Below are 71,885 nucleotides of genomic sequence, written 5' to 3' on the forward strand. Positions count from 1 at the left end.
ATTTTAGGTAAGTTCTCCAAATTCACTTAGTAAGCTTATCATGATAAAAAAAAAAAAAGAGGCATCATCCCTTAAAGGGCTTAGAGTCAGTTGGATGAGTACAAAAGCTGTGTCCTTCAAGTTCGAGAAAGAGACATGGGCCCTTTAAGACAACAGACAATAACCATTTTTCTTACAGCTTTGTTTGTAACAGTTAAGGGCTGTAAGTCCAAATGAACTTAAGAACTTAAATATCTCTGTACAACCAGCCAGTGACGAGCTTTAGAGCCTTTAAACAGATGTGGCTGGAGATGTGTCTTGGTGGCAGAACACTTACCTGCTGTGCATAAGCCCTGAGCATCACACACACTGACACAAGTGTAACCATGTCATGGTTACCCACAGAGGGCGAGACACACTCTTCACTGCATTTACCCACTTGTGCTGCTTGAGTTTCACCATGCACATAGATTTCTAAAATCACACATGAACTGCAAACGTGTACCTTCCTACACAACCATGATCATTTGCTCTTAACCTGTTAGGTGACTTCAAAAGTTGCTTTGAACTTTGAGCAACACTTGTGAAACCTCGTTGTCTAACAGATTAACAAATCCAAGGTCCTTTGCTATTGACTACATTCCACTCATGGGAGTTATTCAGAAACCCCCATCCTGAGACACAGGAAGTTAGTGGCTGCATCAGAGAGAGGGAACTTACGTGTGGGTTTCTCTATTGTTATCAAGACTGCAACTCTAACATACTGAAAAACAATATAAATTTTTACATGTGTGATTATTTGCCTGCATGTAAAATGTATGTATCATGTATATGCAAGCATGTATGAGTGCTTACAGAGATCAAAAAAGAGTGTCAGGTCCTTGGGACTGGAGCTATGGAAGGAAGGTTATAAGCCACCCATCAGATGCTGGGAAATGAACTCAGGTCCTCTATAAGAGCAGCAAGTGTTTCTAAGTGCTGAGCCTTTTCTCCAGACATCCCCAAATCAAACGTTTTATGGTATATAGAACTGTCTCACTAAATCTCTTTTAAGAATGGTTTTAGGAAACAAAATCCACAATGTAAGCTTAATTATATTAAATGTATAAGAGGTAAGTTATACTACTGTAGTCATTAAGACTCTATTATCTAAAAGTTCTGTTAAAAAATTCAAGTCCAGTTAAAACTAAAGGAAAAATACTCAGGTCACCCACTAGGAGTTTAAAATATACAAGCAGAAAAATTTACCATTACTAACCCAGAGCAGAAGCACAGCTATTTTTAACATAGATGTGGAACTGGAAGTTCCCCTTGTTGGTGATTTCTGGAGGTAGTCAGGTGTACCCACCAGAGTTTGAGTGACCTCTCTGTCTGTGAGTTCACTACTATCACAGGAGAGCACTCTTTAGAAACCATGCTTGGACCCTAGGAGGATTGATCCATTAGCTTCCTCCACTTTGCTGTGTCAGTCGGAAGGGGTGAAGCCCAGAAATTTGCATCTTCAAACAATCTCTTTGGGGTTGCTGATGTCACCAGGGCAGAGAATTAAAATCCCATAGATATCACTGAGCTTTCTAGCAGCCCCCAGTGGAGTCGGAATCCATTACGTCCCTTCCCCTTTATGAACTGCATCATCTTTCATACTCTTAATCACCTAGATAAAACCTAATTAAAAAATAAGTTGCAAGTGATAGTTTTTTGAAGAAGTATCCAAGTCTTGAACATGAAGAACATCTTTGAAAATCCTTAACATGTAAAGTAATCTTTGGTCTCTGGTCAAGAGAATAAGTCTCAGGTGTGATGCTTAAATTGAATTTAATTAAATACAAATGATGCAAATTCCAAGAGATAGCCACCACCACTTAGGACTTCATTTCTCTGGCATATGTACTGGACCAATTTAGGCATACACAACAAAGGCAATGTGTAAAGGACCTCCATGTGAGCAGCTAGAACTCAGTCCAGTTCTCCAACTTAGTGACTGCCATGTCCCTTGTACTGAGAGGACACGGGGGCTGCTCCTCCACTTTCAGTTCACTTGGGCAACTCTAGTGCTGACTCCGTGGAAGCTGAGCATTGTAGCCACCAACTCTGGAAGATCAAAGTCATGTTTCCAGCCCCAGTCCTTCCTTGCATTGCTGTCATCTAGAATCATGGGCCAGCTCTCCGCTGGGGAAAGACACAGGAGAGAACACTGGATTATCCTGGATCTGGATTTGTGGATGGTTGGACGAATTTTATGTGAAGGCAGAGAGGGAAGGCTTGTCTTTGACTAGAGCAGAACTAATACACACAGGGCCACTTCTTCTGAAGACACTGGGACCCTGACCTGGCTAGCATGTCTCTGGCAGGCTTTGCCCTTCTCCCTACATTCCTAAAGCTAGCCATCAAGATCTACTCCTTTGTTTGGCCAATTCCTCCTCTTGAGACTGATTACCAAGGTCCAGTTAACAAAGCTCAGAAGTCCAGCAATCAAAGGCCACCTTTGGCTCACCTAATTGAAATTAAACACCTCATCCTAATACGGACTTTCCCATTTTACCTTTGTAAACCACCGTTTTTCAGTGAGCCATGTCTGTCTCCTCTCTATCCAGAGGCGGTCCTTTGTCCTCCGGAGCAAACGCCCTTTGCCCCTCTCTCTTGCTCATTTTCTCTCCTCCCTCTTGTTCCCTTCACCTTCCCCCTCATCCTCTATCTCCTGTCTCTGTCCCTTAACCCTGCCCTCTGTTCTTCTAGGGCAAATAAGTCTCCTTTGTGCTGAGAACTTGGTCTGAGGGGTCCTGAGCTGATTCTTTCCCTTTCACTGGGCGCCTGCACTGGGGTTTCATGTTATTAAAAACCTCACAGAGCTTTGAAAGGGGACGTTCTTCGGTCCAGAAGGGTGTTCCAGACTATGGGTAATCGTGAAATGGGGCCGGACTGTTTCCTAAGCTGGAACCTTTCTTCCAAGGACTATTTTTCTACACGGAAGCATTTGTGGATGGACCACCACAGCTCCTCAGCCTTAAACCGCCCCCACAGGGTGGCGTGTGTACTCACCGACCCTATTTTGAGCTAGCGTGGACTGGCGTGCGGACCCACCTATAGCCTGTCGGAGAGGATCAACGCAGTAGGTGATCTGGAAGTCAGGCGCGTGCTTGCGGAGCGCCAGGGCCAGCTCTTCGGGGGTGAAGCTCATGGCGTTGATGTTGTAGGTCCTCATGGACAGGCACTCCGCAGGGGCTTCCATGACTTCCAGTGTGGCCCTGAGGCAGTCACTGATGTACATCATCGGGAGCCTGGTGCTGGCCTTGAGGTTGCATTCAAATGTGCCGTTCTTGGCTGCAGCGTGGAAAATCTGGACTGCGTAGTCTAAAAGAGAATCCTAGCCCGTGGGTTTTCTCAAGCAGGAGGGAGAAGGGTCAGAACTGAGATGCCAGTTCTCCAGTGCTCTTAATACAGAACCTCTTCAGAATATTAGGAATGTTAAGTTCCCAAGAAAGATCTGAATAGATGGGCTACATCAAGATTTACTGTTATACACAGATAAATGAGAAAAATTTTAGTTACTGCATTTTGGGGGCCAGGGAGAGAAAAACACTCCCTACTTTGCCATCTCTCTTGAAATACCAGTTTCTGGACTAAGCAAGGTCTCCCTGAAAGAAGAGAAATTAAAGATGGAGGAGACTGGAAATAGCACTTACCAGTTGTTCCTCCTCCAGGCTGGGAATCGGCAGAAATGATTCCAGGATATCTCAGGCACCGGAAATCTAACCCATACCGGTAATAATAGTACTAAGGGGGGGGAAAAAAAGAAAGAAAACAATAACTCTGCAGATCAGATAAAACAAAAATAGCTTTTTCCTAAAATATCATCACATGCAGTTAAAATGTTCCTCAAAAGAATAAGCATTTGGGGCCTGGAGGATGGCTCAGTGGTTAAAGGCATTTACCGCACAGCCTGGTGACTTGAATTGGAGCCTCAGAACCAACATAAAGGTGGAAAGAGACTCCATAGTTGACCTCTGACCTTCACACACATGCTGTGGCACATCCATGTATGAATATACACACATAACATGCATAGACACAATTTTTAAAAGGAAAGTAATGGAATTTTCGGAATGTCTATGTTTCTCACTTTTGTTTAATAACTTTTTATCTTCCAAGAATCAACATCTTGTGCTAAATTAACACTGTAAATGATGGAGCAGCCTGCAGGTGGCACTCCTGCTCCCTGCCATGAGCACTACAGGCTTGCTTCCCCCTGGGAGTTTGATGTCCAGTGCCTGAAGGACCAGGCGTTGACTCCAGTGTATTATAAAGTCAGAGTAAAAGCATCGTTGAAGTTTTCCACAGTACAAAGTTTGTTGTCTGGAGAGATGACCCAGTTTGTAGAGTGCTTCTGGCACAAGCATGAAGAACAGAGTTAGATTCTCTAGAACCCACTTAAGGAAGCAGGGCGCAGCATGTGGCTGTAAACCAGCACTAAGAGAGTGAGACAGGATCCCAAAGGATCAATGCCTGTAAGCCTAGCTTACTTGTTCCAGGTTCCAGGAAGAGACCCTGTCTCAAAGTTTAAGGTGGAGGGGAATTGAGAAAGTCACCCAACTTCTGGCATCCACACAAATGAGTACATACACTTGTTTGTTCCCCACATATATTCTCTCCCTCTCTCCCACTCCCTCTTTGTCTCTCTCTCATGCAGAAAGTTTTAACACTCCCACTAATAACCCCAGTGTTGAGAGCCTTACAAATGAGATAGGTAGCAAGCACAGGCAGAAGCAGTTTCAAGGCCAGAGTGTCCAGAAGTACTGTGTGTTACTACCACAGCTGTGGACAAGGGGCAACCTATAGCCAAGTTGTTCTTCATGGCCTACAAGCGGCCTACCATTTAACAAACACACTGGTAAAATAAGCATCTCTGGGGTGCAAATGTTTCCCTAAGAATGAAGCAGGAAGTGTCTGAAGCAGAAAGAATGGGGCCAGACACATAGAATTATCTGATCCTGAACACTGAGCAATCTTGCCAAGAAATGCTTACCTCTCCCATGAGCTCCGTGTGGACCTTGGATACCCCATAGATGGTCCTAGGTCTTTGAACACAGAGATCAGGTGTAGGGTTTCGAGGAGAGGTAGGTCCAAAGGCTCCAATCGTGCTGGGCACAAACAATCTCACATTGTATTCGGCTGCAACATCTAGAATGTTATGCAGTCCTGAAATAAATAAACACTATGAAAATCTGAAAATAAAACTCCTTACCAAGAGCTGGAAAAACTGGCCCCACTGGGCCAGAGCCAACTGCTCACCAGTTATATTCACATCTCTGGCCAACGGCACATTTGCTTCTCCCACGGCACTCAGCAGGGCACTGTAGTGAAACAGCCAGCTGATACGGTGGTTCACCACAATCTCACGAAGGTTCTTGTAATCCAAGATGTTGGCATAAATAAATGGGCCTGTAATCACAGAGTGACAAAAGCTGCATGCAGCTAAGAGCTAAATGCACTCCCTGTCTCCTGCCGCTGACTTTGAGAAAATCTCATTTTCTCTCACCCGCCCTCTCCCCAACCTTCCTGGAGCAGAACCTGGTTAGGTAGCCTAGGCTGGATTGGAACCTTGTGGTCCTTCTGCGCTAGCCTTCTGAGCACTGGGTTAACAACCATGCTCTATCTCCCATGTGTGCTTTCTTGGAATTCTTTGTTGCTGTTGTTGTTGTTGGTGGTGGTGGTGGTGGTGGTGGTGGTGGTAGTGGTGGTGGTGGTGGTGGTGGTGGTGGTGGTGGTGGTGGTGGTGGTGTGTGAATCCAGGTGCCCTCAGGGGCCAGAAAAAAGATGCTGAAGCTATTGGTGGTGAGTGCTTGTAAGTGCATGTGCCCATGGAGCCTTAAAGAGAGTCTTGAATCCTCTAGAGCTGGAGTTACAGGTGGTTTGGGCCCATCTGATGTGGGTGCTGGGAACCCAACTTGAGTCCTCTGAAAGAACTCTTAACCACTGAGTCATCTCCCCTCTCCATATTCTTCAACCTCTTTTCCTCATCAAATAACTTAATTTTTGTCTGTAGGCTCTTTAAGTCAGTCAGTCAAAAACTCAGGAGATAGGAATCCAAAGTTTTAGTTCAAAGACATTATTTTAAGTAATATTAAAATATATTACTCCAAACTTCAGGTTCCACAGAACACTTCTACTCTTTGACATTTGAACAGAGTGTATTGGAAATACACTTTTAAGCCAGGACCATGCTGCAGTCCCTCCTTGGGTTGCACGTGGACTCCGTGAGCTTCCCCTCTGACAGTATTTTTGAATAGTAAAACATCAAGGACCATCTATATCTTACCACTGTGGAAGACATGAGCAGGAGGCTTCCTTATGTCTGATAGGATCACATTGTCCTTCCCAAATCGTTTCCTGTAGGGAAAGAAAGCCCGCCACCCCCAACATGTCAGCAATGTCAAGGATACAAGTCTAAAGGGAACTCATTGTTTCAAATAGACACTGCAACTTCTGGGCCTTCCTCAGTACCACTGTCACATGCCCCTCAGCCTTGCCTCCCCGGGTTCACACCTTTTCTTCTCATAGCCTGTTCTCTGCTTCTGTCCCCTCCCCTACTGTACTGTCACCAATGCTATCTCCATATCTTTGGCACCTCCTCTTCTGCTTTATTCTCTCATCCTGCTGTCTTCTGTCCCAGAGTCCCTTTCAGCTACTATAAGCCCCCTGCCCTCTGTTCCCAAACAACTAAAGGGTAAGTGATTCACTTGGGGTGATGATTCTCCATGTACCCAAGTCAGGACCAAGGCAAATAGCTGGTATTGTGCCAAGGAGGCAAAATAAAATGTTTTACAAAGCTAGTTAGGTGTGATGTCTTAGAAGCAGAAAGAGGCCAGAGACGAAAGAAAAAATAGCCAATGTTTACAGAGACAATTGTACACCCTTAAGAACTTGATTTTGAAACTTTTACCTCAAGAGGTTAGCAAGTCCTACTCCCAGTTGGCCAAGACCCCCTAGGTGAAAAAGAAAACAGGGTGAGACCAAACTGCAAATCTATCCAGAGCATAACAGTGGAAAAGGTTCCTCCTGTTTAAGTGAGTTGAAGAGAGGGGGGAGGGTTGGTGATCTGATTGAGTTGCTGCAGACGACTCTTAGCAGCACTGCAGTACACTCAGAACACAGGATAGCCACTGCCCATCATGGACTGGTATCAGCGAAGGTGAGAGCTTTGGAGGAAGAGGGAAGCAAGGACACAAGAAAGTAACATTGATGCTGCGCACAGCTCCAAAGAGGAGAGTTCAAGAAACCATTTGACAAAAGGACAAGGGACAAGCTGGTGTAGTAGTACACACCTTTTAATCCCAGCACTTGGGAGGCAGAGGAAGGTGGATCTCTTGAGATCAAGGTTAGCCTGAAGCAGCCAGAGCTACACAGATCCTGCCTCAAAAATAAAATAAAATCAGTGAGGAGCCACCAAAATAGAAAGGATAGTAGCTTCCTAATTTGGAGGCTGAAGCCAGGGACTAGGAACACGTTTGGAGTAGAACAACTGTAAAATTCAGGCAAGACAGGTACATGGCAGGAATGTAGCACACTGAGACTCCCTATCAGTTAACACAGGGCTGGAACCCAGAGGCCCTAGAGATGCCTCCCCAGTGGAGACAGAGAATGAAAGAAACTGACAAAGAGCAAGTTATGTCAGGAAAGGGAGAAATAGAATGTGTCAATCAAATGAGAGGTTGTCTTGGGCTGCTTGGAAGCACCCCATCAGTGACAAATGGAGCTTATAGTGAAGAGGTGGGGTGGGCCAGGTATTTAAGGCAACCAGAAGCCCGGGCAGTGCTTATATCCCATTTTATTTCCAGCACACGAGAAAGTGCAGTAACAGTATGTGATCATTGTGATGGGTGGTTCTGAGCTTAGGCTGGGGACTCTGGCCAAGGAAAGGTGTGCCTACAAGAAAGATGTGTTCTAAAACTGGTACCCTTGATGTCCTTTCAGCGTTGCTGCCCTGACCATTACCTATAATACAGAAGGAAACCAGGTTCCAGGGCAGCTATCTGGCCCCTAGGTCCACTCAGAAAACACATTTTTTTTAGGGAAAGCAAACATAGGCAACAGTTATGAGTAAGGGGAGCTAAAGAGGGAAGAACCACACCGTCTTGTTTGCTCCTCCATTTTAGCTGAACTGTTAATTCCCAAAGCTGGGAGACTAGGTGTTAGATAGGCTCCCTGGTATGCAGACAGACAGGGAGAGAGGCTATGACTAGGTAACAAAGTTGGTGAATTTTCAAGATGGCTGGCTTCTTCCTCACCTTCCTGAACCCAGACAAAAGTCAAGCAGCTTAAAATAAAGCCTTATGGGCTTTTCTTCCACCAGTAGGGCCCTTGAAGGTGGACTGACTCAACAAGTTCAAGGCCAGATCAGGACATGGTTACACAACAATTGTGGGCCAGTCTGTCTCTCTTTAAACTGGCCAACCCCAAATTAAGGAAGAAAACTCTTCAGAGCCTTTAGAATCCCCAGCCCTTGGGCTAAGAGACTAGATTTTTGGCTTCAAGTCCCCCTCCTGTTCTCTGCCTACTTTGCAGGGAGTCCTTTCTCTGAGCGCCCAACCTATATGCATCTATCTCCTCACCCCTGAACTTTCCTCAGAGCCCCTGCTATGCTACTGTCTCCCTGTCTACAGTGTTAATAATCCTTCTGATAAATCTCTTACCCCCAAATAACAATCCCTTCTAATCTAAACCCAGGACTTTTCAAAACAGGGCTGTGTCTGATAGAAAAAAGGGTTGCCACCCCAACAAAAAGTACTTTATGATGACATGCCTCACTCAGAGACCCTTTCTGCAGTGCGACCATTAAATCCATTAAACACCACTAAATCTGGTGTTTATCATAGCCTGCTCTGATATAGCATAGCACACTCCCTGTCACCAAGAAACAGCTCAGAGAAAGCAAGACTCATCCCACAAATGAGGAGGAGGAGAGAAAGAAACCAACCTGTGATCAAAACCCTAGGAGGCTCTGCTTCCGAGAATGAGGTGGAGTGGAAGTTGACATTTGCTGGGACTCGATGCTGGGAGCTGCCTAGAAACTGCCAGGGCAAGACAAGCTTCCGGCAGCTAGAGGCTTTGCTCTGTGCTGTCCTGCTGACCACCTGTTTTAGCATCCCAAGGAACAGCATCTGATCTTCTGATACCCTGGGAGCAAGGAAGGATGGAGTTCATTACTAACTTTACATCCATTTGGTCCCTGGAAACAAGCTGCCTAGGCTGAAATCACACTTACCACCAGTTCAAGAGTAACACCTTCTTTTCTGATTCAGGAATGCATCAGTCTTAACTGCTGACTTTACTATAGGAAGCCAGTCATGTGCCTGCTTTGAGTCAGGCTCAGTGACAAAAGAAAGGATAAATGTTCCCACAAAGCCTAACCTGGGAGTATTACTGAAACCAAGTCAGATGCAAATCCACGGTGGGGGTCAATAATGCACAAACAACTTCAAAACCCAAGAACAAAAGAAACCAGTCACCAGATCTGTGGAGGACTTGCAATCTAGACTACAGTTGCTAACAACCTGTGCACAACATAAGCCATCTGGAGGGGACAAGCGGGTCCCAGACTAAGTAGCCAAGCATTGACGATCTGTGCTAACTCTTCAGATGTTACATTTGGAATGAAGCAGACTAGGAAAGCAGATGGCTAAGAGAAAAAGGCCTGGCAATATTTAGTAAGCTGTGAACAGCCTTTGTTTGACTCCTACTTCCTTCGAAACTCATTTTGAAAAGCTATTTTCCAAGTGCTTTCAAGACCACAAATGTGCAAATACTTCCCTCCTCCTCCTCTTCCTCCTCCCTTCACTACCAGCTGACAGTGGAACCATTTCTTGTCTCAGGAAGTTAGGTTCATATGCGCAGGACTTGTGTCCACACTGTGAACAGAAAGTTTCCAGGAGAAAAAAGGAGGAGGTGGGGGCAGGACAGGCACACACCTATGTACTGACTACAAAGATGGATGACCACTTAGAACAGGTAATTGTGGAGAATTGAAATGCTTATATTCACCTTGGGTTATCATTGGTCTCTGAAACTGCCACCTGTTGCCCACCACTGTGTCTAGCCTATTGTGACGTATCAGGTAAATCCTTTCAGAGTATATTAACGTAGCAGACTCCCATCAATCCTAAAGTTAACACTGTCATCGGGTCATATCCAAAATATAGCAAAGATGTTTCTCTGCTTTGCTCTAACCCACTTACCTGATGTTCCCATCAATGGGTTTAAAAAGTTCCTTGATTTTGTTCCATAATGGTGAAACTGTTTCCCTCCAAACAAGAGTGTCTTTGACCCAAGAACACAGGTTGAAGTACCCCTAAATAATATTTCATGGCTGTGGGCAATAAACAGTTACCATTTTGAGGAAATGTTTTAAAACCTTATGAGTCATGGGAGGGGCACATTTTTTTTAAGTATGAAAAGTTCAGGTGGCTAAAACTCCAGTAGCCCCTGGTGGGGCACGGGGATGCCAGTCATGGGCACATCACTGGCTTTCCGGCTCCAGGTTAGCAACAGATAAGAAGCAACCAGTGTTGGCCCCAATACACGGAATACAGGGGACATCTGAGACTCTCCTTAACCACTCTCAGAGGGATGCTGTTGGAAAACTCCTCCCCGCAGCCAAGACCAGGTGAGAACTCAGATCTTTTCAGTCACTTATCAGCAAGTTCAAAAGGAGACCAAGGAAGCCTTCGAACCACAGGATTCCCCAGGACATTGAAAGTCAAGGACAAATTCCAATTCCAAAAAGCACAAGAATGACAACTCCCCTCCCCCACACTGCTGACCTACCTCATTATCCCCTCTTCAAGGAAGACACAAGGAGGTGCCTGATGGCTTCTTAGCCAACGGCCAAATGCTTTACTCTGGCAACATGGACAACATATACCTGTGCTGGCAATCCACTAACAGCCGTTATTGGTCCTTCCTGCTTGCCACAGGCTAGCAGAACTACCCTGATCTGCTGTTTTAAGCCTGCTGCCCTGCTCTCCAGCTGGAGAATCCATGATGGGATAGCTTTAACGTGGAGACACAGAATCAGAGCAACAGAAACTTCTACCCACAGTGCAGTTTTTCCAAGTAAAGACAATTGTCTTTCTACTGCCCAGTTCATCTCAACACAGCCACATGCTGCATAAAGCCATCTTGCTCTGTAGGAGGCCATGCAGTAATAATTCCATAATAAGGTGAAGGGATGTAATAATCAACTAAGTGAGTGTTGGAATTTCCTACCGATGTGTTTCTAGTGTCTCCCCTGTTGTGTGAGCATGACCAGACTCACAGCAGCAGCCCTCAAACTTTCCAATTTCAAGATTCATTTGCACTTTTTTTTTTAAAGACAGGACTCACTGTATAGCCTCAGCTGTCTTGGAACTCACAGAGATCTGCAAGCTTCCCAAGTGTGTACTCCGCACTCAGCCTCCTCTATGCTCTGAACAACTGTGGACTGAAAGCCAGGTGTGGTGGCACACAAGCCTTTAATCTCAGCACTCCAGAGGTAGAAGCAAGCAGATCTCTTTGTCAGGGACAGCCTGGTCTACAAGCTTCAGGACAGCCATGGTTACACAGAGAAATCCTCTTTTCCCAGTCCGTGAGGCTGGGATGAGCGTGTTGATTCAGGGGAATCGGGGCCACTGGTGCTTTCATATCAGTCAAGTCCATGCAGCACACTGCCATGGGGTCATTGTATTCCTGGTGGCCGTGGGCTGCCAACCGAGGTTTGGAGAGATGACTCACCATTTAAGACCATTCAGAGTGGAAGCTCTGTGATTCTGTCTGGTGTCCTTTCCCCTCAGCAAGACATTACTCTGCTGCTTCTGGACAGTACGATTTGATAATCTGTCCTGTCTGATGCTTAGCCTGGGGACCCATCCAGCTTGATGCTTCTTCAACAGCAGTTTATTCTAGTTTCTAGTCTGAAAATCTAATCATTTGGGACTTTTAATGAGTTTGCACTATCTAGTTAAGACATTCAAGTCACACTTGTCAGAGGACTCACAGTGGCTTGTCTTGACGTTGCGACCCTGATACCACTGCATTATTTAGAATGGTGGGCTGACAGGAGATCCTCAGGGCAGCAGGAAGCTAAGGGGCACTTTCAGTTATGCCCTTGTCTCTGGATAAACTCCCCTTCATGAGCCAGGAACTGGCTCAGAGTTGATGTTCACGGCAGCCTTCCTTACATTCATGGGCATGGAATCATTCATTCCTTTAGCATGTATGAACGGGGGCTGAAGAGATGGCTCAGCGGTCAAGGGCACTGACTGCTCTTTTGCTGGTTCTGAGTTCAATTCCTAGAAACCACATGGTGGCTCACAACCATCTGTAGTGGGATCTGACTCCCTCTTCTGGTCTTCAGGTTGTGTGTAGATAGAGCACTCATATCCATAAAATAAATACATCTTAAAAATATATGAATGGATATTGTTATATTGCAGTATTAGATTTCCAGTCACAAATAAGTGCATTTGCTTTTTGATGCCTTTCCATGTGGATGCAGGAAGACTCGAATCCAAAGCCACAGACATAAAAATAGGCTTGAAAATGTACAGCAGTCAAAGCACATTCATCTCTAGAAACACAAGATACTCAAACACACCGCTCATCATAGATCTCCTGAGAAGCCCTTAGTGCTCTGGGGGAGAAAACGCAAATAGCAGCATTCTTCCTCCAGTGGTCTGACCGTGTGGACTCTTCTTGTGGTCTTTGGGATCTCCAGGGCTCCCCAGATCACACTCTGAGAACAGCTTTTGCAGGGCCAGAAGGTAAATTTGCAAAGAGCAAACATGAGTCCTTGGTCCCTCTTTGTTAAAGTCAAACAGTAAGTAGTCAGTGGACTCTCTCCCAAGCATCTTGCAGACTTTAACTGCAAAGAATGAAACTGAGAGGACAATGCACTCTTCCCCTCAAGTAACAGGATGATTTCTTTTTTCCCATCCAGAACATGCAGGACCCTCAGGAACACCGAGAGGGGCGCTGCACTAGTAACTTGGGTAGATTTGCGTGTACTTGCACCTGGGTGCAAAGATCTCTCATAAGCTGCTGTGAGCCCAGGCTTCCTTGAGAAATGCTCAGGTGAGAGTTCAGTCAGGGTTAGTTACACTGGCTTCAGGTGTCACTGGCAGCGTATATGTCCCCGGAGGGCAGTTCCAGCTGCCCCGGCCAGCTCGAGAAGCACAGAAAGCAGAAGCCACGAGGACTTTATCTGTACTCTGACGATGTTCTCAGACTAAAACGACTCAGCTTTACCTCTGGGAAGTGGGATTTCATCACAACTGTCCTGGAATACACAGTTGTGCTTCAGTAGTGTTCCTTAGAAATAGCCTTTTCTACCAGGAGGAAAGGCTTCAGGGCTCCAACCACCATAAAACCACCCTAAACTTCTAACCCCAATCATTCTTAGTCACAGAAACTAAATGGAGACCTTTGAAGCCTCAAGCCCATCACAGTAAGTATAAAATAAAAAAGTATCCACCCTGCATGACTGGAGAAAGAAGGCGTGGTCTACACACACAGCAGAATTTCAGCCTTTAAAACAAAACAAAACCAACAAAAGTAAGAAATACTGTCACATGCTATATAGTATGGATGGGACTGGATGACATGGGGCTAAATGAAATAAGGGCACACACACACTTGCTTCCACCCCTAGTCAACATCCCCAGAAGCAAAGTAGGACATTGCCTTTGGGAGAGAGGAGCATCCCAGAGACCTACTGCACATAGGACACAATACCGACTTTTAAATATTTATTTGTGTATTTTATGAATATTGGTGTTTTGTCTGCATGCACACCCCACACTACTGACCTTTTTTTTTTTTTAAAAAGTGCTCAATATGATAATTCTGTTGTTAGCTGTTCATAGCTATGGTCAAACAGAAAAGAGTTTAACCAGCTCCTAGACTCAGAGTAAGGTTTGCATAAATGTGTGCGCATGCATTCTCTCTCTCTCTCTCTCTCTCTCTCTCTCTCTCTCTCTCTCTCTCTCACACACACACACACACACACACACACACACACACACACACACACACACACACTATGGAGGAACCAGGACACCAGGCAAACCCCAATCCCTCTGTACCTCTTCCCCAAGGGCACAGACTTCTGCTTCTCAAACCTGCCCTAAGACCTTATCTTTCTCTGCTGTCTCTACAGAAAATTTTCTGCTGTGTTTAATCCCATTCTGCTCTGTGCCCAGAAACCTGTCTAGGAAAAGCCAGCACTGCCTGAGTGCAGCATCCTAATGCCAATGTCTTTTCATGTACTGCCAGCCACACCCACCTTCATTTGGACTGGGTTTACACACCTCAATCGTAGGCTTTCCGCAACAGTCAAGGCAGCCACCAACCACCACCACTCCCTCCCCTGCCCTCCAAATCGGGGATTAATAAAGTTCCGGGTTCAAGGACACCACTTAGCTCCAGAGTTCTGAGCAGCAATTCCTTCACCCTCCACGGAGTCCTCCTGGGGACACCAGAGCCAGGTGGCACACCACCATGCTCTCACTGAGCCTGGGTAGTCTCTTGTCTCCTTATTCTCAGAAATCAAACAAAAGTGTCACCATATTGAGATACTTTAATATAAGCAGACAACCTAAAAAGGCATCTGGCAAAGGTCGATGTCCATGTTAATGTCATTCCCGTCACTTAAAAATTAATATAGGAAAAGCCTGGAATTTACACACTGGTCACTGAAAGGAAGAAAACTGCAGGAGGGAGCTACATAGTGTCTGGGAAGGAAATTCTACCCCCGTGTTCGGCTTTCACCTGCTGAGGTTGGGAAAGAACCGGAGGAACCCAGGACAGCCAGCCTCAGCTTGCTCCCTGATGAAAAGGGTGTTGGGGCCCTCCCAAGCCATCCTTTGGGAAGATCACATCCCAGATTACTAGACAAACCAGTTTTCTGGGAGCCGTGTGCCCACTTCTATTCCTGAGATGTAGAGCACTGCTAAGAGCAGGAGGGTGCGGACGGCGTCTCGCCACCCCCACCCTGGGCTACGTAGAAGCCCTTTTCTCCCCTGGCGGCCCAAAAAGCAGTGGCGCCCTGAAGTCTCTCCCGACCCCAATCCAAACAACAAACTTCGCTGGTCGTCCAGCGCGCCCTGAAAGAGGTCCAATTCCCGGGCACAGACGCGGCAGGAGACACGGACCATCTCCTACACTGACCTGCAGACGCGGAAGACTGGATGCTGAGAATGCCACAGCCGGAGCCGGAGGAGCAGCACGTGCAGAGTCAAGAGTTTGATTCTGCCTTTTATTCTTTCTCCGCTCCGGACCCGCCTCGCCTCGGGAGCCGCCCCACCCCCCATCCCCCACCCCACCTCACCTCCGCCCCAGGACGTTAGTGGTAAGCCCACACCTACATCTGGGACAAAGCTGACCTTGTAGCTGCACCAGGACGCGGCCACTCCCCTTTCATAATTGACAGGGGTTAGATTTGGGACTTGCATGCCACAGCTGGAAAGATCTGCTGCGGACCTGTGTCTGGTGGCAGAGCCGCCAAGAGTCTAGCACTTAGTCCTTTCTGGTTTCTGGGAACACTGATGTTAAATTAAGTGGCTTTCAAGGCAAGGACTAAGCAGGATGGGGCAGCATCTCAGAAGGGAGGGTTAGAAATTCTGAGTGGCAGCCTCAAGCCAGACCCCAGCGTGCCCACCCGACCCAAAGGCTCCCATCTGGAGCTGAAAGAGGCCCTGAGTTTATCTCCTTTGGCAGTCCAATGTTGTAGCTGCCCTGCTCGAGCAAAAATATTTTAAGTTTAATTACAGGAGGTGGGGTAGATGAGAGCCACAGTGTGCCTGTGGAGGTTGGTAAACAATTTGCCAGGGTCTCAGAGATTGAACCCAGATTGTCAAACATTTTATCCACCGAACTATCTCTCAAGCCTCTACCTGGAAGTTGGACTTGGGGGCATGAAGTGAGTTTCCCCAGGAAGGAGTGGAGGGAGACAGGAGGCAGCAGCACCAATGTTAAACATTTCCCAAGGCCCACTGACTTATTAACTGATAGTGGAAAGCCAGACTACTACAGGTTGGGAGCCACACTTATCTCGGGCTATCATAGTCTCTGGATAGCCATTTATTGCCCATCCCCTCCGTGTGACCTAACATCCTTGTGACTGTTAGGTAAATCCTTTGGGAATGTACAAACAAGACCCCTGGCTTCCAACAGCCCTGTGCTGGTTAATTTTTTGTCAACAAGACACAGCTAGACTTACCGGGGAAGTAGGAACCTCAACTGGGAAGTTGCCTCCATCAGATTGGCCTGTAGGTAAGTCCGTGGGCATTTGCTTTGACTAAGGCTGATGTGGCAGGGCCCAGCCCACTGTGCACATGCCACCCAGAGGCAGGTAGGCCTGAGTTGTGTAAGAAAGAAGGCCAAGAGAGCTAAGGGGAGCAAGCCAATAAGCAGCACATTCTACCATGGTCTCTGCCTCAGTTCCTCTCCTGGCTTCCCTCCATGATAGATTATAACAGAGATTCTCAACCTATAGACTCTTTTTTGGGGGGTCACATATCAGATATCCTAGATATCAGATATTTACATTACAATTCATAACAGTAGCAAATTACAGTTATGGAATAGTAACAAAATAATTTTATGGTTGGGGGTCATCATAACAAGAGGAACTGTATTAAGGGAATGTAGCATTAGGAAGGTTGAGAACTACTGAACTATGAGCCGTAAAATGTAACTAATCCTTCCCCCATCCCCAAGTTGCTTTTGGTCATGGAGTTCAATAGAGGCAACAAGAACAAATCCAAATAAGAATGCTCCAGACGATGTCCGAGGGCTATAGCAGGTACTTCCTGTCTTGGCTGCTATGGCCAATCTCATGTTTCCATCCATGTATTATAAAATGTCTTGGGTTGGAGAGATGACTCAGTAGTTAAGAGCACTGACTGCTCTTCCATGGGATCTGTATTGATTCCCAGCACTGACATGGTAGCCAACAGGAGGCAAAGACAGGCAGATCTCTGAGTACAAGGCCAGCCGAGAACACAGCAAGTTCTAGGTGAAGAAAAGTTTAAGTCCAGGCTTGGTGGACCACACCTTTAATCCCAGTGCTTAGGAGACAGACATGCAGATCTCAGAGTTCAAAGTCATTTCCTGTGGAGCAACTTCCAGGACAGCCAAGCTTATGCAGTGAAGGAATTGAAAGACAGAGAGCTGGTGATAATGTAATAGAACAAGGGGGTCATGTTCCACTCCAGCAAGCAGCAGAACTCGGCAGCTTTGGCCATGTGTCTCTGGCTTTAGAGTCCAGAACAGAAGGGACAAATGATGCTGGTGAGCTGGAGATAGGAAATTAGTGGTGATTAAGAAGAGACCAGCATCACTGAGGTGAAATCTTCTGGGAAGTGTTTTCTGAGAGCACAAAGAAGCTACGTTCCAGAGATAACCAGCGTATTGGAGATGCCAGTACCATGGGATGATCACCAAGAACAGCAGCAGCAGTGGAGTGGATCGGCCTGAGCTTAGAGTGCTACAGAGAGCAGAGCTGGAGAAGTGACACCAGCCCTTTGGAGGAGCCCAGAAGATCATGTGAGGATCCCAGACATTGAAACACGAAGCTGTAATATTGAAGTTGCCTGGAGACCCAAGATGTTTGAGATGCCAGAGCTGTGGGCTACCTGCTGAGGAAAGCTGCTGACAGGGAGTGGAACCAGCCCAGGAGAAAGACATTTGTTGCAGTCAACACAGATGAAAAGGGAGTGGAGATCTGAAGACTGCTTTGAAACCAGACATGGAGGTGTTTGGAGTTTCCCCAGCTGGTTTCCTGTCTTGCCTTAGAGATTACAATTAAGTGATTGGATGACTCTCAGAAGAGACTTTAAACTTTGGAATTTTAACATTGTTGAGACTGCTATAGACTGGGGACTTTGGAAGTTGGACTAAATGTAATTCTTATATCATGGCTAGGTAGGCCCCCATACATTCATATGTTTGAACAAGCCTATGGGTGCCAAGGAATGTGATGGTTTGTATATGCTTAGCCCAGGAAGTGGCACTGTTAGGTAGTGTAGCCTTGTCAGAGTAGGTGTGTCACTGTGGGTGTGGGCTTTATGACCCTCATCCTAGCTGCCTGGAAGCCACTATTCTGCTAGCAGCCTTCAGAGGAAGATGTAGAACTCTTAGCTCCTCCTGCACCATGCCTGCTGGGATGCTACCATGCTCCCACCTTGATGATACTGGACTGAACCTCTGAACCTGTAAGCCAGCCCAAGACTTGCCTTGGTCATAGTGTCTATTCTTAGCAGTAAAACCCTAAGGTAGTGGAGGTAGGATCTGTCTCACTTTCAGTGTCAGCACAAACCCAAACAATTAAAATGTGGATAAGCAGTATCCTCTAGTCCACACTGATCCAAAGAAGTATGGACTGGGGGTTGGCTCAGCCCGCACAGTGCTTACCTGGCATGCACAAAACTCTGTGATTGCCCTTAATTCCAGCATTAGGGAGGTGGAGAGAGGAGGATCAGGAGTTTAAGGTCATTTCAAGTTACATTGTAAGTTCACAGTCACCATAAGCTGAGACTCTGCGTCTAGGTCACTGTGTTATTGTTGTGAATAGACTCCGTGACTGAGGCAACACTTATGAAATAATTGAATTGGGGACTTGCTTAACGCTACAGAGTTAGTCCATTTTCATCATGGTGGGGAGCATGGCAGCACACAGGCAGGCCTGGTGCTGGAAAAGTTTAAGAGGTTTATATCCTGTTCCACAAACAAAGAGAGTGGTGGTGGGGGGAGAGGCATGGCCTCTTAAAAACCTCAAAGCCCACCCCAGAGTCACACCTTCTAATATTTCTGATCCCTTCAAATAGTGTCACACCCTGATGTCTACAAATTAAAGTATGTAAGCCTATAGGGCCTTTCTTTCTTTTCTTTTCTTTCTTTCTTCCTTTCTTTCTTCCTTCCTTCCTTTCTTTCTTTCTTCCTTTCTCCCCTTCCCTTTCCTACCCCTCTCCCTCCCTCCCTCCCTTCCTTCCTCCCACCTCCCCTCCTTCCTTCCTTCCTTCCTTCCTTCCTTCTTTTCTTTTCTTTTTTGTTTCTATTCACTTTACATTATGGTCACAGCCCTCCCTCCTTTCTTCTCAGTCCCATCCTTATAAATCCCTCCCTCCATTGCCCTTGGGTACCACCTCACTCTGGGGCATCTAGTTCTAGCAGGTCTAGGAACTTTCTCTCCCACTGAGGCTTAACCAGGCAGTCCAAGCTGCAGGAAGGGGGATCCAATGACAGTGATAGAGACTGGACAGTCATTCGAGGGTCATTCTTATTCAAACCACCACACCCTGTCTTAAAACAAATGAACAAAGAAAAACAACCATCTTTAATTCCAGCCCTAAGGAGGCAGAAGTTGGCATAGTGAGTTCTAGGTCAGTCAGTAATACACAGTGCAGCCTTGTTTCAAAACCATGAACAAATTCTCTCCAGTCTCCAGCTGGCTTACTGAAGAGTGTTTCTCTTTCCTGAGAGTTTATCCTTATACCTAACAGTGTGCTAAGAGATCTAGTTTTGATTTCTTTTTTTTTTTTCTTCTTTTTCTTTTTTTCGGAGCTGGGGACCAAACCCAGGGCCTTGCGCTTCCTAGGCAAGCGCTCTACCACTGAGCTAAATCCCCAACCCTCTAGTTTTGATTTCTTTCAGGTCCACAGATGCAGTTAAGGTACAATGAGCAATACGTGCACAATTCCTTTTGTAAACAAAAAGGGATGGGGATGTAGCAGGGTTGGGGAGGGCTTCCAAGGAATGGGATATGAACACCGCGTTATAGGAGATAAAGGAGAAACGAGAATGGGAAGGATTTTTTGACCTGAAATTCACTGGCTCTGCCTGGCAGACATTGAGCTGAGAAACAGATCTTCTCCTGCCTTTGGATTCAAACTATTAGTCCATTTTCTGTGGCTATAACAAAATACTGGAGAATGAGTATTTTATGTTTAAGGGAGAGAGAGTCCACTTTGAAGATTCAAGTGCATCAACTCCAGATGGCCTGGGTGGCTGAAACACAACCCAGAGGAGAAGCAGCCTAGGGATCACTTTATGCAAGCGATCAAACGTGCTGGGTAGCCTTGCTTCCTAGAACCCACTCTTGGAAAACTCACCTGCTGTTCAGGACCAGCACTGACCCCTTCCAAGTGCCTAACGCCCCACCTGCTAAAATACTAGAGCAGGGATAAAGGTCCCACCACACTGAGGACCAAGCACACGAACTCAGGGGACAAACCACAATGGGGACTCAGACTGGAACTTAAACCACCTGCTGTCCTGGTCCTCAGGCCCACACACACTCCACCTAGAACTAAACCCCTCGCTCTTGCACATTTCCAACTTGCAGGTTTGGGAAGTTCAGCTCCATAGTTGTGGTAGGCAATGTCATAATCTTTCTCCTTCTCTAGAGTACCCTGAGTATCCATCGGAATGCACGGGGGATTTTTGAAGCCACTCCTAGGACTGGCTTGTCTGCTAAAATCCTTGTCTGCTCAATCCTTTATGAAATGGCACGTTTGCATACCACTAACTTACATCCTCCTTTGAACGTTAGATTTTTCTCTATATGTATAGTGCTCAATAAAATATAAATGTGACTAGGGGATGTCATATTCAGTACAGACACAATTTCTGTCAAATATTTTCAATTCATGGTGAGCTCAGTCACCAAATGTGAAATCCTCAGACACAGAATCTACACAGGGAACAAGTTCCCCATACATTCCAAGGGACGGGTATATTTAAGATGAGGGCATTAGTGTGGAACTTAACAGAGTAAGAACGAGAAAGGTGGATACTTGGACACAGAAATATACAGAGGGTTTCTCATTGGCTCTAGTTAAAACAAAGATCAGCCAATGTGTCTATAAGCCAAGGAACGCCAAGGCTGCCAGAAAGCTACATGTAAATTGCTAATCAGGGAAGAGGTCTACCTGCAATGTGTTTTCCGAGTATTTTCTGATTTATTTTTCTACCATTTCCTCTCCTACTGCTGTCTTCCATGTTGAGATGCTGGGTACTTTGTTTCATTATCATAGGATATGCTTTTATGTCCTCATTTTATATTGTTTTCTGTATTTTCTGACTACAATGAGAATTAATAGGCTACTGTCTTAGTTAGGATTTTTATTGCTGCAACAAAACACCATGCCCAAAAAACAAGTTGGGGAGAAAAGGGTTTGTTTGGCTTACACTTCCACATCACTGTTCATCATCAAGGGAAGTCAGGACAGGAACTCAAACAGGATAGAACCTGGAGGCAGGAGCTGATGCAGAGACCATGGAGGGGTGCTGCTTACTGGCTTGCTCCCGGTGGTTTGCTCAGTCTGCTTTCTTATAGAACTCTGGCCAGCCCAGAGATGGCACCATCCACAATGGGCTGGGCCCTCCCCCAGCAATCACTAAGAAAATACTCTACAGTGAAACTTTATGGAAGCATTTCCTCAATTGAGATTCCTTCCTTTCAGGTAACTCTAGCTTCTGTCAAGTTGACAGAAGACTAGCCAGCACGGTAACTGTGATGATCAAGGATCATCTGAAATCAGCTAGGGGGCAAACCTCTGGACACTCCTATGAGGGATCACCTAGATGAGCCAGCCTGTAAGACTGTCTGTGGAGACTATTTTAGTTATGTTAATGGATATGAGAAGACCCATCTGAATTATGAGCAGGGTTATTCCAAGAGCATGTGTGCAGGGGTGTCAGTGTGCATCCTGACTGCACAGATGGAGAAGACAGTCCAGGCGAAGGTGGCAGGGCCTCTGTGTTTTCCAGATGTGGATGTGATGTGACCAGTGTTCAAGTTCCTACTGCCCTGGCCTCCTCACCATGATGGACTGTGGACTGCTCCTTGAACTGTGATTGTAAACTCTTTCCCCTTAAGTTTGTCTTTGTCAGGGTATTTTATCCTAGCACTAGGAAACAAATGGACACAGTAACCTGGAGCTATAAAAATACATATAACTTGAATTAATGTTCCGACAGTTTAGAAATGGTGTGAAAGCTCCATCCCTGGGTCACTCTGTTCTCCGTCCTTCCTCATTCATGCCCCAGTGCTTTCGACGTAATGCAGATTAAACGTGCACGTCTTTATTCTTGCAAGCCTGTGAGTCACAATCCAAGCTGCAATCCTTCTGACCTCTCTTTACTCACTTGCTCATTCCTATCGAAGACAAACGCTTGCTCACCCACGGTCAGAGATTTTCTAGCACCCTCTTATTTCTCCCTGAAGGTCTCCTGTGAGTATTCTCCAAAGGCCACATCCTATGATAATCAACTCCTTAACTTAGATTAACCTTGTCTTTTATTCACATATTAAAAATACATTTACAAATTAAAATCACAATGGCAATGATTCTTGTATTTGCCCTTGTAATCACATGCACTGGAGACATGTTTTTCCCCCTCAGTTTTCCCTTATCTAGGAATATCTGAATTTCCCCCTCATTTGTGACAGATATATAATTCTCAATATTATACTACTGACCTGTGAACTCGGTAGCTTTTGATGAGAAACCAGTTGATGATTTCTTGCTGAAGGCCAGTAATGAGTAGTAAGTTTATCTCTTACTGCTTTCTGAATGGTGGTGTGTGTGTGTGTGTGTGTGTGTGTGTGTGTGTGTGTGTGTGTGTGTGTGTGTTCAAGGCTTCAGTATAATAGGTCTTGGCTTATACTTCGGAGGCTGCTTGGCTTGATTTCGTCTATTTATGCTTTTCATTGAATATGCAGAGTACTCAGGCCTCTGTCCGATTCTTCTGCTCCTTGCTGGGATTTCCATTGTCTATCTGCTGTCTATTTGATGATGTCCCACTGGTCCACTTATTCTCTTTCTGTTCACACACTGGATGATTTGTTCTTTGGCTCTGCTGACCCTTTCTTCTTCTAAATCAAACATTTATAAACATTTTCTACTAAGTCTTTCATTTCAGATGTATTTTTCAGATCCAAGGTTTCAATTTCTTTCTAATTTCCATATTTTACTTTTTCATTTTGCTGAAAGATTATTTAGCACCTTGTCAATGTTTTCCTTTGGCCCTTTGAACACATTTAAGATGTTTGCTTCATAAATCCAATGTCTGGATCTCCTCCTGTATAGTATAGTATAGTTATTTTCTATTTATTTTGTTCCTTTGAATAAACTTTACTTAATTTATTTCTTTGCATGTATTATATTTTTGTTGAAATGGGATATTTGATTATAATGGAAACCAGATGCACACCCAGTCTTCTCTGGTATTTATAGTTGTATTTCTCTGGTATTTAGTGGTACTAAAGGTTGTGAAAGGTTGTTTGGTAACTTTAAAATATTAACCATGCTTAATACTATCTAAGGCTGTGGTAGTCTATAACTTTTTTTTTTAGATTTATTTATTTATTATTTATGACTACGCTGTAGCTGTCTTCAGACACACCAGAAGAGGGCATCGGATCCCATTACAGATGGTTGTGAGCCACCATGTGGTTGCTGGGATTTGAACTCAGGACCTCTGGAAGAGCAGTCGGAGCTCTTAACCACTGAGCCATTTCTCCAGCCCGGTAGTCTATAACTTTATTTTTTTCCAAAATGCCTATTTTCAATGATGGTTCTTAACATTTTAACCTTCCTTTTAACCCACTACCCACCAGAGGTAATGGAAAAGAAAGGATACAGGGGACGTGGACCTGCTTAGAAAAGTTCTTTGGAGCAGCTCCCACCTGTGTTGTTAGGACATCGGCCGTTCAGTTTACCGGTTGGCAGCTGCAGCTCAATCCACTCGGAAACACTTCGTGATCACAGGAGCAGTCCAGTTCTGCAGAGTCGGGATAACAAACAGGAATCAGGAGCAGTGGCACCACCTAAGCAGAGACAGCCAACCCTCAACGTTGGCACAAGTTAAAGGAGGGACCAGGACCAACAGCAACACCAGGAACAGTTCTCGGCTTTGCCTCTCAGCAAATCAAAGATTAGCAGAGGCAAGACCAACCAACTGCATAAGCAAGCCTAGCTCAGCCTTCATCACTGGCTACAAGTTATACTCTCTCCAAACATCACGTGTCCTCCACGGTCCTATCTCAACATGCATGTGTATCTGTCTCAGCTGGCGTCATTCTGCCAATCAGTCTGAGTCTGAGGAAGCAGCAAGAAACTGCAGCACACCATCAGAAAATTTTTGGTGCATTTCTCTCTATGGAGTCCCGACAAATGCAGCTCAACTACAAAATGTAAGATGGACCAATACATGCGTGTCATTAGCAAAGAATCCTTCATCACGTGTCATTTCACACACTTGCTTTAGCAGAACATCTCTCTGGCGTCTGTTTCAGTGAAACGTTCCTTCACGAGTCTGCCTTAGTCTTTCACCGGTGTCCACTTCAGGAAAACACTCTTTCACGTGTTTGCCCCAGAAAAACACCCTCCAACACAACTGACTCTCCAAAGAGCCCATAAGCTTCCACTTCAGATGTCTGTGCCACTCCTCCATCCAAACTATCTTTTCAAAGACTGTGCTCCTTATGTGCAGTCACTGAACTCTGCTCCTTCAATTTTTCTGTAAATTATATTTTGAAAGAGATGTCCTTGAATACCAGGAGTCTTAAACATAACTTTAAACAACATACAAAGGCACCTCTTCCCCTGTCAGTACGTCAACTCCATACTGGCATTCTCCCACACTTAGCCAGGTATGCACCAAACTTACTGCCTCATGTGAAAGCTCCAGAAGTCTTCGGACTTTCTGAGCACACTTTTCCCTTTGGCCTGTGCACAGCCCTCTGGACTCCCTCAAACACAGATTGCTCTGAATGTCCTACTTTATCTAAGAATTTTCCCCAGCTTTCTACCTTAGCTTTCTCCCAAGGTCTTAGGAGGTCTATTGTCCATTTGATTACATGTCCCAAATATCTACAGGAAGATTTGTTTTGTCCTTGGTGTTTATGACAGCTCTGTTTTTAGCCTCTGCTGGGTCAGTAGAGTCAGAGATGAGAACTTGGGATCAGTTTTTCAGATAGTCTTTAGGTTATAGTGAGACAATGGCAAAAAGTTGTGGGCTGAAAAGTCTGCCAGTTTTAGGGGAATGGATGAGTTGACTAACTGTGTGGCATGCAGTCCTGAGGGCCTAAGTTCAGATCCCCAACACCCACTTAATGAGGCAAGCACAGCAGCACATACCTGTACTCTAAGCACTGGTGTGGCAGAGATGGGAGGATCCCTGGGGGTTGAGGTTTCATCTGTTGCTATGTGCTAAATTCTGCACCCAAATGTCTAGGCCTACAAGTGAATTCTCATGTTTACTAGACCTTGTTCTTTAATTTAAAACTATTGGTTAAAGAAAAAGGCTACAGCCAATTACTGGAGGGATTGGAGGTAGGTAGGTTTTTGAGTTACCTGGTTGAGAGAAATGGGAGAACAGGAGAGAGAAGGTACCTGTCTTACTTAGGGTTTTACTGCTATGAACAGACTCCATGACCAATGCAACTCTTATAAGAACAGTGTTTAATTGGGGCTGGCTTACAGGTTCAGAAGTTCAGTCCAGTATCACCCAGGTAGGAATATGGCGGCATCCAGGCAGGCATGATATAGGAGGAACTGGGAGTTCTACATTTTCATCTGAAAGCTGCTAGCAGAATACTGGCTTCCAGGCAGCTAGGATGAGGGTCTTAAAGCCCACACCTATAGTGACACACCTCCTCCAACAAGGCCACACCCACTCCAATAGTGCCACTCCCTGGGCTGAGCATATACAAACCATAAGAGCACCACAAGAGGAGATGGACCGTGAGTGCATGGCCAAGAGAAACAGCAAGTATTTGGGGACCACTGAGGAGGTAGACAGGGCAGCAGTTAGAAAAGTAGATTAGAGGTTACCCTCAGTAATTGTCATAGCCAAATAAATTAACCATAGTCTAAGTCTCATATATTTGTAAGCTAGTTGTGGATAAGCTTAAATTGATTCAACTACACCTGGGGTTTGATAGTCAGATGGTATAGCCAAATGGGTGATCCAGGTTCTGTGAGAGACTGTCTCCAAAAGTGAGGTGCAGAATGACTCAAGAAGACACACAGGTGAGACTCAGGCTCATATACACATACACACACCCTGTAGTATCCTGTACTGATTCTTTTTAGTCTACCATGATGCTAGTTAAATCAGTTATGGTCATGATCTTTTCATCTCATCAAGTCTCCTACACTTAATAGCTGGTATTTTACCTTCCTACACTGACTTATCCTTAATTATGTATTAATATAATACTCAGTCATTAGTATCTACAATACATAATCTTAAATAGAAAATGACTGTTTGTAGCTAAGTCATATCTAAGGCTTACTTGCACTTTCTTTAGCAAAATAACAATAGTAATAACACACACACACACACACACACACACACACACACACACACACGGCCCGTGATGGCAAATGTAAGAATGTTCTCATTTGGGCTGGAGAGATGGCTCAGCGGTTAAGAGCTCTGACCGCTCTTCCAGAGGTCCTGAGTTCAAATCCCAGCAACCACATGGTGGCTCACAACCATCTGTAATGGGATCTGATGCCATCTGATCTTTGGGTGTGGATGAAGTCAGCTATAGTGTACTTACATATAAATAAATAAACCTTAAAAAAAAAAGAGGGGTTGGGGGTTTAGCTCAGTGGTAGAACACTTGCTAGGCAAGACCCTGGGTTCGGTCCCCAGCTCCGAAAAAAAAGAAAAAAGAAAAAAGAAAAAAAAAAAAGAATGTTCATTCACTACTGAAGAACAGCACAGAAGACAGCACTGTACTGTTTCAACCATCTTAAATTTTAAAAAGTATATGGAGTAATGGCTCAGCATTAACCAAGCACTGGCTACTCTTCCAGATACCTGGGTTCAAGTCCCAGCACCCACATGGCAGCTCATAACTATTTGCACCTCAAGTCCCAGGGGCTCTCATGCTCTCTCTGGCCTCCTTGGAAACTGTATGCATAGAGTACACAGAAGCACATGCAGGCAAAACAGCCATACAAAGTAGTGGTGGTGGTGGTAACAGTAGTAGTAGTAGTAGTAGTAGCAGTAGTAGTAGTAGTAGTATAGAAACACAGCAGTTTCAACCGAAACAGAACCAAAGCCCTCACAAAATTTTCAGAGATAGTAAAATCAGATTCCATACAGCAGCATTTGAATATATTTTAATTTTATTACTACTGTCAAGAAATTTAATACCAGCATCTATGTAACAATCCTCTGAGGCAGAAGGAGAGCATGACACAAAAATACTATGCAGCAAACAGTACCACACTCAAGAGGCTGTTTTCTCAATGTCATATACCAGGTGACAAACCAATTCAAGGGGACTGGCTCCAGTTACACGACATAAATCAACTCATTAGTAACTGAACGTTACAGTAAAATGTTGTGCAGACTTTCAAAAACTTAGAATTTCCCTAAGAGTATATGTATGCACACAGATGTGCAGAGACATACAATAAAAAACTATTCTGTACAGCATTCTCAAGTTTCAGCAAAGCATACATTTCAAGCACGTTTGCCACACAGTACAACTTTATTATTTAAGACAGGAATGATACTCCCATCCAAGGAGTCACATTCAAATACAGGGTGTGATCCTTATGCTTGGCTATTGAAGAAATACACATTCTTTTTCTAAATTAAGTTGTGCAAGTACAATTATCTTTAATGTAACTGTAGCAAATCTCTAAGGACTAAGCAAGAGGTTCTGGGTACACTTGTGGGACTATCTCACCCCACCCCCAAGTCGTGCAATTTAAAAGTCTCAACACAACAGCCATGGGCAGTTCTTTTTTTTTTTTTTTTTTTTTTTTTTTTTCCGGAGCTGGGGACCGAACCCAGGGCCTTGCGCTTCCTAGGCAAGCGCTCTACCACTGAGCTAAATCCCCAACCCCGCCATGGGCAGTTCTGCACAATACCACCTTATTACAAGTCGCAGTCAGGCTAAAGAGAAAGGCTCTCAGAGCCAGCTTCATGAGGACAATGCAGTACCTACAGGGAGCTCCCCGACTGCTCACTATGTGCACATTTTGCACTTCTGCAGGGATGTTCACCTTGAGAGCCAGACGAGTTCAGAAGTTGACATTCTAGTCCTACAATCTCAGGTTTCCTCTGGAATGGCTGAGCAAAGAAAACAGGTACAGTGGACAGTGGATTATGAGGCAGAGTGAAAACAGAACCAAATTTATTAGAAATTTGAAAATTACAGTAGAAAGGACGTCTTGCACACTGTGCTGTCTGCCAATAAATATAAATGGAGAAACCAGTCTCTTCATACTCTTTGTTGAGATGATGGATGTCCCAGCTTTGGAGCAAATGCTGTCTTCGGGCCAACATTGCAAGGAAGCCATCTTGAGACACAATGAAAACTGCTATAATCTGTACCAGATGTGCCCAATGACATCTGTTGGTGAAGGCCCAGGCTTCCACATCAGGTCGGGGTGGGCCCTAGTGTTTCCTGCCCTCACACAGCTATCACTAGCATCTGCATGGACAGGTCTTAAGGCCTCAGCTTCAGATGAAGTCCCATAAGCAAGCCTAACAGTGACAATGGCTCTACCCAAACCAGACCCTTCCCAGTGGCCACTCTAAGAATTGGGATGTGGACAAACGCTCTGTCTCAGTTTTCACACTGGGAGATTAAATTCTGGTCAAAACTCTGTGATACTGACTTTATTAACACAAACCAAATCCTGACCAAATCAAAGGGCAAAATCCCACTAAACCTCATTTATCAAAAATGAAATGCAGCAGTAAGACCCAACTGTGTCAGGCCTCAAATTCCAAGAGTTTTAGACCCTGGATATAGAATTTTCAGATGACTATCTGCTGCCACCTTCTCATATTTGGTGAGAAGATTACACTGTTTTTGTCTTTTGACATTCGATTTTTTCCTTAAAATAAATGTGTTAAGACTATTGAATTTTATTATTTCTGCTTTTCTCTTCATTGCACACAATAAAAAATTACCAATGTCACTGTAAAATCTTGCCCACAAAGAAGTTTCAGGTTTCTGAGATGATCGCATCACTCTGGTTTTCTGATTTCCAAAAGTTACCCACTTAACCCAAGCATCCCTGCAGTGCTGATAAAGGAGGGCCATGGCCTCTGAGACGTCCCACAGTCTATGGCCTGCTCTGTGGAATCCTCCGTGGATGTAAGCCGAGACCATGGGCATGAGAGGACCTGAGGGGTCATGTGATTACTGGCTCCTCCACAGCATCACTTGCACAACTGTCCTCCATCTCCTTCACCAGAGGGTTTAGAGCCCAGGTCATTCAAGCAACTCAGCATCACACTGACCCAGTTTCCTAAGTGTAGCTGCTGCATTTATTCACTGGAAGGATACAGACAGTGTTGCTCCTAAAACCCCAACTCAGTGACAGCACACCTGTGTTTAATCGAGTTCTCGAGCTTAGGAAACTGTAGTGTTTGCTATAATAAATGACCCCTGAAAGTGGAACGATACCAAGGTTTGCTTTTAAAGCTGACATTTAGATAATCTCTATTTATAAATCAATACTAAATGCAAGCTTGTCAAAAACAGTAGTGACTGCTGTTTTCATAGGAACAGGGACATTGGTCCCTGACCAAACATAATAAATCCCCATGTCTCTGTGCACAGAAGCCTCAAGGCTGGTTCACAGTAGTGGGAATCACTTTTTAAGAACCACAAAGGAAAAACCTCTAGATGGCTTTTCTTACGGATCAGCTGAGAAGTTGAGGACTCCTTCACACATGGCTGAGACAAAAGATAGGAGAAAACCTGTGCAGCTGGTGGCTGAGCAGCGCCAAGAAATCCAGGCAATTTCTCCTTCAAACTAAAGACAGACAATTCACATAAAACAGGCCTACAGAGAGACAGCCTTGCGCATGCTCCACTCCTCAATGAGCCAAAGAGTACGTCACACATAGAGCTGAGCTTAGAGGCGGCTGTGGGGAAATCCAGGAGCAGATTTGGGGTTGCTGATTGGTGCCTGGCCTCTGCCCCAGGTCAAAGGCAGGAGAAGGAAGAGGAGACAGGGCAACTGGAGATGGAAAGCAGTGGTCACCTTCTACACACCCTGCTGTCTTAGACAGCCTCGCCCTGTAGGGAAGCTAGCTAGGAACGTACTACGTAGGATGGCCTCAAACTTAAATTCTCCTGCCTTAGCCTGCCTTCCAAGTGCTGGAATTAGAGAGGTGCCACCCCTAGCGGTCCTATTTTCATCTTGACACACAACTTAAAGAGGGCTCATGGAAATGATTATGCATAGATGGAGTGGACATGACTTTAAAAGTTACTCTGCAGGTACTCTCTTCTAGAAACGACAGCATTTGCAACAGCAAGCAGTTGGCAACCACCATGAGACAGACGGCCGGAGAGCACCAATCCACAGGCAGCAAAGATGCAGCACTTAGAGCTGACTGCAGTCACCGAACCCCTGCTTCAACACAGCGAGGTCTCAAACAGCTGTGTCACTTTCCCAGCCTCCCACTCCAGGGCACCCTGCTTGCCTCACACAGGACCAATTTACAAATGGCTCACACGGACATGAAAGTCTGGTGGGGCACAATATTTAAAAGTAAAGTCAGTCACATGGAGGTAAATACCAACCAGTGAAGTAAGAACTCACCTCTGGCTCATGGACGCTCTCCGTGCTGTATAGGTCTAAAAAGTGAATTCTACTCAAGCCTTGGCTTCACTCACGCCCACCGCTCAAAGCACATTTTGTATGTGTGGTCAGAAACCTGAAAAGCCAACGCAATGGGAGCAGATGGCTGCCAGTGAGGAATTCCTACTTCAGTTCTCTAGGGCACACACTTTTAGTGTCTACTTGTAAATTTATCTCTTAATGAAGTTATCAGAGGGCCACACCTGTTGCCTGTGTACAGATTTATCACAAATAACTATTCTGGTTTTCTTTCTTGACAAAACAGGCATTGTTAGTCCAAAACTGTTTTTTTTTTTTTTTAAAGAACGGTAATTTTATACCTGGGGTGGAGAGGAGGGGCAGAATGTTAAATAAATAATTCTCAATCATTTCCATTAAAAACACCTCTATACTTGAATGCAAATAAGCCTGGCCCATGTTGTAGGTGGATTCTTAAGTGGTGATGGGGAACAGCACAGGGCACAGGTATCATATATTTAGTGAGGTGACAGTACCTTCTGTTCCCAAAGCAAAGGGCCTAACAGGCATATCTGTGTGTTAGTGACTTCCACCTCGAAGTGCTGAGAAGGCCACTACGATACAGGGATCCCACACCTACAGCCAAGGTCAAGGCTACCATGTACATGAACTGAAGGGCAAACAGAGGGAGACGGACTGAGACCTGGACAGGTCCTCAGGACAGGCGGCAGATCTTTCAGGGACTCTCTCGTAGCCCATCCTCTGTTTCCAATTCAGCCAACTGCCTTCTCAGGACATTGACCTTGGCTTGTAACTCCTTGTTATATTCAATGATGTTAACCATTTCCTCATAGGCTTCATCCAGATACTTAGAGGATCTGCTCCAGCGCAGGAAGATTCCTGTAGAGTCCGGGAAGGAAAACAGGAGTAGGACATTCAGAAGTATTGCATCACTGGTAGCTCCGTGCACTACTGTTCGTTTTCCCACAACTCCTGTTGTATTTGTTTATTAGATTTTTGTTTTGCAGCGTTGGAGACTGAACCCAGGACAGACAAATGCTCTACTACAGAATTATGGCCCTTCCTGATTTTGAGAAACAGGTCTCACTAAATGGCCCAAGCTAGCTTGAAACTTGTAATCCTCCTGACTCAGCCTCCAAGCAGCTAGGATTCCAGGCACCACACCTGGCTCACCCTGCGCCATGATACTCTAACCTACACTGAAAGAGTCTGCACAGCAGCAAAGGCCTGAAGCTGTCATGGAGATGGGCGTTCACTGGTTATAACCAGAGACACTGTTATACGCTCGTGAAAATAAGCTGGTGACTGACAGTGTCATGAAGTCTTCACTTTCATAACCTAAGTCACCCATTTTACAACTTCAGGCTTCTATTTGGTCTGTGAGACTCCTACATGAGTGAAACCATTCTCACCTCACCATCCATAACTCACATCACCCTACACCATTAGTCATCGTCCAGCTCCACAGTGAACTGCTCCCCTCCTCAGACAACAACCACTGGCTCACTGTGGCCTGAAGGGTGCCCGTCATCACAGGTGACTGGTTCCAGAATCACTCCTGGGTGTTACGATCTTGGATGCTGAATCCTTTATATCAAATGACAGAGTGTTTGCTTCTAACCTATGAACACAAGCATCTGGGGATGTGTGTCCAATTCAGTGTGGACACTGTAAACTCTCATGGTGCTGTGCTGCTCAGAGAATGTGGACAAGAAGCTAACCTGCCACAGGACAAACTTTCTGAAACTTCCAATCCATGGCTGGTTCTGTCTGTGCACGTGAACTTCACAGACACAGAGGCCAATGCTTAGAGAAAGCGGCTCGTGCTGCTGTTCCTATCCCACAGCTACACTGCCTACCACTCTGCCATTACAAGTCATGATTAGGGGTTGGGGATTTAGCTCAGCGGTAGAGCGCTTGCCTAGCGAGAACAAGGCCCTGGGTTCGGTCCCCAGCTCCGGAAAAAAAAAAAGAAGTCACGATTAATGCCTCCTATGATGTAAGCACACAGTAGTTGTGTCTCCTCCACCACTTCATCTCCAAAGTCCACTCCGGACTGGGCATTTGTCTCCAGCAGTTGGCCTCTCATTTCAGTGATTAAGTATGACAGTGGCTTTTAAGTAAACTGCTTCAAACACAGTGAAAAGTGTTATTACATTTTATTCAGATGATGTGCACATGTATGTGTGTATGTGTGTGTGTGTGGGTGTGTGTATGTGTGCGTATGTGTGCGTGTGTTGTGTGTGTGAGTGTGTGTGTGAAGGTGTGTTGTGTGTGTGTATGTGTACTGTGTGTGTTGTATGCGAATGTGTGAGTGTGTGAGTGTGTGTTGTATGTGAGTGTGTGTGTGTGTGAGTGAGTGTGTGTGTGTGTGTGTATGTGTGTGTGTGTGTCAGTCAGAGAACAAGCTGCCAGAGCAGAGCCAGGAGGTTCTCCTCTTCCACCCCATTATTCCTGAACTCAGATGTCACTGAGCTACTTCACCAGCCCCAAGGTCTTTACAAAGGACGCAAAGTGTCGATCTCTCATTTAAGAAATTACTTATTCTGTGACCTATTGCCGTTTACAACAATCCAGAGAGTAAGCAGAGAGGTTCTGCCCTGTCACAGATTTAAATTACGGGGCCTGCTCAGGGAACCTAGACACTGATAGAGCCATTTAGCTTCCCTGCACTCTGGGGAGGGAGGTACCTAGCCTGAGGAGGGGATGCACTCAGCAGACATGCCAAGAGGAACAAGAGGCAGTCCAGACAGAGAAAGCACCACATGATGGGCAAATCACTTTCTATATACGAGCACTACAAATGAGAAGAAGCTGTCAAGAGACATGCATGGTAACCTAAGTGAACTTCCCAAACGACAGCCTTTCTGTCTCTACGGTGCTCAGTGCAAACAGGCATGAAGACATATTCACTGTCTTAAGGTGATTACTAAGTCGGATGGAAATCTACTGTGCCAGTGGAATGGATACCTAAGATACCTATGTGACACATGGTCTCTTTTAAAAAACAAAACAAAAGAACAAGCTTTGCTATTTAAGGAGATTAGGTTCATGGGAAAAACTACACATGTAAGAACCTGCTTTAGAACACACTTAGAAATGTATCAGGACTTATGACTCCACACGAACAGGGGCACCTGTGGTGCCCACTGGTGTTTTCTGCTGACTTACAGACATTACTGGAGTGACTGTATGACATCATTTAGCTGTAATTATGCTTATGTAATAATACAGATACAAACCCTCCCTGAAGAACTTCATTCATTCATGTCCCAACTATCTACCAACTCCTATCAGAGGATCCCTGTTAGTCAGGGTACGTCAGTCAGTCGCCATGTCCACTGAGAACACAGTCACACCATACCCAGGTCTGTGGGCTACCAGCTGTCCATCTTCACATACCAACTACTGTGATGTGTGACCCCAGGACAGCTCAGGGTATGGCTTGGAGTATGTGACTCTGCACATAGTGGGGGAGTTACCTTCCCACAGCTGGAGACTCTGTGGAGCTACAGAAGGCCAGATGACCAGGTTGTTGGCTTCAAAAAGCGGATTGGTGAATTTACTCAGTTCACTGGGCCGATTAACCCATGACCACAAAGACATTGTTTTCTGCTGTAGCTTCAGCTTACACCTGTTCAAAAAGGAGCGTCACCATTAGAGTCATTAGTAGCTGACAAGACACTTAAGTGCTCATCCTGACAGGACTTGACTACTCCCCTTTGACATAAAATAAGACTCTTAGTATAGAAACAGAATGCTTCAGGATGAAAATATCTGTCAGAAGCAACTCTAGGAAGCTCCTCAACCTTCTGTAAGCAGCTGTGGCTGGGCTGTGAAGCAGAACTGTCACTCAGGGCCTGGGGACAGTTTAATGTCACTCAGAACCTGGAGACAATTCCCAGGTAAACTGGGATCCAGAAGACCTGTACTGAGGTTATATTTGTAAAGATTCATTTCCCAAATTTTACTTTTGAGTAGACATCTGTTGTCACACGGATGAGACTGTCCTCAGAGGGCACTGTGAGTTACCCAGTGAGAATGCTAGGAACATGTTTGGGTCCTCTGCAGGAGCTGCAAGGGCTCTTCACTGCTGAACCACCTCAAGCCCCAGCCACACTTCTGATAGCTTATCAGTGTGTCTCTGGACAATCACCTAGTTTCTCTGGATCTTATTCTCATAAACTACAGAAGAGGATGGAGGGCACGCCTGGTTCTAGCATAACATGCCTCCCAAATACATGAAACTGATCGTACATCAAGACACTAACATGAAAATGGCTGTGTAATGTGCTCCAAGCAGTGCATTAGCTAATTTAATGCAGCAGCAGAAAGGCTAGGGTCCCCTCTCACTGAGCACATGCTTGGTTCATAAGGTGTAATTGTGTAATTTAATTCATACTTAACTGCAGAGTCCACCTTCTATTTTTTTAAAGATTTATTTATTTATTAGATATAAGTACACTGTAGCTGTCCTTAGACACACCAGAAGAGGGCATCAGATCTCATTACACATGGTTGTGAGCCACCATGTGGTTGCTGGGATTTGAACTCAGGACTTTGGAAGAGCAGCCAGTGCTCTTACCGCTGAGCCCCAATTCTACCTTTTCATAAACAGCAATCGCACCTCCAAACTCCCATCTCTTTTAGGAAGTGACTGGGTGCGGCTCACTCACCTCTCGTTTTCACTGTTGCCCAGGAACGTCCCGAACTGTGAGGCATAAGCATGCTCAAAGAGCATGATGAGAAAATGCTCATTAAACTCAAAGGAGCAGGGGAACTGCCGCAGGATCTGCCACACACAGTCCAGGAAGAGAAGAAACACGGGGGCCTCCCACTTCTGCTTGCTGCTGCAATAGGCTGACTGTGCACAGCGCTGCTGGAACGGGTGACCAGCCTAGTGGGAAAGACAGAGATGACCACATTATGGCACACCCCAGAACACCAGTTCACACAATCACGGGGCCCTTCTACTTTCTGGAATATCATAAGCCAAGGTAGCTCCTGCCTGAATGAATTTTTGGGTTAAAATGACTAACTTCTGCAACTAAAGAAAATGATAATTTCCAAACCCTTGGCAAAGCTGTGCAGTGAAGAGATGAACACGGGGACTGAGATGCCCTTCAGACATCAGATGCAGGGGAAGTTTAAGTATGACAGACTCATAAAGTCCTCAGACTTAATTCCAGCTACTACCCAAAGTGTGTCTGCATTACACCAACATTATCAGGCAGTGGTGAGTCCTAGGGAGAAATATAAGAAATATAAGAAGGATAAGAGTCTGTACTCACAATGACAGGACATAGGAATGAATCAACTTCATGCGTGAAAGGAGGTTATTCTCAAACACATCATGAAAGTGATGATCTTAACTGGAGCTTAAAGGAAGTGTAGGCTGGAGTAGGATGGACAAGAGGCAGACTGTGTGGAAGTCCAGTCTCGTGGCCACAGTCCCACCCTCCCTACTGCTTGGTTATCTGTATCAAGACTCAGCTTGCTCATGGAAAACCTTCTAAGTTTAACATTCTTTCTATTTCCTACATTGGTAACAAACACAAATTGAAGATCCTTTGTCTAATTGGGACCAGAAGTACTCTGGGCTCCATAGTTTTTCATAGTTTGAAAAATGTGTGTTCAACTTGAGATATTTGGAGGACGGAAGCTAAGCCTCACAGGCCACGCCTTATCCATACAGCCTGAGGGCGGTTCTGCGAAGTCTCATTCCACACCTGCGTTCCCAGTGAAGTAATCACAGCACATCAGGAGTCAGCATTTTGGAGCATTTGGGATTTTCACTTTAGGGATGCTCAACCTGCACAAGTGTGAGTCATATAAAGGAAGAGAGATGCTGGATGGGACTGCTGCTCCCTGGTGGACTGCCTGCTTACGTGTACACAGGCCCACTTCAACAAGCATAGGAGATTGAGAAACTGAAAGCTAATGATAAGTCTAAATTCTTATTTGGGTGAATTAGATTATCTGACTCACAGAAAATCAAACATACAACTTACAATTTTTAAATAATCAAAATTTCACGCATAATGTTAGCACCATAACTGAGACTTCAATCTCAATGACTGGCAGTCCCTCCCATTCCTTCTCACCTGCAGCCACTCTCGCTCTATCAGGGCTTCAAAGCCTCGGATGGTTCTGCTTCTCGGTTCCAGGATGATCTGGGCCAGAGAAGTCACTTGCAGTGTGGAATCAGTTCCTTCTGTCCCATGGATCAACACTGATGCACCTTCCCTGAGAGGAAAACCCAAAGCACAGATGGGAAACTCTGTAATAATGTACATTTCCTGAATCAAGTGCTTCATTCTGGCCTGCAGTATCAGTAGGATATGGAGTCTAAATGAGACACTGAACAGATGAGAAATTCTCTTGGGCAAAACAGGGCACTACAGTGAATCCCAAACTTCATACAGCAAGAATCTTTTTGCACCAACTAAGCTCACAGCACCCTTCAGCTGACCTTCTAACCCTTTACAAAACCACAAACAGCCCCGTCACAGCAGGTACTTGCCTTCACTGCTTTAGTGGTTGAGCAAACTCTGTTCCCAAACTTATAACCAGATATTAAAATTACCTTTCCAACCTTAAACTCAGCCTCTCCTGGATCAGGCTTCACCAACTGAAATGGAACCAAGAATCAAATTCTAAACTACACTCTGTAATACAAACAAGTGGTAAAAGCAAAGACATGCGTCATCTCTCAAGCCTGGTGCTCACACCACTGCCCATGTTACCAGGTGCTTGGTACCCCCGTATCCTAAAGAGACACCTAAGGGACCACACCCTGCCTTCTTCCACCCTTTGTATTGAAACCACAGTAAAGAAATTTTTGGAAAAAGGACATTTCATGTTGAGGATCTACTACCAATTATTTTTCCACGTATATCATATAGTAATGATGAAAGACAATTTCCTATTTTCACTTTTATTGTAAACATCAACTATGTTTTATGCCATGCTTAGCACTGCTATAGTAATGGATATATAATATTCCATTAAGTGACTCAATTATAATGTACTTAGTCCTATACATTTTATGATACTATGGTTGATGTACTTGTCTCTGGAATTATATTGGAGTTCTTAATATGCAAATAATAAACTCCACCAATGGTAGGCTACGGTGGTTTGAATAGGATTGACCCCCATAGACTCTTGTATTTGAATGCTTGGACATAGAGAGTGGCACTATTAGAAGGTGTGGCCTTGTTGGAGTAGCTCTGTCCTTGTTGGATAAAGTGGGTCACTGGGAGTGGGCTTTGAAGTCTAAGAAGCTCAATTCTGGACAGTGTGTCTCAGTTTCTCCTTGCTGCCTGCAGAGCTAAGTATAGAATTCCCAGCTCCTTCTCCTGCACCATGTCTGCCTGCATGCTGTCATGTTTTCTGTCATGATGATAATGGACCAAACCTCTGAACTGTAAGCCAGCCCCAATTAAATGTTTGCCTTCATAAGAACTGCAATGGTCATGGTGTCTCTCCACAGCCATAGCACACACAGGTTAGACAAACCCACTGTTGATAAAATCTAGTAATTATGCTAAAGAGTTGGACAGATACTTTGTGGCTTTCACACATATTGACTGTATCTCTTAACTGTGAGTGCCGTTTATTCTGAACTTAAATTGCTACATTTTGAGCGATTAATTATAAAGCCAATTTCTAATGGAGGTATAAATCCCAATATATCTAAAAAGGGACCCCAAACAGTAAAAGGCCGGCCCCTTGGGGAGTTAAAAGCAGCCACTCTTGGGCTTCTCTCCTCCCTGTGCTGTCAGTACTGCTGGAAAGGCTGACAGGGAGGGGAAACCAGGCTGGGGACATGGCTCAGCAGGGTGTATTTACCTAGCTCACAAAGGCCCTGGGTTCTACCCTCAGTAGCCCCCAAACGGTATGGTGAGGACTCTTACAGTCCCAAACTGGAAGCAAAGAGGATCAGAATTTAAGGTCGTCCTCAGCTACAAAGCACTTTCTAGGCGAGGCTGGGATACATGAGACATTGGCGGGGTGGAGTGGGGTGGAGGCTCTGTGCTCATAAGGAGTAATTTGGTAGACTTTGGCTAAATGAGACAAACATGTCCATGTCCACAGTGTGTCTTCTGAGCTGATGGCTTTTTGTCCCAGAACCTTGGTCTTAACTGCCCATTTACTGGCTAAATCCCAATCTAATCCCCAAATAAAACAGCAGTATCTGTGATCTCCATCCCGTTTACTAACTTTTATTACAAGATCTTAAGCAACCCACTTGTCTCTCTAGCCTTGAAAAAAACAAAGAATGCATTTCCCTAATTTGGAAGCAACAAACAAGTTACCATTTCAAAGTGCCATCAGGGAGGTGGTGACAACAAATACCTACCTATGGCTTCAGCGGGAATCCCCTTCTTTAAAAAGCTCTATGCGTCTGCAACAATTTATACAGTCTTCCTGTCTCTGTTCATTTTTCTGCCTTGAGTCTCAAGGGTTAGGAGCCTTTACCAGAGTGAATACCGAGATTACTCAGCAAACTGCACAACCGCCATCAGGACTTCCCGGCTGAGACTGGAGTAACTACCCAGACCAAGTGCTTTAGAAGAAGAAATCCAGCACAGGAGAGAGGACAGCAGCATTGTGTGACCGTACTATTCCACTAATAGTGTGAAGAAAACTTCCTTTCATTCTTTCTTATGGTAAATTCATAATTTAAGGATTTCACACAAAAAGTAGATCTGTGGTACTTAAAAGTTGTATCATCAGAGGCATCTACATGGACATTAATCATATTCACTCCACAGATCCACACATCATCACAACAACTGTAAGTAGACCCCACCACACAGCATCTGATAGAGCCATCTGGACCCTAAGGGGTGGGAACGGACTTGAATGCATTCTGTGTGCATGTCTGGTTATCACCAAGTCCCATCCAGGGAAGCCACACACAATACCTGTCAATGCACTGGGCGGCCAGGCAGGCGGTGGTCAGGATCTCCTTGATGTGTGTCAGCCAGTTGGAGGCCTCCAGCTTGCCGAGCCATCGGTCCATGCTGTGTGTTTGTTCATTGCATGCTTCCACAAGTTTGATTAGGCTCTCCTGAAGAACATGGTATCTTTTAAAACAAGACAGAGAACGTTACAGAAAGAAAGACAGATAAAACAGAATGATAAAGAAAACAAACCCAAGTCCATCTGCAATGCATTCCGTGGCAAAGCAATTCAGAACACATATCGTGCTATGCAGCACACTGTGGGTTAAGGGTTGGAAATGACTTAGCACTGCTGCAAAGATGCTTCAATGTCTTGTGGCAAACTCTTCCCACCGAATGAACAGGGGGGGCCCAGTCCACGAAGCTGGGTTACCTGGGAGGGCAGAGGTCTGGGCCTTACCCTGTGACCATCTGATCCCAAGGCTTGGGGCAACTTACACCTCTGACCCTGCTGAATGATCTAGATTACCCATCTAGGTCTCAGCACTGATGTCCAGAGTCTGCACAAATCCTATCATGTCAGCTCCGAGAGCACTCCCCTCCTCCACTGACCATGCTTCCCCTGAAGACCCTGTAAATCTCTCCTTTAAGGAGAAGCAAGCAGGTGGAGGAAGCACAAGGAGGAAACAGGAGAGACTGAGCCTCTAAACCTTCTATGTAGGGAGATGTAATTATATGTAGCAAATCTGTCCTGCCAGTCTGCCAACAGCTGACACACGGTAAGAGCTCAGGGCTGAATTTAAGATTGCTATCTAGTAAGGCGCATCTGTGCTTATTCAACAGAGACTTTTTTGCTTATCTTACACAATTCAATGAAGGCTTGGGTGGAGCTCATTTGCTTAATATAGCCAAGATAGCCAAGCCTTGTGTTCAATTGCTACATACACACACACACACACACACACACACACACACACACACACACACACACACACACACCCCAAAAAGTGAGTTGGCTAAAATGGAAAACTCTTTAGCTAAATTAATTTAAAAAGAGACCAAATTCAAGTGATCTAATGAGCAAGGCAGGAGGAGACCCCGAACGTGACAGCACGCAGTAGAAGGCGCAGAGGGGTTTGCATGGTGGCAGGGTCTTTATGTAATCCAGGCAGCTGGCCTGAATAATGGAGGCAGGCAGATGTCTGTGAGTCCAGACTAGTCTGGTCTACATAGTGAGTTCCAAGCCAGCCAGGGTTACATGGTGACAGACACCCTTCTTCAAAAGGAAAAAGAAAAAAGGATTGTAGACTTCTATGAGCAAATATGTACCACACACTGAATACCCTAAAAAATGAGAAAATGGGAAAACAGAACTGCCAAGACCAAACCACGAGGAAACAAAAATATGAACAGCACAACGAGTTAACAATGACAACAAATCAGTAACGAAAACCAAGAATCTGCCATCAAAGAAAGCCAAGGTCCTGAAGGCTTCGCAGGCCACTGAACAGGTAAAGAACTAAATGTCAGTCCTGCCAGTCTTCAGAAAGCCTGGAGGGAATTCACATACCCATCAGCCCAGAGTTCACCTACCAGCCCAAATTTAGTATCAAAGCCAGGCAAGGACAAATAACACAAGATCACTGGCCAATATCCATGGTGAACACGGATGTAAAAACCACCAAAACACTACCAAATGGAACTCAACAGCACGCTTAAAGCAACATCACCCAGGGCCACAACTTTTATTCACAAGGATACAACTCAAGGTGCCAATACATATGACAACATACAGGACAAAAAACAAGAATCTTAACAGACACAGTGAAAAGCATTAGACAAAAGTCAGCATCCTTTCCTTATACTCAACTAGTTACCTACAGAAAAATGCACTTGAACACAGTAAGACCACACGAGACAAACCTACAGATATCATCATACTCCACAGTGTCTCCTTGGAGATCAGTAACAATATGACAACGCTTGTTTTCATCATGGTACTAGCCAGAGAAATGGGCAACAGAAAGAAATAAACCAAATGCATCAAAAGGGAGAAGTGAAATTGTCTCTCTGCAAACAAAAGTACCTTATAAACAGAAAAATTCTAAAGACTCCAGCAAAAAATCAGAAAATTTCAGATTACTTGCAAAACCAACATATATGAGTCAGGAGGTGTGTGTGTGTGTGTGTGTGTGTGTGTGTGTGTGTGTGTGTGTGTGTGTGTGTGTTAGAGAGAGGGGGGGGAGAGGGAGAGAGAGAGAGAATATGCAGAGGCATGTGTTTACAAGAATATGGAGAGAGGACAGAGGTTGACGTCAGATGTCTGATTTTATTGTTCTCCACCATAGTTTTTGAGACTAACCCTGGAGCTTGCTGACTCAGCTACACTGGCTGGCCAATGAGCTTCTGGGATCCTCCTGCCTCTACCACCCCAGCAGTGGGACTACAGGTGAACACCACCACATCCAGCCTTCTCTGTGAGTAATGGAGAGTTGAGCTTAGGTCTTCATGCTGTAAGCCCTTTAACTGATAGAGCTGTCTTCCTAGTCCCAGTCAGGCATATTTCTACATCCTAGCAGTGAACTATGTAAAAAGAAATAGAAAATCTCACTCAGGGAACAACAAAAAGACAAAAGTACTTGGGAGTGAATTACTCAAGGCTGTAAAAAGTCTGTACACTAAAAGTTATAAAATGCTCAAGAAACTAACATGGACACAAATCACTGGAAAGAGATCTCATGTTCATGGCCTGGGAAAATGGGTAGAATACTCTTCTATCCAAATCACCTACAGACTGTGTATAACCCTTTACCAAACTGTAATGGCAGTCTGCCAGAAAGAGAAAAAAGGATAATCCTAAAACTCACCAAGGCCTGGACAACACAATCCATCCTCCATGCCAAGAATGGAGGCCATCCAGACACACTCCCACATGAAAGGGCTTATCAAACCCACAACTAAATCTATGGAGCTTTGGCATTGTCTCATGACTTTCCAAAAGTCCCAATACTGCCACAGTCATGATAGACTGAATTGGGAACCTTTGTTTCTTTCTCTTCAGGCTTAAAAACCACTTTAATTACTGACAATTGGCCTTCTGCTTCATTCTTCTAGGATGCTGTAAGCCATGGACTTGAGAGGCTGGTTCTACAGAACACAGTCACAGCAGTTACAGGACCACTTGAAAACTGCTGACAGAGCAGACACAAACATTCTTGCCAAAGACAAGCAGGTGAGATGATGGATATGTTGCTTTATCATTTCCCAATCTACAGATCAATCAAAATAGCACATCACTCACAACAGTGTGAACTCAAATTTGCAGAAAATAGCCACACCTATGTTAAGACACAAGCCTGACTGATTTGAACATTGTGACTGTAGAGTTGGAATGTTGCAGATTCCCAGTGAAATTATGTTTGGTTATCTCTTGTCCTTTAGTAGCCATCCACTCTGCCTATCTTGTGTTTGACCTAACCTTTCCACCACTGGTAAAAACTCTGGAATCCATTCACTTGGCAAACCACTAGCATAAAAGCTAAGAATGTTGTCAGACAGCACCCGAGACCTGCTAGCAGACGGTTCCTGCATTTAGTTAACACACCTACCTGATGTTCTCACCAATGTATCAGAAAAAGCCTTACTTTATGTCTTTCATCCTATGACTGTGAAAACTTCATGAAGTCACTTCCACATTGGAACATGTTATTTGGAGGAATTCAGACCTGTGTTTCTGGGCCAGGGTCACTGTATTTGGCTCAAGAATAAACTCACTCTTATTCCCTATGAGGTGAGAGCTGTATGCACTGACATTTTTGTCCACTAAGCCTTAGTAAAGCAGATGGGGTGGAGAACCCCACAATAAGTTGTCCAGCCTATTGCAGACCGTCAATTATGCAGAGTGGCTGTGACTTCTGCACAGCCACAGGATCACCCTCTCCAATCAGCCTACAAGGAGTCCCCATCACCCTGACTCATTACCTCTCAATGGACTTGTGAATCCGCCTCCACTGGGGATAATGAGCCTCCTGTTCAAAGCCACCTCCTTTGGCTCTAGCTTGCTGGGCCACATTTAGGGATCTGGTGTCAATAAGGTAGCCACGCTTTCCTGCCCTGAGGGTGGCGTTTATCAGCTTCTCATCTTCCTTGCACCTCCGCCCATTTGTGCCAGTCAGGGGCTGACCACTTCGCATAATTACCTGGAAGCACACATGGTAACAATTCAATAGCAGTTAGCTGAAGTTTCTGGGAAGGAGCTAGATCACTGTTCCCTCAAAAACAATCTGTGGCACTCCACCATGGATTCTGATGAGTGTGTTATACACAGACCTTTACATGTATTAACAACAGTCAACACTGTAAAACAAAGATAAGCCTTGCATTAATACAGTTATATTCCTGGACCAGGGAGGCTTCGTCTGTGTAACAAACCAACAGGCTGACTGCATAGATATTCCTCAACACTGCCTTCACTGCCCCAGCCCAGAAGTCCACATCTCCCTCTTTGACAATTCTACCTTCTGGACACAGACACAGGATAAAATCCCTAAGTTCTTTCTCTCTTTAGCTCTCACTCACTTTATCTGACAGACTAACATAATCTTGGAGGAAAGGGTAAACTTCATTTCCATATACAGAGGGATGGCAGCCAAGAATTATGAAGAGAAACACAAATAAAAACTTTTACATGCGTCTTTGTCTGAGGAATCATCTTCCATACTCTGAAGCTGCCTGTCTGTTATTTACCCTGTACTGGCCTCTGCCATCCTCTTTCTATTCTGAGACTACCTGTCTCTGAAGACTACCATCTATGTATTTTGAAAGTTTGCTCTCAAAGCCTCTGTTAAACCAATCTCTTCTGGGGAATGGACTGGGGCTGTCTCAGGAAACCTTCATCACACGCTCTCATCAATCGGAAACAGCTCAACCAGGCCTGCGGCCAGTCTCTGGTTAAGTTTTGGGAGGTGGAGGAAATGTTAGGAGGCGGGGCCTGGGCTGGAGTAAACAGGTATCTAGGGATGTGTCTGGGGGATAGCCCTGGCCCTGGCCCCTTCTTCCTGTCTCTCTCTCTGCTGAGGTCAGTAGCTTCTTTCTCCCCACACTCCCACCACCACAGTGTTCTACCTCACCGCAAGCCCAAAGCAACGGAGGCAGCAACGGGGACTGAAACACCGAATCTGTGAGCCAGTACACATCCTTCCTCCATTAACTTGTTTCTTCATAGCAGTTGCCCATCTCTGGATCTGCCCCAGTAGCCTGGTGACTATGAGGAAAACCTCGTGGGATGCACCATTAGGCTTTACCAATCTCTGATCTCTGTATACTCTAAATTTAAAGCTATGACATCTGAAATCCACATGAGCTTTCTAGCTTTGTTGCACCTGCCCACCTGAGGTGCTCACCAATGTAGCCACTACACGCATTACCTGTGCCTTTCTTCTACTTGGGACTGCAGGAACTTATGAAACATGTCACCCAGGGCACACACTACTGTTTGGCTCAGAATAAACAGCAATTACTTTATACTGATGTACTAGAGTGTCAGCTGTTAAATACTGTCATAAAACTGAGGCGCACTGCCACTACCGGCAGGACAGGTGGCTGCTGACTGAAGAGCATGTAGCACTCTGTAACACTGATCCCTCTTTCATATGCCAGGGGAGGACAAAGGAAGGTAGCTGTAACTGTCTAATTTAATATGGGCTGCAGGATAAGAAGCAAATTTCACTGAAAATCAAGAGAGGAGAAAGGGCCAGACATGGTGGTACATGCCTTCCTTTAATCCCAGCTCTAGAGAAGCAGAGGCAGGTAGATCTCTATGAGCGTGGTCTACAGACAGGCCTGCTAATACTAAACATAGAAACTCTATCTCAAAAACACCAAGGGGGTGGAGGAAGGGAGGGAGAAAAGGAAGAGGAGGGGAGGGAGAGAGCAGAAAGTACTTTGGAAAGCTCACAGTGGGCAAGCTCTCTATTGCTGCATCCCCTGTGAGGAACCTAGGAAGCCCTGAGTGAAGTTTCTTGTTGATGTGAGTAGTCCATGTGTCAAAGATCAATGGCACAGACCCATGGGAAACAGACAAAGTCTTGCCCAAGGTCAGATCAAAGAAATAGCACGAACTTCCTCTAAGTGTAAATGCTGACACTGTATGTGAAACTAAAAAGTGCAGAGCCTATTAGCTTACGGAGACCTCTCACCTAGACTAACTGAACCCTCCCATCCAGTGCATACATCCTGCCCATAATAAACATGCTGAGGTTCCACGGTGTGGTGCTGGTGCCACTCCATTCAACTCCAACAGCCTACCCGATCCCAGATTTTCTATTGTAGCAAGCATTAAATAAGCCTGGTTTCCTCCACACTGTGTTCTGAAGATAAATCCAATCTTTCTAAAGCTGAGCAGTACTGAAAGAATTTAGTGTGTCCTTCTCAGAAAAGCACCCCACTCCTGGTGCCCTGCAGTTTACAAGAAGGATGCACTAGTATGAACAATCTTCAATGACTTCAGCTGAAAGCCACATAGAGATCATTCATAAGCCAAGGGTCCCGCCCACCCCAGACCACTCCTGCCAGCAGAGCGGCAGCCCTCATACTCACCATGCCATTCTTTTTATGGTAATAGCTCAGGACTGGGAAGCGCCCCCCATGTCGGAAGGCTGCTACTTTCCGAAGTGCTTCATCATCGATGGACTTGGGCACAATGACAGTTGGTGGGTAGGTAGGGCAGATGGAAAATTCCTTATTGACATAGCTCAGTCTCCATTCACTGGTCTAAAAAACATACAGCACTTCGAAGCTTAGCAATCATCTCAGTGTCATAGAGTATCTAAGATTTAAAGGCTTTCGAAATGATTTTCAAGGAAGCCATTCAGCAGGGAATTTGGACATCTAGTCCACACTCGTCCTGTAGAGGAGAAAAACCTCCACTCTTCAGACCAGCTTCAATAGCTCTGGAATGACTAGTGATCAGTGTTCCTAGAACTTCCTGCCTGTGCCAAATACACCTATTGTATTTGAAGCTTCTCTATCAGTTTAACTATGATGCGGACAGCACAGCCTAAGCTCTCCACTTCACAAGACAGCAAAGGCTTAAGACAGTTCTTGCCCCTCAGTTAAATATACCAAGTATATTTGCAGCCTTGGTGGCCAGCATCAGTCCATGCGCCCCTTCTGAGCACTGCCTGGATTACAATGACCTTAACACAGTACCAACACACTATCATTGCAAAATGCTCTACTGGAGTAGACATAAGCCAGAGCAAACCCTTTAGTCCTTCTGCTATTTAGAAAAGAATGCAGAGAGACAGACTCATCTTTCTCATAACAACAAGGAAACACTCCTGGAAAGCCCGCATGTGTCATGAGATCATTTCTAAGTCAGCTCCTAAGTTCTGGGAGCACATGACAGGAAACCATCAAGCAGCAGAAATGAAAACTGTATATAAAATATAAAACTGCCCTTTACAGCTAAAAGCCCAAATGACATGTGCAAACTTTAATACATGCCTATAAATCCAAGTTGGTCCTACATATCAGCCCTGGCTTACCTTAATAGGAAATTAGGTAATAGGAAGTATTAATATTACCTTAATAGGAAATAGGTTAAGATGTGAAACAAACATTTTATTTACAAGATCAAATTCATATACATTTTAATTACTTTTTTCTATTTTCAAACATTTTGCAAGTTTTTACTTATTTTGTTTACGTGGTATATGTGTGCTCAAGAGAGTGCATGTGTATGCACATGTGCCTGTGTGTAGCATGTGTGCCTGTGCCTGTGGAGGCTGGACGAGGCCATGAGACTTACTAGAGCTGGAGTTACTGGTACTTGCAAGCTGCCCCATGAGGATGCTAGAGCCCAACTCCGGACCTCGGGAAAGCAGCAAGTTCTCTTGACCACTGAACCATCTTCCAGCCCCTTCCTGATTACTGTATTGTAATTGTACTGTAGTGGTCACTTTCTCTTACTTCCTTAAGCAGTTTTAACTACTGCTTTAGAATCCCTCAAACATCTGGGTCATCTCAGGCTGAGTTCCTCTTAACGCTTTCCTCAGGAGAATGGGTGACATTTCTGACTCAGTTTTGGTTGCATGATAGCCCCTGTGAAGGCAGACACATTTGGAAGAGAGGTCACTTGTTTTTAGCACACATTTAGACCTTGGCCAGCTTTGTGAACTCCAAGGCCTGTGCTGCATGGCGGCTCAGCTCCATGTTCACTCTGTTCCCAGTCAGAGATTTGGGTGGCACACAATGTCAACGTCCCCTTCTCAGGTCTGTGCCTCCCCAGGGTTCCCCACTGCTCTTCTGTATCACTCATCACCTCAGGCTCCTTCCTCTAGCTTTTCCCCCAAGAGGAACATGGGCTTCTGTCACCATGTGAGCTGCTCTGAACCATCAATGTCACACTATACTGATCTCTAGACAGAGTCACCAAATGAGACGAGGGCTCTTTACAGCTATTTTAAATGTTCTTTTAGTATCGCACTGCATGGAGTTGGGGGCTATACCTGAGAGCATAAGTGGCTAATACCGTGATTACAGAGCTTTGTGGTTTGCAAACAAAAGAAGCTCAAAACAAACAAACAAACAAACCAAAAACCAAAACACCCCAGCTTTCCAAAGTGTACAGATCAAGACGTGTCCTTCTTTAAGGTTTTCTAATGACAGACACAAGATCCTTTGTCCCATTGTATAAATACAATAAATTCTTACATTCTTTTATTTGCCTAACAAATCCTTACCTCTTGCTGGTCATGGGCCAGGAAAACTGAATAGGAATAAACACGCCCTGATTCCTGACTCTGTGAAGCATACATTCACACTGCTTACTTCCTACCCAGGAGGAGCAGTAACTTATGAGCACAGCCTCCAGACTGCTGCTTCCCAACACTTGAAGGATGCTTCTTATAAATAAACTGTTTTCCCACTTCCCAGCAGATTCAAACCCTGTGGCTCCCCTCACTCCCTGCTTTTCATAACATGCAGTTTGATTCCTGCCAACTTTTCATCTTTTATACAGATCACTTGAACAAGCTCTAGGATAAACTATTATTTTCACCATATTCAATAGCATTTACCATGTACGACCATAAAACTCCCTTCCTCCTTCCCCCTGCCACCATTGGCATCTTCACTCTTCAAATGCCATGGTTCCATAATCTCTAGTTCTTGATTTCCAAGTGACTTGATTATAAAAGTAAGATAGAATTAAGAAGTCTAATAGCCAAGAAAGAAAACCTGGTTCTTGCAGCCTTAGAGATCAGGCCAGGTGTTAACCATGGCAGGCAGCACACGAGCAAGGGAGGGTTCTCACTACCATCTTAGCACACTGTGGAGAGTGGGTCAGAATCTATTACATACTAAGCTGTTACTCAGGAGACACCTATTAACAAATGCACAGTCTGCCAGGGCTAGCTTTAAGCAAAACAATGCTTTATTTTTATTTTTAAAACAATATTTATAAATGCAATTTTAAGAAATTTAAGAACACCTAGACTATGTTAACTACTAGAAGGAAAAGCATTGCCAGCCGCAGCAAACATACTAACACATGGGCAGAATAACTGGCCCAGAACTAAAGAGGCTGAGCCAACAGCCAGTATGCACTTCACTGTACACATGAACAACCCAACCTCACCTCACTACGCGTCAGAGGGAAGGGAGAATTTTGACAAGTAAAATAAAAGGTTGTGTTTGTTCTTATCACCCACAATGTCAAGTGTTGACTCACAGCAGAAGAGTAGAACTCAAATTCTTGCTCAGGAAGGAAGGAATGCCAGCCATCTTCAATCACTTCAAACATGGGTCGGTAGAAGAAAGGGTACATCAGGGTGACCGAGTCCAGAGTGGACAATGCCTAGAGGACAGGAAGAAAATGATTCTACAGATCTAACAAAGTAGCAGTCAGCACCTAGGACCTGGTGATGATGGAGCCCTATTAATACAGGTAGGTCTCCAATGCCATGTCTCTACATGCAGCTAGTCTGACTGCAGCATCCACACTTCATCCTCTAACAAGGATGACACACACACCTACACTCAACAAGTGCTGCCTGAATTTAATAAGCACAGGACAGTCTGTGCCTAGTGAAATAATGTTTCCTGGCACAATTTAACAAAGCTCAATGAAATGTCCAAGAATTTCTGGGAACAGAACAAGAAGGTCTGGATTAGTAAAGTCTCAGCTAAAAATCTAGTAATTAACTACACTGTAAACTATTCAAAAGCTATGCCTGGGGTTGGGGATTTAGCTCAGTGGTAGAGCACTTGCCTAGCAAGTGCAAGGCCCTGGGTTCAGTCCCCAGCTCCGTAAAAAGAAAAGAAAAGAAGAAGAAGGGAAAAAAAGCTATGCCTGCTTGTCTCTATATAAAGGAATGTTCAACTCTGGCCAGCTGCCAAGTATCAGAAGCCTCAAGTTCCAGATCCCAGCTACATAGTAGTTAAGTCATATAGCTTCCCCTAAGTTTTGTTCAATGGAAGAAACTTTTCAGGCTTATTAGGAGTCCCCATGGAGATAAGGCATCTAATAGGCCAACAACATTACATGGTACATAATAAAACTGAGTTCTTACAAGACACACGCATGTGGAAGCTGTACCCACACTCGCTTCCTCCTTCCTAAAGGGATCTGCCAATTGGCGAGGCATCGTACTATCTCTATGCTACACTAGTTACACCCAACCAAAGTGAGCCCTAGGCATTCCTTTGTCCAAATAGTGGAACATTATCTCAGTTTGCTTTCTAATTCTTGTTGGGGAGTATAGCCAAGCCAAGATCACACTTCCAAGTGACAACTGTGTATGGCAGACTTTTCAACGTACACGTTCATTTCTACAAGCAGAACCTGGCAAAAGCAGAGAGGTTTGTATTCACTTCCTCAATAACACATCACCCGATCCTCTACTTCTTGTTTAAAGCCAAACCAAATTCTAATTATAGATTTAAGGCTTTCTCTCTTCTTTTAAGAGCTTAATCCACTTTTTTTTTAAAGAAAAATAAAGCCCAATAAGTCAGTTATACAGAAAGAAAACAAAATTATCTAGAAATCACTTTAAACAGAATCAGTTGATATAGCTGATATAATTTGGTGTTAGCAATTTAAAATGAGGCAATTTAAAAGTTGGGGTGTGTACCGAAATAGTTAGAAGGAGGAAAGGGAGTGTGAGGCCTTCATCAGAGCCCTTAAACTATCCAAGCAACGTTCCTATGTGTGGCCATTTGGACCAATGTTTCTATGTTTGACCAATGTCCAAAGCTCTTATACATGCATAAACAGACATGCCTCAGGTGGACTAGTGAAAACAAATGCACACTTGCAGATGTGCTAAAGTCACGGATGACAGCTGTTGGTGACAATCACTTGCTTTAGTCTATTACACAACACTGTGAATACACTTTTGACACAATGGTAAGCTGAGAAACGGTTATGACACTGAACTTTATGTGACATAGCTACTTCTATCACAAAGTCTCAGAATAAAAATGTTGCCATAGAAGGGCCCTCCAATGCAGCAACCACTTGCCAAGTATTATACTAAGCATTCTACATATGCCCACGAATGTAATCGTACAACACCCTAAAAGGCCCGTAAAGTTATTCTCGCTTTATGAGACACTGTGGGCTAACTGTGAGAGGTGAGGTACTTCATTCATGGGCCCGTGCTAACAGGACCCCACTACTACAACAATCACAGTATTAGGAGTACTGCTCAGAGTTCAAGGGTTCCAAAGATACACTAAACTCAGGAAGATCAATCACACCAGCTCACTGTAAAGCCCACTGACTGTAACAAGTCCACCATCTAGCTACATTGTATTTGTTTTAGTGGCTTAGAATTCCACATGGTATGTTCTTTCAAGAAAGCCACTGAAACACAAAAACAGTTCACAAACTGCCTTCATCAAGTATCAAGATTTGCAGAGTAAACGTGATTTTTCTCATGTGTCAAGGGCTGTACAGAATCAGAATATTGCCATTTTCCTATCAGAATTTTGCCTGCAAAATACTTACCTCGATGGAACTGGCTATATTTAAACACTCCTCCATTCCAGGAATATCCAACTGAATTATTCGGAAATCTTTACATTTTATGATAATAGTACCCAGAGAGCCCACAAATCTGTAAGAAATGACAAATCATGAGAATGGTAAGAAAACCAGTGAGGACAGTAGGTGAGAACCAGAACATGGAGAGCCAGGGATTCAGCCTTTATCATGCAGGCATGAGAGACCAGTGAATACACTTATGCCACAAAGAGTAGTAGCCTGCTGCTGGGATGGATGGATGGATGGCTGGCCTGCAACCTCTTCATCCAACACTATGACTTCAGATGGTCCTAAGGCATAATCTCTGTAGAAATCGTAACATCCAAAATATTTAATCAAGCAGTAGACAGTATGTTGTTACACACACTTCATAATGAATTATATAATTTGCCTTCTGCCTAGAGTACACAGGGTTCATAGGGACACCGACAAAGCAGAGAAACTAAGCGCAAATCAAAGTATATGTAACTGTTTGACTCTGAGGCACTCTTTTGCACAGGTAAAGAGTACAGAGTGGGAGGCTGACACCTTAATGATCTTTAAACCTTTAAAGGAGAATAAAATGCGCATATGGAAAAGTAATGCAGTGTACTCAGTTAAGAACTATAGCCAGGCATAGTGGCCCATACACACACAGCTGTAATTCCAGCACTTACTTGGGAGGCTGAGGCTGGAGAGTAGGAAGTTCAAGACTGGCCTGGGCTGAAAAGGGGTGAGCATGCCTATTTAAGAACGGCGGCGCGTTGGGGGCCGGAGGCAGGGGAGAATTAAATTGTATTTAATTACAACTTGGTAAAGTCAGATTGGCAACTAGCAATTCGAAAACTGGCAAGGAACATTCAAGAAATGTGATGAGAGAAATTTTTTTTACGGAGAACACTGAAAATACGACCGCTGCGACTCTGAGACCTTAGCCTGGAGATGCCAGGTAGCCAGTGCAGTTGGCTTTCAAATGTAGGCCACAGGAGGCTCATTTGGCTGGCTGAGCGAGGATGCCAAAAATAAAACACCTGAAAGCGTCTGTTCTGTTCCTGGCTCCTCACGGACCTGGGTGTGGTAGGCGCTCACCGTTTGTCAATGGCGTCGATATTTGAATGGAGGAGCCAGAGCTCCTCAGTGTTGTCCTGCCGGGAAGACAGGATCAGGTGGTGGCCCGTCAGACATAGGGTCCCTTCCACAGCGGGGTAGAAAGGCCGGTGCAGCACCACATTGTCCACCCGCGGGGTCTTAATCAGCTCCGCAAACTCCATGTCTCTAGCGGAGGGAGGCCTACTCCCGCAGACGCAGGGCGGTTAATCCGCAGACCTAGCGCCTCGGCTGGGCGGGTCCGGGAGGTCGAGCCCCGCCCCTATTGGGCGGGTGCGTTAAGGCCTGAGGGCACCGCCCTGGTCACTTCCCCGAGTCTCTTCGGCACCACTGGCCTGCACTCGGCGCAGAGAAGGCTTCACGCCAGGCCTTGCACTTTCTGCTGCCACCGGCCCCTGACCGGCGGGCTGCGGAGGAGACGGACCTGGTGTCGGGGTAGCATCCGAGCTCGAGCAGCTAGGGACTTCTGGCGGAAGTAGCTACTGGACGCTGCACCCGGCAGTAACTCCGTGCAGAATTAGAGGCACTCAAGACTCGGAAGACTTAGAAGCCGGACCGGAAGTTGGTCCTTTGTTAGATCCGGTGGAACACAGCCAGAAACAATGACTTTATGTTCCTACAACGGAGGGGGGGGAAAAAGAACTCTCATCATCTACGGGCGCAATCCTTGCCCTTCAAATACTCCTCATCGGAAAAGGCAGGACAAAAAGATGTCACTGACCTGCGGGGATCCGCTTGAGTGGTGTCCCTCAAGAGCTCTTCTGGGCGTTTGCTATAATTGGTGGTTATTATCAGGGATTGGTTACGAAGAGATGTCAAATGTAGGATCGAAGTAGTGGTTGTGATCGAGAAATAGCCTTCTAGTGTCTGGAAGGGACACGGGGCTCTATTCCTTAGACCCTTTGAGAACGCCATGATTTTAACCAAGAACAGCGTATTCTAAAAGGATGCAAAGAGAAACTTTTTAATCCTCGCCCTGTGAAGGACTCTAGTAACTGCAGAAACAGCTCAGTTAATCTGTAGCAAAGCCGGAAATCAAAGACCTTGCTAAGTATATTGGTCACGACTTCATAGCATCCCGGCTAAGTACAGTCTAGCTGAACTGCTCAAGGACAGTGCAATGACAGACTTTTGCTGTTGTAATTTCCCCCTTCTCGCTTTCCGTCTTTCTGCTTTATCCCAGAATAAGAATTATGTTTGAGTCCTGGCCTGCTCTTACTTTGTTAGCCGTGAAAATTCTCACCATGCAGTATCTAAGAACAGCGAGGTAGCTGACTTTCGAGTGTGCAAAGTGAAGCTGGTCAGACTGCACAGTGTTTGCCCTTGATTGTGTTCTGGTCTCTCCTAAAAATTTTCCCTTCTTAAATCACTCCTGCAATTCCAATTTATGTGCAAAAGAAAAACAACTAGCAACGAATGCTAAGGGAATGAGGCAAAGTAATGTGAAGGTATTTTCCAGACTGGATTTGTTCATTTTCTTCCTCATCTGACACATTATTTTAATTACAAATTGTGGAATCTAGAATTTACTTCTAATCTGAAAAATAATGGAAAATTTTTACAGAGAAAACATGAAAGTAAAACCTTGAAGATTAAGGTTCCCTGAATGGAAGATGTCCAAGGAAGAACTTAATGTCCAATTTAGTATATGTTAGAAGACAGAAATTCCCCAGAGATTCTATGGTCCTTCTGGTTTTCTTAAAAATAAATTATGAAACGTTATTATCATTCAGTTTTAAAAATATTTCATGTTCTATCATAAATTTGGGGTTTCTTTCTTTTTGCCAAGAGAAAAAAAAGATTCTGAGATGCATCTTCTGCGATGCTATAATGAAATGCCAGAAACTATTAGAAAATTGTATCGACTGTGATTTGAAGTTCAAAGCATAGAAAGTTCACCATCGCTGAGAAAACCAAACTTCAGTAGTTAGGAATAAAGCACGAGTGAACAGCAAGGAGCAGTTCCCCATGTAAGCAGTAGATGGCAGTAGAATTCAATGGCATATGCTTCTATTAAAGGGATATGCTATTAAAACAGTCCAATGATGTAGTGAAATATTAACTGTCCAAACAGTCAAGAAATAAGGGTTTCAGGGGTTCTGATAAGCCAAGAAGATAATGTAATTTATAATGTATACAAAGATTTACTCAAGGACTATAAAGATAGCTCAATGGGTGGCTTTGCATTCTATTGTGAAGGGACACCATGGCCACTGTAACTCTCATAAAGGGAAGCATTTAATTGGGGGTCACTTGCAGTTTCAGTGGTTTAGTCCATTTTCAGTAGCAGAACATAACAGCAAGCAATCAGACATAGTGTTGGAAAAGGAGCTGAGAGTTCTACATCTAGATCTGCAGGCAGCAAGAAGAGGTCCACTGGCTTGAGCATTTGAAAGCCCAAGTCCCATCCCCAGTGACACACTTCCTACAACAAGGCCGCACCTCCTAATCCTTTCAAATAGTGCTACTCCTTAAGCATTCAAATATTTGAACCTATGGGGCCATTCTTATTCCTACCACCACAGTGGGTAAGGAGCAAGTATAGAGACCTAAGGTTGAATCCTCAGAAAAAGAAACCTGGGTCTAAAACCCCAGTTTTGGAGTCGGGGGACAGAGACAAGAGAGTTCACAGGCCAACCACTGTTGCAGAGACAGCATCCTCTGGACCAATCAGTGAGAGAAAATGACTCAAAAATAAAGTTGAGGGGACTCAAGAAATGCACCTGGTGTTGACCTCCAAAGTCCACAGCTCCCCACACTCCCACACACACACATAGAACACACACCATAAAGTTGAATTAAAATATTAAGGAGCACTGGGAGATGCCTCAGAGATCGAAAGTAGCCACTGCTTTTCCTGAGGACTCAGGTTCACACTTTCCAGCACCCACATGGAAACTCAAAACCATCTTTGAGTCCAGATGCAGGGAATCCAGTGCCCTCTTCTGGCCTCTAAAGGCATCAGGCAAGCACAAAGTATACTACACACACTTGGGTAAAACACTCACATAAAGTGAATATTTTTTTAAATAAAATAATTTAAAGGATTTCTTCATTGCCTTGCAGGTACTATTATTATCTTTATTCTTGAGATTAAATGGTATGTGTGTATAAACAGTAAAATTTTATCCTAGGAATTACAAACAAGAAAACATGATATTTGTCTTTCTGTGTCTGATTTATTTCCCTTAACATGATCAGAAGTCCATCCACTTTCCTGAGAACACTAATTTCTTCTATGCATATGAATAAAACTGCATTGTGAGTGTCACTTTTTTATCCATTCATCTGTTGATAGATGTGGTTGATCCATAACTCAGCTTATTGTGAACAGTCTACAATAAACATCGATGTACAAGTCTCTCTGTGGTTTGTTAATTTAAAGTCCTTTGGGCATATGGCCAAGACTTGTTTAGCTGGGTCATGTGGTAATTCTATTGTTGAGGTTTTTCAGTTATTTTGTTTTGTTTTGTTTTTAGATTGATGCATTGTATGCCATGGCACAGGCATACAGTGAGACGAGAACTCATACAGTGAGGGTTCTGGTGACTGAACTTAAGTCATCAGGCTTTGTCCCCAAGCATCCTTACCTACTGAACCATCTTGATGATCTTATTGTTAGTTTTTGGAGGAGCCCCCATCCTGTTTTCTGTTGTGCTTGGACTATTTTGCATCACCACCAGCAGTGTAAGAGGGCTCTTTTTCTCCATCCTCAAATGCATTTGGTGTGTGTGTGTGTGTGTGTGTGTGTGTGTGTGTGTGTGTGTGTGTTCATGAAGGCGACTGTTTGGCACTTTCATATGGAGGCCAGAGGCCAACACTGAATGGTTATTAGCCTGTTTATTGATTGGACAACTTGGGTGTTTGATAGCTTGTCTCTCGATTTCTGTATTTTAGCTATTAGTCCTCCATCAGATATAGCAAAGATCTTGTTCCCATTCAGCAAGCTGTCCCTTCTCTGTGCTGCTAATGCTTCCTTCACTGTGACAAAACTTTTTAGATTCACACAATTCCGTTCACCAATCCTTCAGATTACTTCCTTTGTTATTAACATCCATTCCAATAAGACCTGCTACACCTGTATCTTTAAATTTCCCCCACGTTTTCCTCTAGCATTTAAAACGTTTTAGATCTCGCATCCAGGTCTTTGTTCTGTTTTAAAATTATCTTTGTGCAGAGTAAGGAACAGAGATATGAATTAAGTTTTCCTCAGGTGATACACACGCATGTGGGAGATTCTTCCATTTTCTAGGGTCCTCTTTGGATTTTCCAATGCTTCCAAACTTTTGAGAGACTTTCATTTCTTTGGTTATATTTGTTTTTCTGAAGCTGTTGTGCATGAGATTGCTCTCCTGGTGCATTGCTTGGCATGTTCACTACAGACATCAACTTGATCATGATGATTTCTTCTATATGAGGTTGAATTCAGCTAGCTAGTCTTTCATTGAGAATTTTTGCATCCATGTTCATCAGAGAGATTAGTCAGTAATTTTCTTTATGTGTATATCTTTGGCTGGTTTTGATAGCAAGGCAATACTGGATTTGTAAAATGAGTCTGATACTGTTCCTTGTTTTTCTATTCCATGGGACAGTTTGAGAAGCATTAGTGTTAGCTCTTTAAGCTCTGGTAGAATTCAGCAAAGGATCCATTTTGGTCCTGGAGAGCTTCATTATTAATCTTTCCCTGTATTTAACCCAAGTCCTTTCGTGACAGCTCCTTAGGCATCCATCAGCATATCGTAGCTCCTCTCTCCTGCTCAGACCCTTTCAAGAAATCCTTATTCTCGCCAGATGGTGGCAGCACACACTCTATCGAACGAGTTCTTAGGACAACCAGGGCTACGCAGAAAAACCATCTGGGGTGGGGTGTGTGGGGTAGAAGACCTCATTTCTACTGACCTTTGTTTTTTCATGCCTATCAGCTTACGTTTATTTTGTCTTCTTTTTAAAAAACTATTTATTCAGTTTCTATGTGTATGAGTGCATACATGTATGTGTGCCATGTGTGTTCAGTGACTATGGAATTCAGAAGAAGGCACTGATTCTCCTGGAAGTGGAGTAACAGTGTAGGTTCTCTGAAAGAACAGAAAATGCTTTTAAACACTGAAATTATTCTTTAACCTCTATCTTGTCCTCTTGACCTCTTAGTGCCTGACATCCTTCAGATTCTATGTCAGACATCACTGTCTCCCAATTTTCCCTGTGACTAAGGGTGCCATATGGTGTGAACTCTACAACAGCATGTGACAATAGCACTCTGCATTATTGAACATGCTGAATGTTTTACATGTATTGATACATCACAAGGCTGGTGTTAAGGGCTGAATTTTATATTCCCCAATTCATATACTGATGCCCTAATTTCTATACATCTAAATATGACTGCATATGGAGATAAAGATCTTTAAAAGGTAAGCAATTAAAAGATACTCCTGTCCTATGTTGAGATCAGGTTATCCCCTGCTCCCCACATTGGGTATTCTAGGAGTTTTTCACACTGTGCCTTACCCTAGGGGTCTTCACTTTACAAGCCACTTTTGACTCCATTTTGAGGGCAAAGAATGACTGCAGCTCCCGGGGATGACCAGTAACTGCTTCTCTGCCAGGAGGGTTCTACCCATCAGCACAGATTGACAAGTGACTTGTTCCTGGAAATCAAAAGAGAGACATGCTATAAGTTGATTGGGAATGAGTTGGGACTGTATGGACACATGAGAGTATTAAATTATACCACAGGACCAAGAATTCTCAGATACACCAAACCAAGGAGAGAGCACAACTCCCTCATCTGGACCCCATAAAGTGATACACAGAACACTCTGATATAATGGCCCTGCACCACCCTGTCATCAGATACCTGATGTGGGTCAAAGACCAGCAAGCAGTGAACTCCATGACTGTCTCTGGAGCTTTGGCTCTACTAGATCTTCTGCAGTTGGTGTGGTCTACTCCACTGCCTGCATTTCCACATGGTTACCCATCTGGACCTGACCTGACCTGACGTGACCTGCTGTTCGTGGCTCTTCACCCACTTTGGCTTTTTAGGTTTTAACTGAACCCTACAGCTTCACTCTCAAACCTTGGCTGCAGCAGCAAAAACGGACACTGCTCCTATTCATTGTCTTATAAAGACTCTCTCAGCCCTCTTCCGAAATTCTTGGACATTACTGCAGTCTCTTCAACTTGTATTCATTCTGTAAACCATATATTCATGGAGATATATAAATATATAAATAGATTTGCCTTGTGCTAGTTGATACAAGAGCTAACATTAGTAACTAAGACTGGAATAAAAACTGCATTTACCTTGTCCAGGTTACCAAAGTAAGTGGGATTATATGACTAATTGCTGTCATCTGAATGACAGGTTGAACGAATATGTTGTCATTTAATAAATTCTGACACTGTGGAATGACACGAATGTGTTTGTCTATGTTTCTGGCACACTGCACTCATGACACTTGTCATAGTTAGGGTTACCATTGCTGGGATAAAACACCATGATCAAAAGAAACTTGGGGGTGAAAGGGTTTATTTCACTCAGTTGCATATAAAAATTCTTCATTGTCTTAGTCAGGGTTTCTGTTCCTGCACAAACATCATGACCAAGGATCAAATTGGGGAGGAAAGGATTTATTCAGCTTACACTGCCACATGGCTGTGCATCACCGAAGGAAGTCAGGACGGGAACTCAAGCAGATCAGAAAGCAGGGCCTGATGCAAAGGCCACAGAGGGATGTTACTTACTGGCTTGCTTCCCCTGGCTTACTCAGCTTGCTTTCTTATAGAACCCAGGACTACCAGCCCGAGGGATGGCACCACCCACAATGGGCCCTCCCATCTTTGATCACTAATTGAGAAAATGCCTTACAGCTAGATCTCATGGAGGAATTTCCTCAAGGGAGGCTCCTTTCTCTGTGATAACTCCAGCTTGTGTTAAGTTTACACACAATCATCAAAAGCAATGAGGGCAGAAACTCAAACAGGGCAGGAACTTGGGAGGCAGGAGTGATGCAGAAGCCATGGGTTGATGCTGCTTACTGATTTGCTCCCCATGGTTTGCTCAGCCTGATTTCTTATAGAACCCAGGAATATTAGCCCAGGGGTGGATCCACCTACATGAGCTGTAATTAATCAACCCCTAATTAAGAAAATGCCCCGGGGTTGGGAATTTAGCTTGGTGGTAGAGCGCTTGCCTAGCAAGCGCAAGGCCCTGGGTTCGGTCCCCAGCTCCGGAAAAAAAAGAAAAAAAGAAAAAGAAAAAGAAAAAGCCCTACAGGCTGACCTGATCTTGTGGAAGCATTTTCTCAGTTGATGCTCTGTGATGGTTTGAATAGGAATGCCCTCCATAGATTTATGTGTTTGAATGCTTGGTTACTAGGGAGTGGCACTATAAGAAGGTGCGGCCTTGTTAGAGGAAGTGTGTCACCGTGGAGGTGGCTTTTGAGGTCATATATGCCCAGTGTGGCACACAGTCTCCTGCTGTCTGTGGATCCTTCCTCATCACCATGTCTTGCTGTATACTGCATGCTTCCCTCTGTGATGATAATGGACTAAACCTCTGAAACTGTAAGCCAGTCACCGTAGGCTCCAACTTTTCAAAACCTACATTTAATAAAGGTTCTTAAATGTTCCACCTCCCTTCTAGCCCATGATCCATCGGACATAATGGGGAAAAAAAGGTTATTAGGATACGGGGGAAATGGACCTGTTTAAAAATAGTTCTTTGGAGCAAATCCAATCAGCATTGTCAGGATACCCAGAGTTCAGTCCAGCAGTTCAATTCACTCCCAAACACCATTCATAAATCAGCAATTGCAGGTTGAAGAAGCCACAAGGCTCTGCTGTATGCTGTTTAGTTCCTTGGGGCAATTTCAATCTCTAATTGTCAGGATACCAACAGTGCATTTCAGTAGTGCCAGGAGAGTAAATGCAAGTCAGCATCGGTGGCATGACTGAGCAGAAACAGCCAAGCCTCCACCAAATTGTCACAAGCCAGCAGGAGTGACCAGGACCATCAGAGATGCTGGGAAAAGTTCTCTGCTGTGTCTCTCTCAACGAAGTGTTGTAAAGCTAGTTATGTAAGCCCACCCTCACTGTCCACTGTGTCCTATTTATACTCCTTCCAGACATCACATGTCCTCCCACAGGTCTTACCTCAGCAAAACACCATGGAAGCCTGTCTTAGCAAAACTCCGCATGAGTCTGTATCAGCTGACATTTCAAGAAACTTCCACTTTACTCTGCCAATCGGACCTAGTCCAAGGAAGTGGCAAGAAACCACCAGGACACCACCAGAAGTTTTTTGGTGCATTTTTTTTATATGAAGCCATGACCAGTAAGGAATGGCAAGGTATACCAATACCATCCGGCATCGGGCAGCATCTGTTGGGTTATATTTATATTCCCACTTAACATCATGCGTCCTTTCACGTGTTTGCTCTAGCAAAATATCCTTTCACCTATGTCTGCTTCAGTGAAACATTCCTTCACATGTCTGTTTTAGCAAAACACCCTTTCATCTGTGTGCACCAGCAAAACATCATTTGACATAACTGACTTTCCAAAGAAACCAGAAGTTTCCACTTCAAACCCCAATTAAATGTTTTCCTTTATAAAAGTTGTTGTGGTCATGGTGTCTCTTCACAGCAACAAAACCTAAACTAAGACAGGCTCCCTCCTTTCTAATGACTGTGGCTTGTGTCAAGTTGACAGAGCATGAGTCAGCACAGCAGCTAATAAGAAAAGGGACAGGAACACTGTGTGAAGACAAGAAGCAAGTGACCATCTGCATGCTAAAGGGAGATCTCAAAGATCATGTGGGTTCCCAATCTTGGACTTCTAGCCTCTAAAATTGTGAGAAAATTAATTTCTGTTGTTTAGATCACCAGCTCTGGTACATTTCTTTGTGACAGTGCTAGTAGCCACAGGACTAAACCTCACTGTTTCAACAGGAAACTGTTATTTAGCAGCTAATCACTTTTCCAACAGCTTGTCCAAATCCAGAAACAAATTATCAAGTGAAGATTCAATGATTTGCATGCTCCACTGCCACTTTACAGGGTCTGGGCTCCCTCCAACTACTCTCTGACTTTGCCACCTTACCAAACCTCATGGAAAAAGAACTGTCATGTGCCCATAGCTTCCCACTGGGCAATAAATTCTCAGAGGGCAAGAACAATTTCTGGATTACAGTATGCCCAGTACCTTGCTTAGTGTCTCTATCTAGCAATCAGTCAAGATGGAGTTGTTGAATAGAATTCCTATACTCACTTACTTTGGCCCACCCTGCCCTCTCCTCTCTGATTTTAGACATCCTTGCGGACATTTTCAGTAGTGCTTCAAGGATGGAGGAAAGCATGGTGTTGCTCTGGTCCCGTTCACTGGTGATAAAGCTGGAGCAAATGAGTGACAGTGACTCTGATAAGTTCCTTCAGTCACTTCCTGGCTTGCAGCTTGCACATGTATTCAAATGTACTCTCAACACATGACTCTCACTGGCCTGAAGAAAGTAGGCATTGTTTCCAGCTAATGAAGCTTAGAGGATATGCTATTTTTCCAAAGGCCAATCACAGCAGCGTGGTACCCAGAGCATCTGAATCTAAGAGCAAGCCCTTAGTATCCCAGTGATGTTATTTAGATTTAGTTTTGCACAGCCTTTATCAGTTGAGACCCTGAAAATGTCAATGTCACTTTATTTTCTCAGAGGAAGGGATGTGATGAGAGCTGTGTACCCAAGCTTTATAGATGCATGGCTTGGCTGAGCCCAGAGTGTTTCTAACTATTCCTAGGCCTAGGCCTGGAAGCTTCTAGCCTCTGTACAGTCTAATCTTCTTCAAGTTGGGACCATGAAGGCTTCTGCTTTCAGTCTCTGTCTGCTAACCTAGACCTAGAATGTTTCAGCCTCTAAGACTTACTACTGAATAAGCTCATTCTTTCTAGTTCTTTCTGAACTCTGGTTGACTGATTCAACTCAGTTTTTCTGGCTCAAACCCCTCTCCAAGCTGACTGATTTAAATTGGTTTCTCTCAGCTTCTGACTGAATTGCTCTTCTTGGAAAGACTGCCTCTGAACTCCATAATCTGAACTGCTCTAAACTCAACTGCTCTTGCTCTGCTCTGCTCTGCACTGAGCTCAACTGCACTCAACTGGACTGCACTGAACTAAACTCTCCCTCTCACTGCTCTTAAGTAGCCTCTTTCCTGTCTGTTCTCGAGAGAGTAGGGTGTATCCTATCTCTGACTCATCCTGTCAAATCTTTGTCTTATTTGCCACTTTGTCTGTCCCTCCCAGTTAGATGTCATTGTTTGGGATTAAAGACTTAAAGATGGGTCTGTATTCTTGTCAGAGGAATTAAAGGTGTGTGGCATGTCTGCATATCTTTGGATGTGATCCCTTGCCAGAGCAGCCATGTTGCTGGATTAAAATTCCACTACAAAACCAGGAATGTGCATATTGGAAGGAGAGAACCTGGCCTGACTAAGCCTAGGACAGCAATGAAAGGTCAGATGGGTGTGTGTTTCATATGTCACTCTCTCACAGTCACATTCCTATATCTGGTTCCTATGTCTCAGCCACTAAACCACGTAGTTTGGGGGACCAAATACAACAGAATTCTGGCACCTGAGAATAAAGTGTCAACGTGGGGTCACTGGTGATACTGGACGACAATCATTCTAAGTGAGTGTGGTGGCAAATCTTTAATCTCGAGACTAAGGAGGCTGAGGTAGGTCAGTTTCGGAAGTCAAGGCCAGTGTGGACTCCAGAGCCATAGTCAATGTGGACTTAGCACCACAGACATCATTGCTTAGACTGCATTATTCATCAGTTAGTGGATGAAGCTGGTGGGGCTGACTGACCTGGGACTTCCCTTCTTTTCTTATTTCTCATGCCCTTCTTCCATTCTCTTTTCTCTCCTTTCTTCTCTTCTTACTTCCCCTTTTCTCCCCTCCTCTCCTCTCCCCTTCTTTCCCGCTGCTCCTGCCTTCCCAGTGTTCTCCTTGAGAGCTGGTCCATATCCCCGTCAGTCTGCATTAAAAGTGAGCATTTCCTAGAGCAAACTGGACACCCACGCCTTTCACGAAATAACTCAGATGCCACACAATTTCCCTCCCTTGCTTTATACAGTCACAAAAGCCCACCCGATTTCATGCTGCCACATACGATATGTCCACAGGAGCAATGACTAGGAACATGCACCATAGGACCCTGTTACAAGTGGGAAGTGTAATGTGTGGATGAATGTCCCTTCCTCAGACACACTGGCATTTAAATAGAAGAGTGAGGGAGGCATGAGAAGCAAAGTGCTTTTTCTGCTCGTGACCATAATGCAATGAGCTAAGAATGTGTAATTACATGTAATTGGATATAATTAAAATAAGGAGATGCATCTAAAATAAAAGCCTAATTTAAAAGTAAGAAAATTGGCAAGGTGGGAATGTCAACAATGCTAATTTCCTGATTAGTGCTGGGGTCCCATACTTTCACTGAACTCGAATCAGGGCCAATGTCCAATCCTTAGTGAAGCCACATTGGTCTGTTCTCTGGCACCTGCTTCCTTACTCCACCTACTTCCTCCCCACACACTGTTTAAGTGAGGCTCACCATATGCAACACCCCTTGCAGCCAACTCTCCTTTGCTTGCTTTTCCCCGATTCACCATCCTCTCCTTAACCTGTCCTCTTCTTTTTTTTCTGATGGTTCTATAAATAACATCTCTCATGAATGACTATGATACCATAAATGGAAAGAAAACTTCAAAGGGATATATCTGATGATTCTCTCCATGGCCATGCTGGGAGAATGCTGTCGTACATTGTGTACAGATTGTCCTGTGTTAATCAAATGCGATTTGTGTGCTGGCAGAGAATTGACTGCAGACCTGACCTTGGTATTGCTATCCATATGGCTACATCATATTTTGTAAACACTCTGTCTCTCAACTTCCAATTGGTTTATTAAAAATCTGATGGTCTATAGCAAAGGCAGGACGTAGAAGGCAGGACTTCCGGGAAGAGAAAGGAACTCTTGGTAAGAGTAAGGTGTGGGGGTTGGGGATTTAGCTCAGTGGTAGAGAACTTGCCTACCAAGCGCAAGGCCCTGGGTTCAGTCCTCAGCTCCAAAAAAAAAAAAAAAAAGAGTAAGGTGTGGAAGGAATCTCCAGGGAGAGGGGGTTGGGGAAGGAGGCCCAGACTGAATGAGAGGTATCCTACAAGCCGGTGGTGCTTAAATTAGCATAAAAGGGTCAATTAAGGTATGCAAAGTAGTTGGGAAGAAGCTTAGCTCTAAGGCTTAGGCATTCATAAATGAATATAGGTCTCCATGTCTTTATTCAGAGCTGGGGCAGGTATAGAAATTCCGACACAATTATTGTCCAACAACAGGACAATGCCCAGACATTCTAGAGGCAAATACTTTTCACCTGGTAGTGATGAACTAGAATCTAAGCATGAAAATTCCACTGGGTACATCCGCAAAGTGAGGTATTCTCCAACAAAACAGCTTAGACTCTCCTGAAAAGTCAATATTGAGGGGAAAAAGAAAAACCAAAACGCATATACCTTTGCTATGGTTGACATCTATAGTACCAGAACTTGGGAAGCTGAGGCAGGAGGATTTCTTGAGGCTAAGTGTTCCAGGCTAATGAGAAACATACAAAGACAGCAACTAAAGATAAATGAGTTAAACACATATAACTTGAAGTGCTACAAAAAGATCTGGATCCCCAAGAGAGACCCTTACTCAAGTCTTGGGAAGTTTCGGACCCCAGACACAGGAGAGACCATCTGGATGTAATACGCAAGGGCGAGGTTTTTATGGAGATCTCTGGGCCGACAGGTATCCCACACAGGAGACAGAGGTGTTGACCCTGAGCGGCTGGGAGAAGGGCTATTTAAAGGAAGAAGTCACAAGCTCCAGGAGATGAGGGGATGTCAAAAGGAAATACCAAAAATGTCACAAGGGGAAACTCTCAAAGTCACAGGATTGTTCTTAAGACTCTAGGGTTTAGGGCTGGAGAGATGGCTCGGCGGTTAAGAGCACCCGACTGCTTTTCCAGAGGTCATGAGTTCAATTCCCAGCAACCACATGGTGGCTCACAATCATCTGTAAAGAGATCCGATGCCCTCTTCTGGTGTATCTGAAGACAGCTACAGTGTACTTATATATAATAAATAAATAAATCTTAAAAAAAAAAAGACTCTAGGGTTTAAATCAGGGGAAAGGTCAAGCCCTCATTCTCCTGAGAACAGATCTTGATTCCTGTCCTTTAGGGTAAATGTTTGTCAGAGTTGACGAGGCATCTTCATCTGAAACACATCTGGTTAGGTTTCGGCCAGGTTTCCTGGAATACTATCTGCAGGACACAATGGCTGGAACATTATCTGTAGGGCACAATGGGGGCTTGAACAAACATCACAGGGGCAGACCAGAACCCGTTACTCATTTACTCACGTCCAGTGACAAGTGGAGGGTCCATGAGTCTGTACCAGTCCTCCTGCATTTTTAACAATCTGTCTTCCTGCGTCAGATCCTGTTGCTGAGTTTTGAGCTAATTTAAAACTCTATCTCTCCGTTTGTTTGGCTTTTTTTTTTTAACAGCCACTGGAACACTGGCTAGAGTCATCTGAGAAGAGGGAACTTCAACTGAGAATAATGCCCTCATAAGACTGGCCTGTAGGGCCTATAGGGCATTTTCATGATTGATGATTGATGTGGAAGGGAACAGCCCCCTGTAGGCAGTGCCTCTGTGTGGGCAGGCCTATGGTATATAAGAAAGCAAATTGAGCAAGCCAGAAAGAGCAAGATGGGTAACAACACTCCTCCATGGCTTCTGCTTCAGTTCCTGACTTGAGTCTCTGCATTGACTAACTTCAGTGATGGACTGTAACAAAAGTGTAAGCACAATAAACCCGTTCCTCCCTAAGCCTTTGCTGGTCATGGTGTTTTATCACAGCAATAGAAACTCTAAGACACAGTACATGCCTGCAGTCCTAGTACCTGGAATGTAGAGGCAGGAGGAGAAGCTGAAAGCCAGTGTGGGCCACATAAGACCTTATAGGTAGACAGATGGATGGATGGATAGATGGATGGATGGATGGGTGGATGGGTAGACGGACAGACAGACAGACAGACAGATGTAGATACATTAACTGATAGAAGATAGCTAGGGGAGACATTTTGGAAAGTGTGATTATAGATTGCATACCACATATTACTGAGCTAATCTTGATTTTTCTCAGATTGGATATAATGTTACAAATTACAGAAAATACTGTCCCTTTTCCCAGAGGTTTATGCTCAATCAGTTAAAGATGAACTATCTCAGGGTCTATGTTTTACTTATAGATGTTTCTTAAAATGTATTTGCAAGTATTTATACTATTTATACGTATGCATGTATGTATAAGCAATGTATGGTAAAGGAGTGGACAAACATAAATTATTGGCAATTGTTTAGTCCAATAAAGGGTTTTAAATGTTTATTGCACTGCTCTCAAAACTCTTATGTGTGGTATGAAAATTTTCTAAAATTTACAGTTTAAAAATCTGAAGGAAATAGACATATCAAACTTAGCATGCAGCCAGGAATAACAGCACACTCAGCACACCAGCGCTCAGGAGGCTGTGAGTTCAAGGTCAGCCTGTGTTACACAGTGAGACCGAGGTGTTGATGTAAATGTGGGTATTTGTTGGTTAGTCATTCAGTAACGATCCTGAACAGCAGGGCTCTGCTTCACTTGTTGTCTGGAGTGTGCTGACAGTTCCATTTTGATGGGGCCTTGACCCAGGAAGGTACAACCGTCTAGCCTTTTGAGGGTGGTTGAATTTGGCAATAATCAGTGTGGGTGGTGCCCCACCTGGGCAGGTTGATCCTGGGCGCTATAAGAAAACATGAGCAAACCATGGGAAGCAAGTCAGTAAGCAGTGTTCTTCCATAGCTTCTGCTTCTCCAGTTCCTGCCTCCCGGTTCCTGCCTTGGCTTCCCTGGCTGATAAACTTGTAACCTGTAATGGGAAACAAGTCCTTTTCTTCTCAAGTTGCTTCTAGTCGTGATGCTTTATCACAGCAATAGAAACCTTAGCTAAGATATCAGCTAAGTCAGTTTAGTATAAATCTTCCACCTACCATGGGCATCTGACTGCTCTTGAGATCTGATTGGGTTCCCACCCTCTACCATTCTGTGGCAGCACTGCCTTTATTAAGCAAGCATCGTATTGGTTGGTTCTCCTTCAATCCTATTACAGGTGATGTTCTCTTTTCTTTCCTACCCTTTGACTCCTCCCCCTTTCTTTGGCTATAAATTTGCAATCAGACTGTATTTGAACCTGAGCCCCATCTCTCTCTCCTCACCACAAGTGGGCCAACTTCTTGTCGCCAGATCCCTATCAATGTTTTCCTGCCTGTTCCCCAAATGAGTCACTGAATATTTGTTTCCTGTAGCAGTTGTTGAAGAATAGGGGAAGAAGCAGCTTGTCTACAAATACCACCGAATCACCTTCCATGTGTACCCAAAGGGCTCAGCCCTGCCCTCTCACTCTAACATCTCATTTCCCAGAAGGCAATTCCTCCTGTACACAGACATCGGGGAGGAAACGGCCTTGCTCTGTGGGTTTCTGTGAATGTTCAGTCAGTCCCTCTATGGGAAACACTCATGGTTGTTAGGGGGGACTCTTTTACTTTTCTTTTTAAAATACCTTTAATATTTTAAAAGTTATGTCTATGTGCATTTGCATGTTAGTGTGGTTGCCCGTGGAACTGAAGTGATGAATCACCTAGAACTGGAGTTGCAGGTGTCTGTGAGCACCCAACATGGGTCACAGGACCTGAACTCAGGTCCTCTTAGTAATCTCTCCAGCCACTCCTCTCTCTGTCTCTCTGTCTCTGTCTGTCTCTGTCTCTGTCTCTCTGTCTCTCTGTCTCTGTCTCTCTCTCTCTCTCTCTCTTTCTCTCTCTCTCTCCTTAACAGGGTCTTGTTCTATACCCTAAGCCCACCTAAAGCTAATTATCCTCCAGCTTAACCAACAGCTGATTCTTGGCCTCCTTACAGTGTTTTAAATTGACTTGCAGTTGGTAAGCCGTCCTCTATCTCTGATATGTGTGCCTCAACTCAGAAGAGTCTTTCTCAAGGACTTGAAGGCCATTCCTATGAAACGTGACTATCAAGAAGAGTGTTATGGTTTGGGCATGAGGTATTCAAGCTCCTGTGTTGAGGGCTGATAGCCAGCACTGAGGTAACTGGATCTTCAGACTGTTAACTTTGCCAGTTATCGTCAATTGTACTTTTTTTAGTGAAATCCAAATTTTGTTCTCTGGAAACATGAACAAAGCTGGGCATGGTGACCCACGGTGTTAATCCTATCACTCAGGATGCAGAGGCAGGAGGATCTCTATGAGCTCTAGGCCACTCTGGTCTACATAGGGATTTTTGGGCCAGCCGGAGCTACGAAGTGAGATCCTGTCTCAAAAAAAAAAAAAATTAAATCCAGCTAATAAATAAGAACATTGTTACTGACCTCAGAGAAGCATAATGGACTGAAAAGGAATGCTCAGAATAGCTCTCTACTGGTAGATTAAGCAAGTTAGATGGAAAGAATTCCCAGAAAGACATAAATTACAGAAAATGACCCAAGGCAGAATAGTCAGTCCAGAGAAAGTTGCAACACGAGTTTAAATTAGTAATTTAAAATGTTTTAATTATTTTTATTTTATGTGCATTGGTGTTTGAGGGCGTCAGATTCCCTGGAACTGGAGATGCAGACAGCTGGGAGCCACCACGTGGTTGCTGGGAATTGAGCTCGCGACCTCTGGGAGAGCAGCCAGTGCTCGTAACCGCTGAGCATCTCTCCAGCCCCCTAAGTAATTTTTCTCTTTAAGAGTTTAGGGCGGGGCTGGGGATTTAGCTCAGCGGTAGAGCGCTTACCTAGGAAGCGCAAGGCCCTGGGTTCGGTCCCCAGCTCCGGAAAAAAGAACCAAAAAAAAAAAAAAAAAAAAAAAAGAGTTTAGGGCTAGGGGCTGGATTCCCAGCAACCACATGGTGGCTCACAACCATCTGTAATGGGATCTGATGCTCTCTTCTGGTGTGTCTGAAGACAGCTACAGTGTACTTATATACATACAATTTTAAAAAAAGTTTAGGGCCAGATAGATTTTGTTCAATTATAACAGTTTTAGAAAGAATTAATGCCAGTTCTTCACAAACTACTTAATAGCAGGGACAGGGTCATTTCTTAACCCTTCTATGCCAGTGTTACTGTAATGCCACCACACCCAGGATCTGGAGGTCAAACCCAGGTCTTTGTAGACGCTCAGCAAACACTCCCCCAACTGAGCTGCATTCCAGCTCCTGTTCCGGCCCAATGGAAACAATTTCACCAAAGAAACTCAGGACTTTTATACATCCGCGTCTCATTCTAATGATGTTTAAAACAGCTGGGTTTTACTAATGTGGGACTAGTGTGTAGGTCACACAAGGTTGCTGTGACCTCCCTGAGCACATTTGATATGATCAAAATGGTACATTTTTGAAGGCTCTTGAATCTGAAGATGCAAAAACAACTGTGTCCTGTGATCGCTTTAAGTCGGATGTGAAACTTTTGCTTTGACCCCACCCCCACTTCACCACTCCTACCCCGATCCCACACTGTGGGGATGGAAACCCGCATCCCCCATCCAGCTAGCAATCAATAGAGACAGAAAAAGTCTTGGATCCAACCATGCCCTTTCTCAAGTTGCTATTCCAAAGATGGCCTCTTGGCAACCTCATGTTCTCATCTGAAGCGCACCCTTAGTACAAGAACACTTCGTACAACCCATAAACCACTGCTCATGAGCAGAGTTGAGAGCTATTTTTAAACTAATTAAGAACCCTTCAACTTAAAAAAAAAGTTTGTGTTAATTTGTGAAACCTCCAACCACAAGCCAACCCGTGTAACAGCAGATGTGGAGGAAACTAATTACAGCCCTGGCAGAACTGAGGCAATGATCCAGAAAGGCAGCGAGAACAGACAGGCGATGTAGTCTCCCCAGGGAATTAGCAAACACAGCCGGAGAGCCTTTCAAATTCAGTCAGTACAGCTTCTGATTTGATGGTTTCTAGAAGTTACAAAGGACATTAATGAATAAGACAAAGAATCCCAAAGACACCACGAACACAGAAGGGATTTAAGAGATATACGCGAAAGCAGAGTGTGCTAAGTGGTCCGCACAGCCTTCTGAGAAACTCCCCAGCTGAGAGAAAGAAAACAGGAAATTTGTCTGAATGAGCCAAATTGTGAATTGTAATAGGATGGTGTCTGTCTGGGGAGTTTAATTTGTGGTGGTGGTGGTGGTGGTGGGACAAACCCAGAGCCTGTGCATGTTAAGCATGACCCAGCTATACTCTCAGCCTCTGTATTGATATTTAAATACTTAAAGAACTAAGTCTTCTATACACTAAAATGTCTAAAATGTTCTCCTTGGACAAGGAGAATCTCAAATGAAAAGACTCTTGAAAATCTTAGTATGAGGATTATATATTTCTGTGCCATCTTAACACTCTCTCTCTCTCTCTCTCTCTGTGTGTGTGTGTGTGTGTGTGTGTGTGTGTGTGTGTGTGTGTGTGGTGTTGCTGTTTCTAGAGTTCTAACCCATGGTTTTATATGTGGAAGCAAACACTTCACTAGTCCTTGGTTTGTGAGACAAGGCCAGCCTTTGGGTACTACAGTAGCCTAGGCTGGCTTGTGTAGCCAAGAACATCCCTGAACCTGAGCTCCTGCCTCTGAGTCCCCTGTGCTGGGATTGCAGGCTTGTGCTGCCACCATGCCTTGCATGATATAGTGCTAGAGATTAATCTCGGGGCCTTGAGAAAGCTAAGCAAGCACTTTACCAACTGAACTACATGCTCAGTCCTTGTTTGCTTTGGTTTGTCTTCAGACAGTCTTCTTATATGTGGTGACCCATTCCTTTAGTTCCAGAACTCCAGAAGCAGAGACAGGGGGATCTCTGTGAGTTCAAGGCCAGCCTGGGTACAAATCTAATTCCTGGCCAGACAGTTAAACAGTGAGATGCTGTCTCAAACAAAACAAAGCAAAAATAAAAGGAAACAGGGTGTCATTTCTGTGAAGAGACACCGTGACCACAGCAACTGTCCTAAAGGAAAACATTTAACTGAGGCCAGCCTACAATTTCAGAGGATCAATCCATTATCATTCACGACAGGAAGCATGGGAGAGG

The 71,885-nt window shown here is 44.4% G+C and overlaps 2 protein-coding genes across 4 annotated transcripts; both read right to left on the reverse strand.

Annotated features, from left to right (window-relative positions):
- Positions 1–1,777: 1,777 nt before the first annotated feature.
- Tdh (L-threonine dehydrogenase) lies at positions 1,778–15,559 on the reverse strand. 3 transcript variants are annotated; one of them, XM_087585276.1, is made up of 9 exons: positions 15,393–15,559; positions 8,954–9,153; positions 6,920–6,962; positions 6,296–6,366; positions 5,269–5,418; positions 5,003–5,175; positions 3,663–3,753; positions 3,061–3,330; positions 1,778–2,148 (listed from the first exon to the last, which is right to left on the reverse strand). In XM_087585276.1, the coding sequence occupies exons 1-9, from the start codon at positions 15,428–15,430 to the stop codon at positions 2,009–2,011; spliced, it is 1,176 nt and encodes a 391-aa protein (XP_087441402.1). In that variant the 5' UTR covers positions 15,431–15,559; the 3' UTR covers positions 1,778–2,008. The 3 variants fall into 3 exon arrangements, with proteins under 3 accessions (XP_087441402.1, NP_001099514.1, XP_087441403.1); NM_001106044.2 differs by lacking the exon at positions 15,393–15,559 and adding an exon at positions 15,178–15,240; XM_087585277.1 differs by lacking the exon at positions 15,393–15,559 and adding an exon at positions 9,242–9,631.
- A 15,456-nt stretch (positions 15,560–31,015) lies between these two features.
- Positions 31,016–53,078, reverse strand: Mtmr9 (myotubularin related protein 9). Its single transcript, NM_001005761.1, has 10 exons — positions 52,656–53,078; positions 51,552–51,660; positions 49,272–49,397; positions 46,136–46,309; positions 43,520–43,737; positions 39,560–39,721; positions 36,731–36,872; positions 35,303–35,523; positions 34,109–34,260; positions 31,016–31,505 (listed from the first exon to the last, which is right to left on the reverse strand). The coding sequence occupies exons 1-10, from the start codon at positions 52,835–52,837 to the stop codon at positions 31,342–31,344; spliced, it is 1,650 nt and encodes a 549-aa protein (NP_001005761.1). The 5' UTR covers positions 52,838–53,078; the 3' UTR covers positions 31,016–31,341.
- Between the last annotated feature and the right edge of the window lie 18,807 nt (positions 53,079–71,885).

The sequence above is a fragment of the Rattus norvegicus genome, chromosome 15 (genome assembly GCF_021556685.1).
Source record: "Rattus norvegicus strain SHRSP/BbbUtx chromosome 15, alternate assembly SHRSP_T2T, whole genome shotgun sequence".
Classification (NCBI taxonomy): domain Eukaryota; kingdom Metazoa; phylum Chordata; class Mammalia; order Rodentia; family Muridae; genus Rattus; species Rattus norvegicus.

Bases quoted from the DNA above. Each gene is read 5' to 3' on its own strand.
- Tdh (XM_087585276.1), bottom strand. From the start codon at position 15,430: ATGAAAGGGGAGTGGCCGCGTCCTGGTGCAGCTACAAG. The intron at 5,419-6,295 runs GTAAGATATAGA...CTGTGATTACAG, and splicing joins TGCTCATGTCTTCCACAGTG to GCCCATTTATTTATGCCAAC. The intron at 5,176-5,268 runs GTGAGCAGTTGG...TATTTATTTCAG, and splicing joins CAGAGATGTGAATATAACTG to GACTGCATAACATTCTAGAT.
- Mtmr9 (NM_001005761.1), bottom strand. From the start codon at position 52,837: ATGGAGTTTGCGGAGCTGATTAAGACCCCGCGGGTGGACAATGTGGTG. The intron at 51,661-52,655 runs GTGAGCGCCTAC...CATTTCTTACAG, and splicing joins ATCGACGCCATTGACAAACG to ATTTGTGGGCTCTCTGGGTA. The intron at 39,722-43,519 runs GTAATGAGTCAG...TTGTTTTAAAAG, and splicing joins ATTCACAAGTCCATTGAGAG to ATACCATGTTCTTCAGGAGA.